The sequence below is a fragment of the Takifugu flavidus genome, chromosome 22, assembly GCF_003711565.1.
Source record: "Takifugu flavidus isolate HTHZ2018 chromosome 22, ASM371156v2, whole genome shotgun sequence".
Taxonomy (NCBI): domain Eukaryota; kingdom Metazoa; phylum Chordata; class Actinopteri; order Tetraodontiformes; family Tetraodontidae; genus Takifugu; species Takifugu flavidus.
The window spans coordinates 7,092,682-7,160,182 of NC_079541.1; the positions used below are offsets into that span (position 1 = coordinate 7,092,682).

The 67,501-nt window shown below is 48.6% G+C and overlaps 6 protein-coding genes and 2 long non-coding RNA genes across 13 annotated transcripts in view; 5 read left to right on the top strand and 3 right to left on the bottom strand.

Annotated features, from left to right (window-relative positions):
• Positions 1-1,667: 1,667 nt before the first annotated feature.
• sfmbt2 (Scm like with four mbt domains 2) lies at positions 1,668-19,541 on the bottom strand. Of its 3 annotated transcripts, none has more exons than XM_057023012.1 (21): positions 19,364-19,541; positions 15,334-15,494; positions 15,048-15,136; positions 12,905-13,145; positions 12,279-12,299; positions 8,231-8,319; positions 7,466-7,715; positions 7,126-7,223; positions 6,891-6,992; positions 6,590-6,820; positions 6,048-6,174; positions 5,831-5,944; positions 5,714-5,756; positions 4,988-5,055; positions 4,061-4,200; positions 3,696-3,805; positions 3,162-3,337; positions 2,922-3,091; positions 2,561-2,830; positions 2,364-2,483; positions 1,668-2,282 (listed from the first exon to the last, which is right to left on the bottom strand). In XM_057023012.1, exons 1-21 carry the CDS (start codon positions 19,531-19,533, stop codon positions 2,142-2,144), a joined length of 2,931 nt encoding a protein of 976 aa, XP_056878992.1. In that variant the 5' UTR covers positions 19,534-19,541; the 3' UTR covers positions 1,668-2,141. The 3 variants fall into 3 exon arrangements, with proteins under 3 accessions (XP_056878992.1, XP_056878994.1, XP_056878993.1); XM_057023014.1 differs by lacking the exon at positions 19,364-19,541 and adding an exon at positions 16,216-16,449; XM_057023013.1 differs by lacking the exon at positions 12,279-12,299.
• Positions 19,542-21,740: 2,199 nt separating this feature from the next.
• tmem110l (transmembrane protein 110, like) lies at positions 21,741-27,026 on the top strand. The gene is made up of 9 exons (XM_057023025.1): positions 21,741-22,170; positions 23,692-23,740; positions 24,057-24,152; positions 24,223-24,344; positions 24,593-24,705; positions 24,786-24,869; positions 24,939-25,052; positions 25,633-25,749; positions 25,818-27,026. Exons 1-8 carry the CDS (start codon positions 21,831-21,833, stop codon positions 25,741-25,743), a joined length of 1,029 nt encoding a protein of 342 aa, XP_056879005.1. The 5' UTR covers positions 21,741-21,830; the 3' UTR covers positions 25,744-25,749; positions 25,818-27,026.
• Positions 27,027-27,256: 230 nt separating this feature from the next.
• Positions 27,257-35,263, bottom strand: itih5 (inter-alpha-trypsin inhibitor heavy chain 5). The gene is made up of 14 exons (XM_057023015.1): positions 35,052-35,263; positions 34,870-34,914; positions 34,480-34,643; positions 33,677-33,778; positions 33,164-33,423; positions 32,923-33,092; positions 32,708-32,824; positions 31,329-31,500; positions 30,878-31,187; positions 29,180-29,826; positions 29,023-29,076; positions 28,306-28,422; positions 27,857-28,234; positions 27,257-27,703 (listed from the first exon to the last, which is right to left on the bottom strand). Exons 1-14 carry the CDS (start codon positions 35,157-35,159, stop codon positions 27,444-27,446), a joined length of 2,904 nt encoding a protein of 967 aa, XP_056878995.1. The 5' UTR covers positions 35,160-35,263; the 3' UTR covers positions 27,257-27,443.
• LOC130519513 (uncharacterized) lies at positions 33,392-34,814 on the top strand. 2 transcript variants are annotated; one of them, XR_008948348.1, is made up of 2 exons: positions 33,392-33,848; positions 34,489-34,814. It is a non-coding gene; the product is annotated as an uncharacterized LOC130519513 (long non-coding RNA). The 2 variants fall into 2 exon arrangements; XR_008948347.1 differs by having other exon boundaries at positions 33,392-33,837.
• A 1,071-nt stretch (positions 35,264-36,334) lies between the features above and the next one.
• itih2 (inter-alpha-trypsin inhibitor heavy chain 2) lies at positions 36,335-41,709 on the top strand. Its single transcript, XM_057023016.1, has 21 exons — positions 36,335-36,508; positions 36,974-37,006; positions 37,078-37,116; positions 37,472-37,644; positions 37,711-37,815; positions 37,879-38,041; positions 38,105-38,212; positions 38,310-38,438; positions 38,525-38,641; positions 38,735-38,903; positions 38,979-39,104; positions 39,185-39,366; positions 39,449-39,634; positions 39,708-39,847; positions 39,927-40,102; positions 40,169-40,324; positions 40,393-40,506; positions 40,570-40,768; positions 40,852-41,024; positions 41,203-41,314; positions 41,394-41,709. Exons 1-21 carry the CDS (start codon positions 36,422-36,424, stop codon positions 41,539-41,541), a joined length of 2,835 nt encoding a protein of 944 aa, XP_056878996.1. The 5' UTR covers positions 36,335-36,421; the 3' UTR covers positions 41,542-41,709.
• On the bottom strand, positions 41,612-44,254 carry kin (Kin17 DNA and RNA binding protein). Its single transcript, XM_057023024.1, has 12 exons — positions 44,026-44,254; positions 43,851-43,945; positions 43,720-43,763; positions 43,394-43,516; positions 43,123-43,307; positions 43,000-43,048; positions 42,872-42,923; positions 42,668-42,788; positions 42,469-42,597; positions 42,161-42,260; positions 41,984-42,084; positions 41,612-41,890 (listed from the first exon to the last, which is right to left on the bottom strand). Exons 1-12 carry the CDS (start codon positions 44,137-44,139, stop codon positions 41,831-41,833), a joined length of 1,173 nt encoding a protein of 390 aa, XP_056879004.1. The 5' UTR covers positions 44,140-44,254; the 3' UTR covers positions 41,612-41,830.
• Positions 44,255-44,496: 242 nt separating this feature from the next.
• atp5f1c (ATP synthase F1 subunit gamma) lies at positions 44,497-47,085 on the top strand. Of its 2 annotated transcripts, XM_057023026.1 has the most exons (9): positions 44,497-44,618; positions 45,157-45,191; positions 45,445-45,576; positions 45,652-45,859; positions 45,971-46,114; positions 46,197-46,261; positions 46,339-46,494; positions 46,590-46,686; positions 46,947-47,085. In XM_057023026.1, the coding sequence occupies exons 1-9, from the start codon at positions 44,578-44,580 to the stop codon at positions 46,948-46,950; spliced, it is 882 nt and encodes a 293-aa protein (XP_056879006.1). In that variant the 5' UTR covers positions 44,497-44,577; the 3' UTR covers positions 46,951-47,085. The 2 variants fall into 2 exon arrangements, with proteins under 2 accessions (XP_056879006.1, XP_056879007.1); XM_057023027.1 differs by lacking the exon at positions 46,947-47,085 and having other exon boundaries at positions 46,590-46,690.
• A 14,435-nt stretch (positions 47,086-61,520) lies between these two features.
• Positions 61,521-67,501, top strand: part of LOC130519512 (uncharacterized) — a 17,602-nt gene continuing 11,621 nt past the window's right edge. The window contains exon 1 of one of the 2 annotated variants that reach the window (XR_008948345.1): positions 61,521-61,779. This is a non-coding gene — a long non-coding RNA (uncharacterized LOC130519512). The remainder of the gene's footprint in view (positions 61,780-67,501) is intronic. The other variant, XR_008948346.1, reaches the window with a different exon arrangement.

A 67,501-nucleotide genomic window follows, 5' to 3' on the forward strand; every position in this document is an offset into this window, starting at 1 on the left:
ATAGTTAACCACCGTCACCCCCGCATTCACACACACACACACACGCTCGCAAACTTTGAGCCCAACGTTTCGCCACATCATCTGCTTCATCTTGGTGCTACATTATTCAATAACCTTTTTAAAACTCTCATTCTGACATTTCCTTCTCCATAAAAAAGTAACTTTGATTATCTCGCTGCAGACAAGGTTGTAATCTGTGTTTAAACGTTTGCCAGCGCACGTTTAGCTTCACTCTTTATTACGCTACAGGGTTTTTAGCTGGTTTCAACTGAGCCACAATTGAACCAAAGCCGTTAAACACCTTTCCAACCATCACCGTTTCCATGGTTTCCTACAGTATCGCAGTGGCAGCGAAACAGCTGAGTGTTTTTCATGTCGAGGAGAAAATGGTGGCATCAACCACAAACGTTCAGAATCAATTTCAAAGTCAGCGGTTTTGTTCTCCAGGAACATTTAGTTTAGCTAGAAGCTCTAAAAAACATCATTTGCATTTAGACTCTAATCATCCGAATATTAATCAACTTAAATAGCAGCTTGGCTCCTACATTTAGCTTTAATTACATCAAAGACTCTGAGGCTAACTGTAGCGTCATGCTAATCACGCGCCATGTACTGTATGTTGTGGCTGTTTGATGGTGGCTCAGTGGGGATTTTCCAGGGTTTTCCCCCATGGTGGGTAAATAATGTCCGTGAGGCATCTTCACTTCCTTCAAACATCAAAGGTCCATCTGGGCTTTTGGGTTTCGTCCCTTGTGTAGCTCTTGTCATTAAGTTTCTGTGGTGTTCAGTGGCTCCGTGGGGGCGCCCCGAATGTTGTGGTACCACACAGACAATAAGGACCATTGTTCTGTGTTCTGAGGACCCAACCAGCACTGGTCCCGGGTCAGATCAGGGTCCAAATCTCATCTCCAGTCAGTTCTGTGCTCCTCCATATGCGCTCAAGAAACCGACTTTCACCTGACAACAGGAGAGCGTCGACACCTCCACCGTCGTACCTTCACAGAATCCAGGAGGCGGGAATCGTCCCGCGCCAACATCTAAAGGGCCGTTGCCAGGCAACGGAATTAGAGGGACTGTCCACAGTGTTGGCGTCCTGGGAATTTAAATGTCCCCTTCATTTATCTGCTAATGGGTTTAACTGCAAACGGAATCATCACTAATCACTGTAAAAATAGGTGAACTGTCCATATTTATGTGTATTTATGCCGTTGCCTATCAATGTCAATGTAAAAACATGTTTTGGTATTGTTTACTTATATTGTTAGTTATTTATTCACATAGATCAATGTAAACAATGAACTGACATTGGATTCTGACATTTTTGAGTCTAATGAAGCCACATTAATTTTGTTTTACTGTAATAAACACCAAACTTTCTTACCTTTGGCTGAGAATTTACATTTTTTAAATTTAAATGAAGATTTTATCACTAATGTTTATAAATTTATGTTAATTTTTATTGCACATTTTTATTTAACTTTTATAGCTATGTTACTAACCAATTTAGCATTTTGTTAATAAAACTTTTTTTAAATTACTTTTGTCAACATACAATTGTGTCACACCTGTGGCAGACTCCGCCCACCATTAGCACATACGTTAGCAAACAATTGTGCTGTTTACCAGCGACAGCAGCAGCGCAACAAACCACAAAATGCTCGCAAACATAAAAATCAATAGAAATTTATTTTCTTATCAAAAATATCGGCAACATATTTGCATAGATGTACACAGGAAGGGCTTCGCGTCACGTGATCATAACGATGAGACTGATTTTCGGGACCTTTTCTGACTAATTTTCGTTGTTCTTGACTTTAACGTCACAGGAAATCGTGCGGCTCAGTAAACAATTGATCATAAATTAGGGGAAGAATAAATAATCCAAATATATTATATCTGGGTTTGTTAAATACCTCTGATAATCTGCTCACAACCAATCACGTCTCATAGAAAGGGGGGGGGGGGGGGGGGGCTAGTATTTAATATTAGCTTCAATGCTAAACTATTTAAGAACATCGATGCGACCTGATCAATGAATTGAAGGTTTTAACAGCGCCATAATCCCAGGATTGACCCTCACGTGGCACGCTTCAGGACGTTCCCCCACCAGAGGCCGCCTGGTCCCACCTCCTGCTCTGGGGTCAGTTGGCGAACTGTCTGTAAAAGGCCACCTTGACGCGCTCGATCTGGTGGCACAGTTTGATGGCGGGGCCCAGTTTCAGGTCCATGCACTCCTGCACGGTGGGCAGCGTGAGCAAAAGCAGCGCCTGACCGTCGATGTCCTGCAGCCGAGACACCCGTATGACACGTGTCTTACAGAAACACGTAGGCGAGTTGTGGTGTGTGTGTGTGTGTGTGTGTACCTGCTCCTGGAAGATGTTGGCCAACGACGCACAATCGGTGGAGTTGATGAAATGGACCACTTCATCCACGCTCCACTCCAGAGGGTTCCTGTCCAACACCAGCTGACCTTCCTCCTCCACCTTGGAACCCACCCAGATCAGATTAGCATATTAGCATATTCAGACGAGCTAGCGCAGCTACGGCGGCGGCTCCTCACCTGCATGTCCTGGTCTTTGGGCGGTTGGTACTGGCTGCCCTGGCTGTAGGCGGACACGGAGCGGGTCGTCCTCCTCCGTCCCTCGGGGGCCTCCTGGACCGCCCTGGGGTGACCGGTGCTGTTGGCCCTGCGCAGCGACGCGGCACGGCGAGGGCGGCTGCTGGCCACCTCCACCGAGGAGGCGTCGGTGTGGTCTTCCCGTGGCTCAGAGCTGGTGCCCTCGCTGCCCGACTGCAGCGCCATGTCCTCATCCTCCTCTTCATCGCTGTCCTGGAGGAGAACCACAAACAGATGTGTCAGGACGTAGCTGCTCCAGGTGCATTGTGGGATACTCGTGACAGGACAGAGAAGGTCATCTAACCTGCGGGGAGCCGGCGGGGGTGTAATCCACAGCCGTGGAACGCCTCTTCTTCTGCACAAATATGGCCTTCCTCTTCTTCCTGCGGCGTGCCGGCTTGGCTACGTCTCCTTCCGCCGTCTCGTCTCCCGCCGCCGGTTTGGACAACTTCCTCTTCTTCCCGTAGTAATAAGCTGTCAGAAAACACGTTTACGCCCTTCATCGCCGCGGCGTTGCTCAGGAGGAACAGCGCGCCTGACTCACTGTATTTGGTTTTGGTCTGAAGCGAGCAGTTCTCGGGACACTTGTCCGTCACCAGAACCGGACCGAAGAGGTTGGGACAGCACTGCAGCTTCAGGCACACCTTTCTGCAGAAGTCCGGGATCTGGTCCGCCAGCCGGATGATCTGGAGGGTCGAGCGGTACGTCTTCCCTTTATATCTGGGGGGAGAGCGTTCACATGTTCGCTAGCTGGAAAAAGGAACTGGACGCTCTGGCCTGGATCGGATCTGCCGCCTCCGCGTAGCGAAGGTCAGGAGAGGTCAGCTAATCTGCTGGCAGCTCCAGGACAAACATGACCTGGACTCTGGAGCCTCTCGGCTCCAGCGGACTCAAACACTCCTATTAAAGTTTGGATTTCAGCTAGCGTTAGGCTACATGAGCCATCACACCTGATTTTCTCTGGTTTCTTTGGCGGCATCAACTGTTGTCATGGATACAGGTAGTTTTACCAGCATGACAGGAAGTGCTGAGTTTCAGGTCTAAGGAGAAAAAAGCAGCAGATTCTGAGTTTGCTCACTTGGCTTTGAGGGTCTCCTCCTGACATTCCCAGCTCTGATCCTGCAGCTCCTGCAGCTCCTTCAGGACTCGTCCCGGCTTGTAGGCGGCGTTGATCAGCATGCTAAGCAGCTGTGGGCCGAAGCAAAACACTTCAGACACCAAAAATCTCCTTAATTTCAAGATTTATTCAGATTTTCCACAGCCGACTCCTTAAAAAGAATCAAAATCGCAACCTCCTCCTGAGAGTTTCCGAGGTTGTTTTGCTAAGCGCTAGCAGCCGCTAATGACTGACAGCTCGCCACATTAAAATGAAGGCGCTGCCGGGAGACGGCAGGTGGTTAACGAGGCATCAACACCCCCCCGCCTCCCGCACCATCAGCCCACCTCTTTCAGGACCAGCGTGCACTTCCCCGGCCCGACGGCTTGCGGCAGCTCGGCGATGCGTCCCTTGTTGAGGTACGGTCCTGAGAAGCAGCGGTGGTTGACGAATATCCTGGAGCAGGTGTATCGGCCGTTAGCTGAACCTGAGTCAGAGCCATAAACAATTAGCACGGACCTGTTTATGAGCAGTGGGACCACACATCATTTGTTTGAACTAAACCAGAGTGACGGCAAACGCACACACACACACACACACACGCACACACACAGAAATTAGCGTCGACATCAGGCTGCACCTCCACTTTCTGCAGCCCCGTAGACGCCAACACCTGGAGCCGCACGACTCCGGCGAATAATCAGGCGAGCTGATGAATATGTAGCAGCGAGTGGGTGGTTTTTTAAACGGGCAACTGGCATCTCCTGGAAACGCGGCTCAGCCTGCAGCTCACTTTTAATTTAAGTGTACATTTAGTTTACAGCTACATTTCGGTCCCATGGCCGCTCTCGGCCTCCCAGTTTGGATTTTAAAGTGGGAAAAAACTGGAATTATGGTGAGAATGAAGCGTTTCCCCCCCAGATTTGAATTTTAAATATCTGTATTGAGTCAGGACTTTTAGCGACAACGGCAGCTAAATTAAAATCCATTCAGTGAGAGTGGCGCGATAGCTTCTGGAGCTAGCAACGTTTAGCATAGATACGTTTTCGTTATTTAAAAAAAAAATAAAAAATTGCTGCTTCCAGCTGCAAATTGTTTTATTTTGCCATAAGTTGTTTTTGTGGTAAAAATAGGTTTCAACTAACATGTAAATAGCAGGTAAACACTGGGAGTGAGGGAGGAACGGGGCAGCGTTTCCCTCCCTCCTCTCACCACGGACATTTTTTAGCATTAATTACTGGCGGGGAGCTGCATTTAAACCGCTGGTTGGTTACCTGCGTCCATGGCGACGGGCTGGCAGTGGTGGACAGGAGTCATTTCTACTGTAGGCGACGGCACCGACCTGCGAGAAAAGGCCGTCAATCCGGAGGAAGCGATGGATAAAATCATCAATCAATCGTCCACCGTCACAAGGGCGCCTGGGCCACGCTGCTGTGGTGGCGCTGGGGTACCGCTAAACGGAATCAGCACCGGTTAGCAGCGTCCTGAGGTCGCCGTCGCTCAACAGAACCAACCAAAGCCGATTTCCTGTGGACTTTTCTTGGCTCATTTAGAAAAACGTAACAAAACCGTGTGCGCGGCTAACATTAGCCTCATGCACACTATCAGTGTTCGGATCGTGCCCCAATACACGACTTTTGGATTGGATCTGATTGGTCATGCTATGCTAGCGTGCAAGATTGGGAAACTCCCTTTAAAAAAACCGACCTCAACAAAAGTCAACCGTTTCGAAAGACCATGAAGGCAACGCGACGTCCTCGTCCGTGTGGTGGGGGGTCATCTCTGTGGTTCTGTGGTTCGGTACTGCCCGGTGCTACGGCGCAGCAGCTTTACTGACGATTAATAACTTTAACCTCACTTGGAGTCAGCACTGCAACTGTGTATCATCAAACGGTATCGGATCGGCACCAGCGGGACTGTTTATTTAGTATCGGATCGGGTCAGGGCAACAACAATATAAGTATCAATAAAACAGGAGGAGGCGGATCGACAACTCTTACTGTTTCTCCGGTTGAACCACAGCGATTTTCTTCTGCTTCTGACCTACAGAACGGGGAAAATACTGTCAGGTGTGTGTGTGTGTGCCTGCGCACGTGTGTGTGTGTGTGTCTACGCACAGACAGCTTTGATGGGGGCGGTCAGAGGGTAAGCGTTAGCCTCACACCAGCCCACAGGGAAGAGGTCCATGGACTCCACGTCCACCAAGCATTCCGACAGCTGTTTCAGCACACCTGGAGACAGGTGGACAGTCGAGAGGTGGGCGGGGCGGTAACACACACACACACGCACACACACACACACAACACACACACACACACACACACACAGGTGTACCTTCCAGTCGGAGCCACAGCAGGCGTCCTCTAACTTGAGTGATCTGAGCCACACACACTTCTGCCGGCCGGTGAGGGTTGACCGCCTCCAGCCACATGTCCTTGGCAAATCCTCTGTTCTGCCATGTCTGAACACACACACACACACACCACACACACACACAATAAATTTCCACTTGAACGTCATTTTAAAGGAGTCTCAAAGGTTAAAGGTCACGGGTGATCTTCCTCACATCTTCCAGTTTGCGGTTTTTGACGGACAAACCTGCTGCGTTAGCATTTAGCCCGAACTGGAGGCTAACCGTGGGGGCTAAGTGACATCGTGTTTGGTCCCTGAGGGCTGTTCTCTGCTAAACCGCAACATGATGTTCGAACACGCGTCCCAGCACAACAGAACAGGCGGAGCAGCACAGAGAGCCTGATTGTGCCGCCTCCCTCTGTTTCCGTCCGGGCTCCGAACGCTGTTCAACACCTGAGCATGTGTGTGAGGGGTTGTTTTTAGGGCCCCAGTTGTCGCTCTACGTCTGACCTATTCGGACTCACGTCGGGGAAGCAGCTCTCGGGAGCGGCCTCGGTGCCGCTCTGCTTCAGGTAGTCCGCCCAGTCGAAGTCCTGGCCCTCGAAGCCCCGCGGCCGCTCCAAGCCGACGCCGTTCTTCAGACACCACTGCACCGGCAGGATGCCCGGCGTGTTGGCGTGACAGACGACGCGCCGCGGCGTAGCGTCGACGCTCGCGTCGTCCAGCGTTACCTGGAAGTAGACGTCGTTGTAGACCTGGGGGGGAGGGAGGGGTGAGAACTAACGAGGCCACGAGTCTGAGGCGTCTCCAGGTGGACGTCTTTACCTTGGTGACAGAAACGGGGCAGATCTGCAGCTGCTCCCACCGAGACACCATCTCAAGCTTCATCCCGGTCCTGAACGAGTGCCGGGGCAGGTCCACGTGGTCCTGGCACAGTAACGTCAAACGCTGAGACAAACGGGCTCCACTCCCCTCTCAATGTAAGCCAGGCGGAAGCCCGGCCCGCTTCTGACAGTGGACCTCCAGGAACAGAAGCCACCTTGTGTGCTGACCAACTCACCTTGAAGACCTCAAGAGGAAGCGGGTTCTTCTGTCCGTCCAGTTGGGCGTCCTCCAGAGCCTTCTGCCAGTCGGGGGCGCTCTTCAGAGGCCTGAGGGCTGCAGGCGGAGCGCGCGGTTAGCATCAGATAGCTAGCTCAGACAGCTTTACCTGTAACGTGGACTCAAAACGCAGGCGCGTTCAGAACGCCTGAATTTTGAGGCGACGCCTGAAACAAATCAGTCAGCAGCGACGGGAGAGCGGCTCAGAGACTCTCCTGATCTCTGTAATTAAGCTCCAGGTGGCCTCAGCCGCTTCGGCTCGGCACCAGATGACAACAGGTCAAAGGTCAAATCATCACCTGTGGGCGGTTGTAAGGCGAGGCGGTTCTCCAGAGCCCAACCCTGGGGGCGGAGCCTGACATCCAGGTAAAAAATCCATGCGTCCTGAGCGTGGTGCTCGTCCGTGAGGCCGGCATATCGTAGACGGAGTCGCCCCCCCACGTTCTGGATGACCCGGGCAGGCCAGTAGAGGAAGGGGTCCGACAGGTCCTGAAGCTCCAGGACGGAGTCCTCGAGGATCAGATCCACCGTGTTCTTACCTCTGAGAGGCTGCGAGAAGATTCAGAGTTATGGGAAACAGCAATAACAATAACTATCATAACACCATCTGTGGTAAAGGTTTCAAAGGGAGTGTTTAAACCTGAGAAAGTGGTTCTAGCTCAACCAGGTGTTAGCTCACCGTGCAGGTAAAACTCCCCCCGGCAACATTTGACAGCTTTTATTCACAACAAACGCTGCATGACAACCAGCCGAGTTCCGCGGTATCGTAGCATCAACGCTCAACGGCACTCCGTCTGTCTCTGTGCTAGCTCCAGCTAACATAGCCCCCGGAACCAGTTTTAGCATAAATGCTAAAGGGGCAAAATGAATAGAAGCCCTATGAAATTCCCTTGGTAAAAAACAAACTGCTGCAATCTTTTGCCGGGATTCACACGTGACCTCTGACCTCTGTGCCTCCCTTAAAACCAAAAGTTGCATCATAATCAAACGCTCTGCATTACCCATCGCCGGGGCTAAAGTGAACTATCCTTTCTTTCTGACCCAGCCTGAGCGCTAACACTCACCCCCTCCAGCAGGTTGGCCGGGGCGGTCCTGGATCCAGTCAGATCCTGAACCAGGAACTCGGTCCAGTCCGAGTACTTCTCCTTGATGGCTGCAGAAACACACAAACATAAAAAGCGTTCAGATTCGTGTCCTAGAGAACTACGTAGCACTGAGCTAAGTGTAGCTGCTACGGATTAGCATGCATGAGTGAGCACGTGCGGCTACGACGCAGCGACCGTCCTCAGTGTTTTTAAACATGCAGGTGTCAGGTCCACCCGTGGCCCATTTGGAACCCCCCCAGCTGGACCACAACTCCCAGAAACTCCTAGCCCTGTGGCACGAGGGCACGTGGTTTCCGCCTACTTCCTGTCCCCCGCACCGCTGGGGTGTTGCGTAATTCCTGCCTGGCTGTTTTCGGTGGACTCGTGATATCAGCTGCTTGTTTATCCCTCAAACCTCCTCCCTCCAAAACACGGCGCTAACATTCCAAGGAACTCAGACGATGCTGAGCGGCCTTCAGTGAGAGGCATGTTTACACACACACACATACGCGCGCGCACACACATACACACACACACACACACTGTGGTTGCATGACTCACAGTTTACAGAATGAGTGCTATATGCTGTGTGAAATGACGCCTGCTGCAGCATTAGCGTCATGCTGATATGCTAAATGCAGAGGTATGCTGCTGTTGACAGCACATGAGTGCCTGGATGTATCTTAGCAGACTTAGCAGAGGGCGATGTGTCGAGTTTATGCTCCAGTTCAAGTCTTTGACCGTTTAAAGTGACTAAACATTAACAGGAAGTAATAGCACCGGGACATTTTTATCTGTTAGGCTGGTATGATTTTAAGCTATTGAGCTGTTGTGGCAGAATAAGCTAATAAGGTCGACAATTATCCTCCTACAGATTTAGAGAATTCCCCACAAGAGCTGTCAATTCATCTGTAATTTACAGCCCAGTTGAGGACATTTACATTTGCCATGTGTCATTTCACAACTAGCATGTCAGGCACACTTAATCACGGGCTAATTCCAGTCTAACGTTGATGAAGCAACCGAAGGGGGAGTAGTTGCCTTATGTGCACGGTCAACTGTACGCGCTCCTGACGCTGAAGAGACCAAATAAGTAAATGATCATTTGAGCAAAACACCAGTTTCTGCTAACATAATAAAAAAAAGCATGAATGACCACGGCGCGCTACATAAAGCCCAACAACCGCTAACGTTGTGATACAACCCGGTCCAGTTTATTAATGCTAATCTTTGCTGCTGTACATGAACACACACACAAATGCCCACACACACACACACACTCTTAGCAGATCTGGCTGATTACTCATGCAGCCGTTTCCAGTGAAGCAGAATCACCCGCCCCCACCCCGTCTTTATTTTTGCTATTTTCTGATGAATAATCTGTTGTTTTTACCAGGTTTCTCCCCCAAAGGCAGCAAATGTGAAACTTTCCCATCACAATAAGGGTTTAGTGAACCTTGAGGGAGGGAGGGAGGGAGGGATTCCCCCCCCCCACACACACACACACGCACACACACTCCCCCAGGCTGAGTCCTTCAGCACATAACAATAATCGTAAAGGAAACCCAGAATTTACCCGTCTGAAAGCTGATATTTGCACATCCTGCCAGCTACATCTCTGAGCGAGCTTCACTTCTGCTAGCTGATGCTATAATTAACCAAGGCGGCTGTTTTTAGCTTTAGCCACACCAGTGTAGCAGATTCTGTTCAGAGATAATGGAGGCTAATTACGCGGCAGCAAACATGTAAATACAGAAAACCCCGAGGAGGCTGGTGGAGGCAATCATCGTGTTTCTGTCGGTCATCTTAATTAATTAACAGATTAAATCAAAGCGTCACAATGTGAGGAAAAACTTCGCCCGACAACTGGCTGCAAGATGCAAACGCTTGTTTTAGGCTGCCTGCGTGCTGCCAAAGAGCTCCAGAAACTTAATTTGCTAGCTCGTTACCATAGGAAGTTGAGTTTCAGATCAGAAGCCAAAGTTTTACCACAGGAACCTCTAAGTGGGCCGAGGTCACAGGTGAGAGGTGCGCTGTGATTGGAGTGCATGAGCTATATGAGCTACATGAGCTACATGAGCTACCGCGTCTCCACTAGCGGTATCGGCGCTACTGTCTTTGGAACCTGCGCATTCAGGGTTCCAAAATAAGCAGCCCACTACTGCACAGCTCTGGTGGTCCAGGGGATTGGCGGCGCTGGCGAATCACGTGAGCAACGGGTTTGAGAAAAATCCAACCTGGCGCTTCACAAAATGAATATTAACGCCCAGTGCTAACCTCGTCCTCTGCTTGTATATTGCGATTGCTTCGTTACTCAAAAACACATAAATTGAGTTGACCGGCAAGATTTGTTGAGGCTCTTATGATAAACGGGGCAACAATTCACTACAAACATTTATGAGTATAAACGAGTTGTTTACATGCTTAGCGGGACGGGATCCCTGCGTGGGGGTAGGTTAAGAGAGAGAGAGCGAGAGCAAGTGTGTGTGAGGGAGTGTGTCACAGGGAATCCAGGGCTTCTATTTTGCAGTGGAAACGCTCCCCAAAATGAGTTCCGGCTCCCAAAAGGGAGTAGAATAGAAAGTGGAAATGTGGTCTACCGATGCTAGTAGCAGCCATAGCTAGCTTAGCGTCATCTTCTGATACCTTTGTTTGCCGATGATACAGCTTTTTATGTGAATGTAAACACAGTTGCAAAGATCCTTAAATATTTGTTCATCGCAACCACAAAAGTTAAAGTAAAAAAAGCGACTTTTAGACGTGTTGAAGTCCACGAACACGTGATTAACATGCTGCCTGCGGAACAACAGCGACGGAAAACCGGAGTCCTAAATAAACAATGAACTGGAAGTCGGTCGAGTCAGATGTGACACCATTTGAGAATTCCAATGTCCTCTGAATGCACCGTAATCTGATCACATATATTTTTAATGCTGGTTGTGATCTCCCACCTACTCGCTGAGGTTGACGTTGTGCTACAGTGAGATTCAACACTGAACCAGGTCCTCCTACTGTAGGCAAAACCTGCGTGTCACACACACACACGCACACACACACACACACACGCACACACCACACACACACACACACACACACACACACACACACACACACACACACACACCTGTTCTGACCGGGAGCATCGTTGCTGGCCAATTCATTATGCAAATTCATGTGTGTCGACGGATCACATGACCAAACACGTGATTTAGCTTTAAAAAGCGATGGACACGTGCACACAAGCCGCCGTCCTACATCCAAACCGGCCTGAATTCGAGCCCGAGGCTGCTTTTAACGACAATACCGTAAATACCCGGTGAGCTAGCATGTTAAGCTCTGGCTTTACATCACTATCATCAATTCCGTCTATTTACACCGGCGTCACCAAAGGTTTAATAGCCAAATTTTCTTCAGTAGAATCCATAAACATAATCGGCGCTTGATATTTTTACATTTTTACAGACTTTCCAAAAGTAAACCATAATGTTTAAATGTCAAGAAAATCAAACCTGACACAATAAAGCTGACTCAGCACTTTCCCAACAGACAGTCACACAGGGCAACGCTGGAGTTAGCTGCTAGCACACTAACACATCCACCAAAGCTAAATATCCCATCAACATCGACTCCGTAGGAGGCAGATTGGGTAGAAAAGCGGTTCAGTTGCCAGTTTGGCGGCACTTTTAAACAATTTTTTTTAACTGTTAACGGCTCATTTTGCAGCCTGACCACACCGGGCTGAAAGAAACACTTGTTTAGCTCCACAGTCGGTCACGCACGATCAAATCATCGCCCTGGTTAGCGTTGGTGCCTCGTCCCTCCGAGATGCGCTCAGCTAGGAAGCAGTCACATGCAGGAGGAGGCGGGGCCTGAGAAATGAGCCGTGAGGTCACTTCCAGTGGGGGCGGGGTTGACGGGAGGAAGTGAGGGAAGCACAGCGCGCATGCAGCTTCGTGCTACGACGTAGCCGCAGGGCGATCAGACAGCCGCTAGTGAATTAGTGGGAAGATCAGTGGAAGCTGCTTACCTTTTCTTAGGTAAGGATGGTCTGAGAAGGAAAGAAAGAGGAATAAAATAGGTAACTGTGACACAGCACTTGACTCACACTCACACACACACACACACACACACACACACACACACTTTGAAATGTGGCTGAAATGATGTAAAGTCATGAAATAAGTCTTCTTCTGTTGTTCCTGGTTGACACCAGCTCCGCTGATGCTGAGTGGGTCCAGAAAACAGCCGACACATCCAGAACCTGCAGCTGATCCGAGTCCAGCTGGCCTCAGGTCTCGGGCATTCCGAGATCACCAGAAGTGGGAAATGCTGCTGGACTTTGGCAGGAGGATCTCCTGAGTGAGTCGTCTGTGGGGGCACCTCAGCAGGAGGACACAGAGGCGACGAGCGACCCGGCCTGAGGGACGACCCGAGAGCCCGGGGGACGCTGGAGTAACCCGGTCTTCCCGCTTTGCGTCTCCACAGAGGCGTCGGCGTGCCCGTCGGAAGGCAAACACGGGTGTTCGGGTCAAACCAACGTCTGTGGACGCGTCATAAATCTGCCCTGGCCCCCTGTGCTGATGTGGCCCTCACACATCTGGATCCTGCAGACCCCCCCCCGTGACCCAGTTCCCCTTCACCATCGGTGCCTACCTTCAGGGGGCATGAGGTTCTTGTTGTTCAGGGCGCACCAGCCCACCGGGTGCAGCTCCGCCGTCATGACGTCGCACCAGAAGTCGGCCTTGCGGTCGTCGCCGTAGCCGCTGAAGCGCAGCAGCAGCAGCTGCCCGCAGGTGGTGATGATGGAGGCCACCCAGTAGGAGTCCGGGCTGCTCCGGTTGGCCACCTCCAGCTTCATGCCGGGCTGGAAGCTGCTCTGGAGGCTGAGCTCCACCTGGGCGCACAGAACACGCGGCGTCGCGTTAGACGTGACCAAAACTGGGTCGTAGGAGGCTTCTGGGAACAGTCTGATCACCGTTTGACTTCATTTTGTCTCAGACAAACGGGGGACCGCGGCCCCCAGGAGACGACGGTCCTCCAGAGCTTTGATTCGGGTCTGATTTGTTTTCCTTGAACCGCTTTCATCAGATTTCTTCAGTAAACCTGATTTATGCTGCGCCGATCAAAGCAAGAGCGTTGGGATCAAAGGCTAAATGACGGAAGGAACCATCACCATTGGGGGGGGGGGATAAAAAGTTTGACTTTCATCATTTTACACCTCCAGGTCATTTTATTGCTTGTGAAGATCAGTGAACATTTCTTACCGTAGAGGTTTTATTGTTGCTCTGAATGAGGGAGAAAACGGACTTAAAGCTTCCACGGGATTTTATTAGAACGTCATCGTTTACCTCAGTAGATTGTGGCAGCTGGGCTGCAGATGCAAACTTTCCTGCCGTTTTTTTGCACCCTTTATAACTTTGTCATTACTCTCTAAACTGTTAATAAAGGGATGTACTGAGATACCATCTTTTGCTGTAATTATGCTTTAGCCTGATTGTGTAACGAACAAAAGCAACTAAAAACCAATATAAACACCATGAAAGGCCGCTGTCGGCGTGTCCTTGAACGCAGCTCAGAATAATGCGTCCAGGACTGTTGAGAAGCCTCCAACAGGATGTTCACGCTCCACACTGGCACCAGTGCATGGACTCACCAGTGCACGGACTCACCAGTGCACGGACAAAACCCAACATCTTAGAAATAAGTACAATACCAACGAGGCCGCCGCTTCCTGCTGCAACAATGACAACTGGCGCTATCGCCGACGCTTATGTAAGAATGCCAGCAGAGGCGGAGCGCGCACGCACGCGTGCACGTGCCAGGCCTGAGAGGAATCAGTGTTTTAGTTTGTCCAGAGAGGGAGAGAAAGAGAGGACAGGCTGATGAAGGGAAACTGCATGACTCAGTCTGATTTTTGTGTTCCCACTTACCAGAACGCACCTTCCTGTGAATCCCCCTCCCCCCCCAAACACTCATCTAACAGCACTTTTGGATTTCAGAATGCCGGCAGGTCCTCTTCCACTTTTCTGCCCCCCCCCCCACCCATTTTTCTCTTTAAAAGCCACAGTTTGATTTCCCATACAGGCTGATATTTTTGCTGTTTGTGGTTGAAGTACAGAAAGAAATCCTGACCGCAGCTAACAGCTATTATTAGCCTGACTGTGGTGCGTTCGAGGCTATTCTGAGAATAAAGGATGGTTTATTCATACTTGCAGCTTTTATGAAACCGGTTGTGGAGCCTAATGCACCAAGAGAGCTGGTGCAGTTGCTACCAGACCTTTTTAGTTCCTGAACTCTAAAATAATGAGCCGGGTCACTTCATTGGTCTACAGAATTGTAATCTTCACATTCTGAAACCAACATGAGGAAATCCTGTCATTTCAGAAGCTGAAACCAAAATTCTGAAAATGCAAATTCTTCCCATAAATGACAATGGAACTAGAGATAATGAGGTAAAATGATAAAATATGAACCAAAACAAATTACAAGAACATTAGAATTACATTAGAATTTCATAACTGCGTTGACGTTATAGCTGTGTTGCTAATCCTTCGCTAATATTAGGAAATCAGAACGTTACACTATTTTATGGTAACCTCTGTAGGTGAAGTAGGGAATCAAACGTGTCCTTAAATTCACCCCAAAACAGGAACAGAAGCCTCAAATGTCCAGCAGGAAGAAACTGCGATAGCGCCGCAGCGCTAGGTCGGACGCTCTCCAACACGTCGTTAGAGGATTTCTTATCTTCCAGGCCATGTTTAAGGGATTAAAGGTGAAGATCAAACTGAGAGCTCACATGTTTGAAGGCGGTGTGGGGGGCGGCGGCGGCCCCTGTCTCCTCCATGTACTCCTCCCAGTTAAACTCCGCCTCCTCTTCCAGGAGATCTGCGAGAATAGAATCAGTGCGTCAATCATCGCGAGCAATTGCGTAAAATGAAAGAGGCGATCCGGCGCGAGGCGCTCCAGTGATGACCAGGTCGTCTAAACGACCTTTGACCTCAGAACTCCTAATCTCGTTCAAAAGTAGCCTCCGCCTCATACGGGTTCCGCTCGACAACAAGGCGCTAACTCCGCCTCCTCACCTGCGTTCACCTCCTCTTCCTTCCCATTGGTGGGACAGAGCGGCCTCACAGTGGTGAGGGCCAGTGGCTGGTCCTGAGCAGGCTGCATCCTCCACATCCAGGGCGAACCTTGACCTTTGACCTCAGGGCCAGTTGTTTTCAGAGCATCTCTCACTTCAGCTCTGGACAGAAGCAAAGTGTCCACACAAAACACAAGATTTAACGTTGGTAAATTACTGGTGGCGGTAAAATTCTACAGCAAGAATGTTCCGAAGGGGGAAACTATTCCAAGCTTTAGATTATCCCAGAGATCAGCATGTAGCTTCGTGTTGTCCCCAGCAGAACGATTTCTGCCTGTGTGGAATTCCAAAGAAAACCTTTATCAGATCAAAGACAAAACAAAGTAGATAAACCGGAACGACAGCAGCAACTCTAGACTGCAGTGGCAGAGCGCTAAAAAAAGAGGAAACAAGAAAAGAGCAACTTAATCATATAATGAAACAGAAAACTTCCGCTTCATGTATTTTATCTCCTGATTGCTTTGATGTTTTAGCTTTTATTTCAAATTCTTTGATTCCGACTCCTCAAAATTAAAGGATATCTTTTTTCAACTTAAAGGGGTTTCAATAACTGAGGAGATCCTGACGGTAAACCGGCTAGCTGCTGCTAGCATTTAAGTTTCAAGGAAATTGAACACACCCCTACAGAATAAAAAGCTGAATGTAGAAAAACAGGATTATTGAGTTGTGATTGTCTCCATATGAACAGACCTGTTGGCTGCTCCTACAGCGTGTCACATTGTCTCATGACCCATAGCTCGCTCCCCAAACTTCCCCCATTAGCATCACTTTAAAGCAGGCGTTTGTGCTGCTTCACGCATCAATTCTCAAAATCAAAACAAACCAAGAGAAAATGCTCCGTCATCAGGGGATCTTCACATCCAGAGACGTATGGACACGGAGTCGAGATGAAAACAGAGCAAATCCAGCACGGGAAAAGCCCGAAAATCCCAAGAAACGCACGGCAGCTCAGGCTAATGTTTGAGCAGAGTATTTACAGAGAAAGGGAGAGAGAATGAATGTGTGTATCTGTGCCAACCCCCAGCTACACACACACTCTCACACACCCCTGACGTCCCTCAGTGGCTCCAGAAAACATCCATTGCGTAAACAAGCTGAGCTAATTTGGCTCACATGACTCCCCCCCCCCATCACTGCTGCTCCTCACCCAACTGTCCCACAATCCTCAGCAGCATCGCGGTACCACTCATTAAAGTGCACCCAGTTAAGTAGAGTGAGCAGCAGAAGCTACCAGCAGAAGAAGCTAGTTAGCTGTAACACATCAGGACAACGACGGGCTAACATTGTCTTTAGCTGCATCTTTTAATTTATAGGACAGATTATTGATGGAACTCAGCTAGTAATAGCAGCTAACTCACATAAAAGAAGTAGCTAGCCTTTAAAAGTAGCTAGCTTAACTCCTGCCACCAGAGGAATCAAAAATATTAGTTTTTAAAAAAAACAAAACTGTTTTCCGACATCGTAATCACTGAACAATCAACTAAAATATTGATTACGATGACTAGCCCAAGCTAGCGGTGTTTGGAGCACAGCTCAGCAAATATTTTGTACCGTCGGTGTTTTGCAGAATCACCAGTCCAAAAAAAACAACTTTCTGGTGGTTCTGAGCTTTATTTTAAAGTTTTTGGATCAACACTGATCACTCATTAAAACAAAAACAGGAAACGGTCTGGTCCTTGAGCTCCGGAAGAATGTTCTCATCTCAGAGACCTGCATTTATTTAAAAAACCCAGTTATAAAGTCAATGGAAACACTCCCCATGGAAAACCTTCAGTATTTCCACGGAGTGAAACTCAGTTTTCCGCCCCTGTGCTCAGATTCAACATGGTGGAGATTTAACTGGTCTGAGAGGGCTAATCTGGGATGTATCTGTGGCCCCGGATTTGGCAGAGGGCCTCCTGTTTATTGAGAAGATGCTAGTGGGGTGCTAGCATCCGCATGTGGTCCTACGACCTCTCTGTAAACTCATCCGTGCCAGAGATTTAATGGGGATTAGGAGATTAAGGACCTCTGGGCTTTTATTGCATTACTGCCTATTAGGTTCTTCTCCACTAAACCAACCAGGACTTGTTTCCTCCTGGCAGCAGGAGGTGTTCTTATAACAATCTGCCCTCTGTCCGCCTTCCACCACCACAAGTCTGCAACTATTGAACCACTCGACTGTTAGTTAGAGGTAGTTATCCTCTCTGTTCCAGTACCACAGTCTAAGTCTATCATGTCTGCCTGGGATAACCAGTCAAATAATCTTTTTCTCCCAGTTTAACTACTGAAAGTACCAATTTAATTGGTGTGCTGTGCCCCAGCATAATGGCTGAATATCCTTTTTCGAGTATAACTGGCCTAAAAAAAGTCCCAGTAAAACCAGTCTAAATATCCTTTCTTCCCAGTGTAAACACTCCAAACTCTTGATCCCAATATAAAGTCCATTTAACCAGTCTCTCTGACACAAACCCATCCTGAAATACCATAACATTAGCATTTAGCTAACCCAGCATCACCAGTTAATCACATCATGCTAATAACTAACCTGCTCATCAGCAATATTTGCATGCAGAAGAGCTGAATCTGCATTCAGGAGGGAATTATTAATCATGATTTGAAATGATAATGCTACATTTAAAAGAATGATGTGATTGTAGATTGACGGTGTATCGAACTCATTCTCACTCCTTAACACGCTGAGAACAGAAGAGAACTGGAGGTAACGGTGATTTGGGGGGGTCTCTGTCAGCAAAGGAAAAGAAAAATCTATTTTCCCGTCAGCTGACCTCTTGGCTGTCAATCACACGTTGATTAGCATACAGTAGCTTATCAACAACCCCTGATTCCACAACATAAAACAGGCATCAAGAGGGAAAAAAAACCTTTTGTACTGGCGGAAAATGGTTTTCGATCATATCAATTCAGCTCATGATTTAAATCAGCATCTGGGACTAAAAGAAGGTTGGAAAAGCTTCAAAATGTGAGGAATAATTGCAAAGATCCGTCCAGTTATCTGTTTAATCTTCGCCAATAAAAGGGGGCGGAAAAACCCCGCAACCAGCAACATTCCGACCCGCGATTCACCAACGACGAAATAACCGCGACGTTCTTATCGGATCGCGACCCACAAACGTCGCGTTAACATTTTTATTTTCCTCTTTTCGGCTTTTGCACAAAAGTGAAAGAGGAAGCGTCGCGCGCACGGGGGGGAGATGAGGAAGATGAGGTGAGGGTGTAGCCGGGGAGGAAGGCTCGCGCCGCCGCGCGGCTCGTGTACTTTGCACACTCAAAACTGCGGCGGAAAAAAACTCCCACGGAAACGCCAAACGCACACTTCGGATTTCGTTGGCTGCAGCTCGCCCGTGGCCACCGAACGAAACCGCACCGGTTGTTTTGCGTGCCCGCGTTTTATTTTTTCCTCGCGCACAAACATTTTTGAGGCTGAGTTTCTCCCCCCTCCCGCCCCGCTGAGCACCGTAACCCGCCATGTTGAAAAGTGCTTTGACATTTTTGGTGCCGTCCGGTATTTTCCGAAGGGTTTTTATTTTATTTTTTTAACGTATGACAATCAAAATGAATAAATAAAAATTTTAAATAAACAGTATAAAATCGACCCCAGACCCACGCGAAGCGCACCGCGTCTCGCGACTAAAAACAACTTTAAAACTGCGTCAGGAATTAAATTTCAGCCATTATTGAAATTGGGCTGATTTACATACAAACAAACAACAACGACGTCGCGAGGAGCAGAACTATCACCCTCGCAACAGACGTCCCCTCCGCCCGGCGCGTGAGACACTTTAAACTTGTGCTCGAGACTGTGCTCTCGTTTCTACAGAAACAGCCTCGTGAGCACTCCGGCGCGTGCTTTCATTTTTATTAAAAAGCGATCGAGGAGAAATAAATCGCGTTTTTTTTTTCTCCTGTCGAATGAGCGAGCACGCAGCAGTGGCGGAGGAGTCTCGCGCGGCCGCCGTCACCTGTCTTACCTGTCCAAGTTTTTTTTCCCCCGTCGCCCTCTCCGTCTCGCGACCCCCTCTGTTCTCTTCCTTCCTCGCGCTACCCCTCTCCCTCTCTCTCTCTCTTCACCTCGAGCTCGACGGCGGCGCGAGCGACGTCTTTCAGGCGCTGCTTTCGCTCCAATATGGCGTGTGCGCATGTGCGGAATCATGTGCAGATATTTACTCAACCCCTCCTCGGACGCGTCCAGGACGGCGAGGGAACAACTGACAAAAAGAAGCACGCAGAAAAGCATCTAAACCTCAGTTGTTCCACCCTGTTAAACCCGTTAACGTTGCCTTTCCGCTCTGGTTTCTTGTCAGTTTCGGCAACTTTTCTTTTCTGGGCTCCTGGTTCCTGATGGCAGAGAGTCCCGGAACCCCCCAGGTTCTGGTCCCGATATGTCCTGGGGACCAGTTTGAGGCGAGGTGCCTGTGTGGGGTAGGTTTATTGCACCGGGGGGGCAAATGTTGCAGCAGAAATTTCACCAGGCAACATTATTTTTAAACTGTTGTTTCCGGTTTTGTTCTGACCTCTGACCCCTGTCCTGCTGATACCCCACAGTGAGTGACGTCACAGAACAGCTGATCAGGTACTCGCGTCAATGTGTTTGAGCTTTGTCAGCAAATTAAAAGATTTTTTTTTCAAAAACAAACCTTTAGAACTAAAAAAAAGAATTATTTTCAATTAGTTCCTGTTTTAATTTGAAATCTCTAGATTTTTTCTGAATTATTGCGCGTTTTTTTAATGGAATTTTGAACTTTACTGAGTTTTCTCGGGTGCTCTCGTATTAAAGTCAACAGTATCCTCTAGCGGCAGCGGCGCATCGCTCCTGTTTTAAGATCAAACTTTGGCTTCGATTCCATCAAAGGTCATAAATCCGACATTTAATCTGGAACTGAAGCGGGGGCGGACCTGGCGGGAGGAACTTCTAGAAAGTTCGAAATGCGTTGCGTAGATAAGCGAGGCAGCTTTTTCCTGTTTAACCTCAGAAAACTAGAGTTTGTTCACGTGACCCCTGAGTCTTTAGTTTACTGAGTTTTGAGAACGTCACCATCGTTTGGAATTTAGTAGTTTTAAAGCTGCGTGTTCTGACATCAAGTTCTGATGGCCTATAAATCAGTAAGGATGTCAGACGTCATCGGCATGTGCACGTCACAGATGACGTTATTCAGAGGAGTTTCTATGTGGTTCATTTTATTGATTAAATTAAAAAAATGATTAAGGCTGAGTCGAACGTGTTCACGTGAATTTATAGTTAAGGACAATATTTAGTATTCTTATTTTTATTACTTGATTACAATAGTTGATAAAGACAAGTGCTTTTCAGTGGCCTCCTTTACGTCATTCATTAACGGTCACGTGCGAGAAGTTGCAGAATGACGTCGAAGAGCAACAATTTGGAAAGTTGGACAATCGCGGTCGTGACAGTTGAACCGTTTGTAGCGGTTTCACTTTGATAGTTGCCATGGGAACAACGTCGCTGCGCGGGAGGGGCTCGTGGGGAGAGAGAAGCGCTCGTGCAGCAGGAGGACCAGATGGTCCGGGTGTAGGCCGTGCACGCGCTCCGCGTGCACCATTAATCTACCAGGTTTAGTGTCAGATTTGGGAGAGACGATTACGCGCGCGGACCCTTGCGCGAGGCGGACTGATCTCTTTAAATTTACAAGAATAAAAGGACGTAAAGGACTTTAAAGTAATCGCCCCCCTAAAAACGGTGTTAATAATTTACGATAATAGTAAAAAAACTGTCCACAATCAAATCCTGCAGGTTTAAATAGTCTTTTATTTGTACTTGATTTACGTTTAAAGCATCCTGACAAAACATTTAAAGGTTATTTTCCCTGTTTTTTTCTTAATTAACGAAGCCTCGCGGACACGAACTGACGTTGAACCTGAAAGTCTCCTTTCTTAGCATCACCCTCACGCGACTGGTACTTTGGCCCACGTGCACGCGCGGCGCTGCACACGTTGGACAAAACAAACAAAAAAAGGAATCAGAAGTCGAAGACGACAGAGCGCATTACGGAAGCAGTATTAATGGCCTTTCAAAACTAAATACAAAGGGATTAAATTACGCATCAGACTACCGTTCATGTGCATATCGCACATTCGTTTATAGAAACTATTCCCATACTAGTGGTTAACAAGGAGAAAAATTAAGTTTGTGCCTAATTCATCTACTATCCCAATTAAACAGATCGAAATGTTAGTTTTGTTGAGAAGTGCATTGCAAGAAAACATTTATTATTCCTTTTTCTATCTATTTCCCAACTGTTGGGGTTAAGAAGGGACACCTTGAACTTTAGAAATGATTAACGTTTATTGTGAATTTGTTGCGCGAGCGTCGCTTTGATGCGTCTTATTGTGAAAGTGTCTTTACAGGAAGTGGTGAATCCGGCTCAAACTTGACGGTTTCGTCTTTTCTTCGAACAAACATGGGCAGAAATCTCTTTAATGGTGCAGTTTTGCTTCTGGGTCGAACGAACTAGAATCTGTGAAACGACATTATCCGATCACCGGAAGTGCAACATTGGCTTTTATCCGTCGAGATCAAAGGGGGTTGCTGTCGTTTCCTCCTTTTGTCTCCGTTGTTGTTTTCAGCGTCTCATCATGGATTTGTACAGCAGGCTCTTCTTGGGGAAAAGGTTTTTGCTCGGTGATGTCTTTGAAGTCACCAACATGTCAGAGATCATCAAAGCGAATCCTCACGGCTGCGATGGCGGAGCTCTGACCGACAGGTTCGGGGTTCTGATCCAGGGTCTGCTGGCCATCGTCGCCTTCAGTACTCTCATGTGTAAGTTCCTCTTCCTGAAATCAAGCCAAACGTAGCAGCATTTTACTCAGGGTGATCGGAATAAAGCGATGTCGGAGCAAGAATACACTTTTGAGAAGATAAAATGTCCACGTGGCGTTTTGTTGACGTGTAAACACGAAGAGCTTCATTAGCGTCGCAACAACGTCGCCCTTTAACAACCTCCACTTTTTGTCGAGTTTATACCCGTAATCAGCTTTTGTGGATACTTCTCGAATAATATATGATTCAATAAAGTTTTCTAAAGGTTTTTTTAAAAAAAAAATCGATTTAGGCTAAAGACGCGGAGTCGGCTAACCAAATATGATGTAAACAAAGGCTTTTAATCTCAGTAAAATTACCCGGAAACAATGATATTGTCCAGCCGAATTAGTCATCAAGTCCCCCGAATTAAATCCAAATCATTACTTTTTTCAGTTAATGACCAATGTTACAAAGCAAAATCCAAAATGAGTCTTTTTAAATGGAAGTGTCGTCAATATTATGTAGTCAGTATATTTACATATTTGTCCGATAAACTAAGAAATATAGGTAAATGTGCAGATGCTAAAAACTATTTTCTGTTTTCTTGTTCACGAAATCAGTGTTTTTAAGTGAGGTATGAGTGAAACTAGTTTCCCATTTACAGCCTTAATGGGATAAACGGAGAACAATGGCTCCTGAAACATGTCATTGTTTGACTGTTGAGTTGAGAATGTGGAACAATTCTGCACTTTCCTTCTTCTGCCACAGGATTCAGTCTCTCCCACCTCCCTAAAACCAAGCCTGAGTTCTTAAATTTAAACTATTTGGAGGAGATAACAGTCAAATTATCCCAGGAAATAAATATTCATCTATATATATCTCAGAAAATGGGACTGTTAACTCGATTCAAAACAGATGGCCCCCTGAACAGCACGTTCAAGACAATTATCTTATCTGTCTTTGATTCTGCAAACAACTGGGGGCTTTTATTTTCCCTTATTGGCTCAGCTTCCTTTCTGATCATTACCGGTATTGCTGTTTCTCTCAGTCCTGGACTGATGGTGAAACGACGTGATAAAGGCGTATCGCACAAACGACCCTGCAACACTGCGTCCTCACATGACCTGATGACTGGTGGCTCTAAAGTCGTGTTGATTTGATCAGCTAATCGAAGGCGGTTCAAAATGTTTCAGTGTTGCAGAATCCGGCCGGGCCTCGGGGGCCGTGGGGGGTGGAGAGATGGGCTCTGACCTCAGGGTGGTTACTTATTAGTGAAGAGGTCAATAACCCAGATTAAGACTGAGGTTGAGAGGAAAACAGATCCCAGATAAACAGTCATCTTTTCATTGTTAGCTGGAAGCTAAACATGTCTGCAGGAACCTTCTGTTGTCACATGTTCTCATCCTGGGAGATGGAGCGATAGCTCAACAAGCGAGGGCCTGTTTTATTCCTGTAAAGATGCCGAGAAGCAGACTGAGGTCAGCGGTTTCGCCCGTGTTGTAGATGTTATTGATCACTTGATCTGATGTGTGTTTGCAGTGAAGCGGTTCAGGGAGCCGGCAGATATCAGACGACCCTGGAGGATCTGGTCAGAACTGCTGACTTTCTTTTTCTCTGTCCATTAGAGAGACATAAACACAAGATCAATTGGGGAAAATGTGGAAATATAAAGTTAAACTGCTGTACATCTGCTCTGTTAAGTTTTTTAAACCTTTTCATTAGGAATTGTGAAAATTTCCTGCAATATTGAGTCATTTGTGACTACATTTGTAACTTATATTTATATTATTATTATACAAACTGGCTTTAAAAGCATAAATAGGAATCCAATTAGAAGATTTCTTAACTTTGTTGACCTGACATTTATCAAAACTAAAATGTAAACGCTTTTGTTTCTCCCCCAGGTTCTTTGACACGTCCAAACAGGCCATTGGCTCCCTCTTCATCCACTTTGCCAACGTCTTCCTTTCTACGCTCACCAAAAATGACCCGTGTTCCCTGTGAGTTCCTGTGAGCATGAACATGGATGCAGATCAGGCGGAGCTGTGACTGATTCTTTTATTTTGAAAGGTATCTGATGAACTTCCTGTTGGACGCCACGCTGGGGATGCTGGTCATCTGGGCGGCTGTGAAACTGGTGTCCCAACTGGTGGAATACAAACAGTGGAGCCTCCTCGTCTTCGGAGAATATGGTGAGTGTGCTTCCCTAATTGACCACACGGGGGCGCCGCAGACACACTGGAGGTCAGATGGGACCAGTTCACGAAGCTCCAGCTGCACTCTTGGAAGAGATTCCCAGTTCATTCCTCACCAGTTCTGTTGGGACATTTTTGATTGCATTCCCAGTTTATTTTTATTCAAAACCAAAACTTTTAGAGATTTTCTCAAAAATAAAAATCTTCCCGTTTCCTGATGTCCCCCCCCTCCTCCCCTCCGCCAGGTGAGCCCCCACAGGCGGCCGCCTGGCTGGGCCAGTGTGGCGTCTACCTGCTGATCATGGTGCTGGAGAAAGGTGTGATCAGCCTGGTGCTGCTGGTGCCAGGATGGTCCAAAGTAAGGACCTATTTTCCTCTGATCGGGTCGGATTGATCCCGCGGATCTCATCGTAATCAAAGTAATTTCCTGTCCTCCAGCTGCAGGAGGTGTTGCTAGGCTACATTGCTAACCCTCAGCTGGAGCTAGCAGTGGTCATGCTCATCGTGCCCTTCATCGTGAACGTGAGTGCAGCTTCTTTCTCCTGAGGTGGTTTCAGCAGCTGATCTGACCCCGGGTCTTCCCTCCTGTAGTCCATCATGTTCTGGGTGGTGGACAGCTTGATGATGAGGAAGTACAAGCTGATGAAGTGCCTGGATGATTCCTGCGACAGCGCGGAGGAGAAGGGGAACGCGGACGAGTCACAGGTGAGACGAGACCAGGTGGTTGTTTGTCCCGATGACCTCGTAGTTTACCTTCCTGCTCGGCCTCTCCCTATCAAAACAAAAGCATCCGTCAGTACAGGAAGCTGAAGAAGACGCCTGTGACGAGACGCCACCGACTGCACCTGTGTTTTAGGGATGAACACACACAGCATTTCCTGTAATTTACAGATTTAGCTCAGACTTCAGGAAGTCCACCTTCCCCACATGAACTTTCGTCAAAGCTTCAGGAAGCCCGGTGGTGCGTTCAAGGACCTGCTCAAAAGCTCTGCTCTTTCTCAGCAAAGACAGATGGGGACATGGTCCTCGTCCCTGCCTCTGCTGCCGTAAATCAGACCTTCATCAGGAGAATAAAACAGACATTTCTGGGTCATTTGTGGGGCATTGATGAGACGGGGGGGGGGGTGCTGGTGATGTCATCTGTTGTTGTGACATCGAGGTTGTCGAGGACGATGAGCTGCCAGAAGCTCTGATCTTTCATGTCAACTTGACCAGATATTGGACAGGAAGAGCGTGAATAATCTGCCTCTTCAGCCTCCTAATCTGGTCTGTTCTGGTTCGGCAGGTGCTGCTGACCTCCGACTCAGAGGAGGAGGACGAGGACGAGGAGGGACGGACTGTCCCCCACGTGCAACGTTCCGGAGGACCTCTGAGGCCCACCTGGGTGGCGGCGTGAGCCCAGGTGATGCAGCGTCCCCGCTACCGTCCAGCCAATCAGACTGCATGTGCGTTAATATTTGGTTCTGACAGGGAGGTCCAGCCCACCGGCGTTTAGCTTTCGCCCCGCCGCACCAGAGGAACCACACCTGAGACGTGCCGATCGTGGCCGTCAAATTCCTGGTTCCGCACGGGGACTTTTCTAAAAGCGTCTCATGTTCCAAAGACGAGTTCATAAAAGTGATTTTTATGATTTTTCAAGTTGCCGTGGTCCAGCCTGTAATTAGAGGCAGCCGCTATCGGGAGCGTTTGATTTTAATGTTTGGATTTTCAAACACGCACTTTATCCACGTTCCAGCTGCCGACCGTGCAGCTGCGATGACAACTCGTTTAAGTTTTAATAAAAAAAAAAAAATCGGGATTTTTAAAGCAATGTTTGGATCGGCTTGCGTTACGATGTACAAAATGAGAACTTTTTAATGCACAAACGGACCACTTGAATCTGATCAGCTTAGCATGACTTAGCAAATAACATACTGTAACCAGCTACCTCAGCGCTAGCACTAGCATCGCTCATCTTTACTGACTAAAGCAATTTCTGCCTTTCTGGCCTTTTGACCCCTTATTTGCTCCGAATGAAATGATTGGTCGATCACGCTGTCTGTCATCCATGGCCACGCCCCTTTGCTTGCCTTGGTCTGGCGGTTTTATACCACGTACCACATGTGGACACGAAACCTGACTCAGATCGGTTTCACTCGCGCTACCGTGCGCCTCAACCTTCGCTTTGCAACCGCGGTCAGTCGGGGTTTAAATTTTGTGATATCATGCGCAGATTTCCCCCCCACATTTGTTCATTTAAATCCTGTGAATGACTAAATCCACGTGCACAATAATATATGCACTTTTCACAGCGCAGCAGAATGTTAGCAGTTTCCGCGCTTTTTGCTTGGTTAAGCTAGCAGCAGCCTTTTTAAGACAGTAATCAACTTTAATCGTGTTTAATGGCTCCCATCCCCACACAGTTAATCTCAGCTGTGTTTTATCAAACTCTGGCACATGTTTTTTAATTTGTTCTTATGGTTTTTGATATTTACTTGAGTTTTTGGTCCAATCTGTGGTAATGATGTCAGAACAGTATTATACCATCTTTGCATTTACAAAATAAAAGCCTAAACAACTTTGTACTGTTTTATTTTGTATTCCGGTCGATGTTTTATGTTTTTTTTAAAATATGAATCGTTAAATGCAGCACCGTTTCAAATGTATCTCTGAAACCTGAATAAAAATGATTGACACTGATTGAGCTGTGTGGTGTTGAATTCCCGTGGCGGCCATGAGGAGGCGTCCTGATGAAGGCCGGCGTGAGCTGCACCTGGCCTGTACACACCTGTGTGGGAGAGGCCAGGTGTGTGTGTGTGATTGGTGCTGGACGAAAGGGTTAGTACGGGTGGTCTCCATGGTAACCAGGTGCGATCGGCTCATGCTCCTGGAATGGGAGAATCGTGGTGTTGCCTCATCGATCAGGAATGTTCGATTTAATGTTTTATTATTTACAATCACAAAATCATGGTCAGAATGTCGCGCGATATAATACAACTTTAAACGGTACAAAAATATATTCAAAACAGGCAGGAAAGACAATGTGAACGTTTCTGCAGAGGCAGCGAATGTGGCACCGTGGATACAGAGTGAACATCAGCTGCAGGTGTGGCCGCCTCACGCCCCGTTACTCCCATGTGTCCATTCGCTGGTGTCGAACATGTGCGAGCGCAAGTAGTCCCCGTACTGGCCGTCTATCAGTTTGGCGGCGTTGTTGCGGGCAAACCAGCAGTCGACGCTCTGAGCCCCGCCATAGATCCTCCTGCTCTTCTGGACCACCGGCACCGAGCGGCCCTTCACTTTCAGGACGGTCCCGGGTTTGGCTTCTCCTCCCACAGGAAGCTGTGCTAGTCCCACCTCCTCATACAGGAACTGGCCTGAAAGCAAAACAAGACAGTTAACCTTTAAAGTTTTCAAATGCCTTTTTGATTTGTCCTCCCAAAAAAAACCTCTCCATTTATCAGGCGGAAACCCTGAGCAGGACCAGGAGAACCTTCCTGCTGATGGACAGACGCCTTTATGCTACATACCCAGTAGCCCGTGGCAGTCATGTGACAGGCCTTTACTCTGACCGATGTAGAACCCCAGGTGGTCTCTCTGGTAGGGCGCCGGATTCTTGTACTGGTGCAGCAGGATCACAAAGCTGATGTTCCCTCCCACCGACACTGTCACGTTAGTCCCTGCCACAATGGACACGGACAGGACGCCGCTGTCCACCGTCACCGTGGAGTGGCAGGGCAGCACGATTCGGTCCCGCCCGTCCAGGATGACCTTCTTTGGTGTCACCTCGATGTAGACCCGCTTGGGATGATCCACCACCACCGTAATGGTGCTGAAGTAGGTGCGCTGGTGTTTGTGGCTGCCAGGCGGAGGCGGGGCCCCGATTAGCTTCCCGTTAACCGTCACGCCTGAAGACACAGAACACACACGGGTGATTGGCAGCCAGACGCAGGTCAACAGGAAGTGTTTGGGGCGTTACCGGAGGCCTTGTGGTCTGAGACAAGGCGCAGGACGTGCCCCGGTTCCCCGTTGATGTTGAAGCACACGGTCAATTTACTGAGGGGGAACTCCACTACAAAGTGGGGGTCACCATCGGCTAACAGGGAGAAAATAAAGGGTTTCATTAGCGCCACGAAAACATTTGTGAAAAAAATGTGACATTTGTGATGCTAAAGTCTGAAGATACAGTATCCGTCACTCATCGGTAGCTGGTTTTCCTAAAGACCTGTTGTCTCGCTCTGGAGACGCGTGAGAAACGGCTGCACTGAGCAGAGCAGCGAGGAGATGATAGAGCTACAGTAATGACGGGGTCATTAGCGCTGGCTAACAGCCTCTGATGGGTTCCTTTTCCTCACCTAAACACAGAAACATCCAGCTCTTGAACCCTCCCGCTCACCCGCTATGTCGACGTTAGCAAACACGCACTTGCATGTTTAAAGTGCTACGTAGCGCCTGCACTGGTATTTCAATTAGACCCTGCGTGTTTCCTCTGCAGAGGCGTCCCGGGAGCGTCTGGGATCTGACGAGCGTCCAAATTACAGGACGCCCACAAGGACGACGCCGACTGCTCGTTTCCCATCTCTGCTTTCAAGCGTGCTAGCAATACGAATGTGCTCCTAGGAGAGAAGTTAAGAGGCTTCGGGGTGATTTAGAGGATGGGAAAATGTTCGGATGTTTACGCAGAAAGCGAGGTTACCTGATGTTTTGGAGATGGTGACGGATTTCTTTACAGGCCTCTTTTCATCGCCGCCTTGAAAGGAAAATAATATTCACACAGGCGATGAGTCAGCGTTGCTTTTGTTCTCGGCTTCCTGTCTGAAGCCTTCAGAGCAGGACTGAGTGTTCAGCCTCACCCACTGTGTTGCTCAGGGTCGGAGGTCGGCCGCCTGGTCCTGCTGGATCCACTGGTTCACTCAGGACTTCGTTGCCAGTTGAGATGGCCTCATTGGTGGGCGGTGCTGTGGTGCCATCAGCCAGGACGCTGGGTTTCTCCACCACCATGTTGGTGAGGGGGGTGAGGAAGTTGTAGGTCAGAGACAGGTTGGTGGCCTGTTGGATGTGGTCTTCCCTCTCCCGGCTCGTCTGGCTGCGCAGCCGTGAGCGGAGCCCCTCCTTGACGCTCAGGAAACCCCACAGGCGCTCCACGAAGTCCTCCAGGATCGAACCCAGAACCACTCCAAATTCCTTCGCCAGCGCTGAGCCCGGGGGCCTGGCTCCGGCCGCCATCACCGCCCTGGCCGCCTTCACGCGGTTCTCCGTCTCCACCTCCCGGTGCTGCAGTGGGACGTCGGTCTCCAGGATGATGCTTTTGTCGCTGTTGCTCGCCGTCACCTGGACGTGCAGCGACTCCGCGCTCTGGTTGGTCAACTTGCCGGCGATGACTATCTCGGAGCCGTTGAAATAGTTGGTGAACAGATGCTGAGTGACGTACTGGACCGAGTCCTTGGTGTAGTTGATCCTGATATCCGACAGCAGAGGGGTTCCTATCTCATCATAGAACCTAGCAGAGAACCAGTGGAACCATCAGCAGGAGAACATCTTCAAACAGGGATCAGAGGAAACGTAAAACTCATATTAGCCGTCACGTTTTGGGGGACAGACGTGCTTGACTACGTAGTTCCAAGTGTGAGAGGATCTTAAAGCTTAAACAGCAAGAGGACATCATGGGGGTCATCAGAGGACATCTGGATTTTGGTTTGAAAATCTGGACCCTCAGGTCCCCCCTCTGCTCTCAAACCTCCCACTCCTCACAGAGATACTCATTTCCTCCTCAGATCTGCCTCCTTGTCTGCGGTTTGCCCCTTTAATCAGCGGTATTGGTGTGTTTTGAAGGAGGAAAATGGTGATTTGACAGTTTCATAAGGCGACTCTCGTCAAAAACAGACACCAACCACTGACGCCCACCCTCGAGTCGAAGCAGAGGCTGATAACGGAGCTCGTATTAACGCTCTGAACGCGTCCCAGTGATGGTACGGCGGTAAGGCTCCTCGCCTTCTAACCGTGCTCGTTCGTGCCAGGTGAGAGTTCTTAACCGCGGAGTCTACGCTCACCCCACGCACGGACACATTCCTGCCCACTGAAGAAACACGGTGTGGGTCCGAGGTCGGAGACAGAAGAGCGTGTTAGCGCTTAAAGAAAGAGCTGGAAGAAGAAAAGGAGCATCTGTAGACGCCGCGTGTTGGGGCTGATTAAAGAGTTCTGCTGTCGGCACTGTCGCATTTACCATGGTGTAGCTGATGAGAGAGGGATGGACAGAGGGGTAAAAGAGGAGAGGAGAGCTAGCAGCTTAATAAGCTCTTTATTAGTGACTTATTACTCAGGCTAATCCCCCATACAAAGCTGTCCACTGGTTTCATCAGAGTCCCAATAAAAGACGTGTTTTACTTGGAGAATGTTGAGTGGAGCTATCAGCATCGGATCAATTACTTCCCAATCCAGACACTTGTGTCAGATCTGATTAAGACTCGATTTAGTCCGATTGGAGTCTGTCGAACGAGTCAGGCCATCCGCTAAATGTTCAGGGCGACCCTAACGCTAACGCTAACTCTTACCCTTTGAGCATAGAGCTGGCGTCCGCTTCCTCGGGGATTCGCCTCATCATGCCGCAGTTGTCCAGGGCCATGCGCTCCAGCAGGCGGTAATCCACGTCGTTCCCGATCCCGATGGTGAAAATGCAGAATTTCCCCTGCACGGCCGAACGAGTGTTGCCCAGGATGGTGACGGACTGGACCTCCCCCACCGTGGGCTGCCCGTCCGTCAGGAAGATGATGAGGGAGACGCTGTTGGGGCTGGCGTCCTGGGCTGACAGGTAGTCCTGGAGCAGAGAGGAACCGGTCTGGATGGCGCTGTTGATGTTGGTCCCTGCAGGTGACGGGTCAGCAAGAGATCAAAGGAAAACAACAAAGGCCTAGTCACTGCAAGGCTAAAGTGTTAGCGTAACAAGGTTATCACGAGGCTATATAGTATTTGATTGTAACTGTACAACAGTCGCTAACGTTTCACCTCCGCTTGTCGGCAGCATGAAGATAAACTTCTTGGCGTCCCTGACGTTGTTGGGTGTCACCGGCACGAGGCGACCCGGCTGCCACACCTTCACCCTGTTGGAGAAGCTGATGAAGTTGAAGTGGTCTCCGGGTCGCAGGTCACCCAGGATGGTGAACAGAGCTTCTTTAGTCTGATGGACACAGGAGCAGCGCGTGAGAATGTGCACCAGCAGGCTGAGATCGCCATTGTATCACGCCGAATAAAATCGTTGGAAACCAAATGTGTCGTCCATCATCACCCAGCAGCTGTTGTGTTATTGTCACGCACGGATCAGAAACCTCAGGAAGACATTTAATCTCAGCGCTCAAAGGCTGAATAGAAGATTCCGAAGGCTAATGCTGCACAATACGTGTATTTACTCAGTAATAAAGGAGTAACAAACATCTCCCAGAGTGTGCGATGTAACTGGAGCGTCTGTGTTTTTGTTTCGGTAGCTGGGTGTGCTGCGGGTTCGTGTTAGCGCACGCTGGAACATCACCAAGGACCTAAATTTAGTTCTCCAGAACTCTCTCCGGGCTGTTCCTTTCCAAGGATCGGGATATTTACCGACAAGTGTCATCAAAACATCAAATAAATCTGGCTAACTGTTTAGTGTTAGCCTCGGTGTCCAGAATATGCCCATGTAGGGATTCTTGTTTGCGGAGTGCGGAAAGCTCCGCCCACTCCGTGTGACAAACAGCAGTGGTCATCTGGAGCGGCCGCTGCATCCAAACACACTTGCTGGTTTGTTCCTGCAGCCCACTTGGGAAGGGAAGGGAGGGGCTGGGAAAGAATCAGGGGTCGAGGGTCCTGTTCCATTACTCCATGGAGGATGACCTTCCTCCCACAGAGAAGCCTTCTGCTGAAAATAATCACTTCTTCAGTTTCTTTCTTCAGTTTCTTTCCAGTTTTCTGCCTCTGTCTGGTGGCGCCAGCTGCAGAGATCAGCTGGGGCGGGGGGGGGGGGGATTACGGAGGGGAAACTCCTGTATTGATATTCCGATGTGGGAATGGGGAAGGTCGCGGTTCTCATTTGGCAGAGCTTCAACTGGTGACTGATTGTCTGGATCTGATGTGACGACGCGGAGGTGCAGAGGCTGTTGATGCCTCCGGCATCTTCTAACCTCCACGCCGGCGCCGCTCCGAGAAGCTGCGCACCCACAGGCCAACAGGAGGCCAAAATGGACCTGCAGAGTCTGGGGATCTCTTCTTAGGAGGGATCTCATTAGGGAGGAGGTGGAGTTTGGCCCATCAGTCAGCACCCAGTGGACCCACAGCAGGTGGCGGCTGTTTACTGGGTCCAACTGGTCTCTAGTCATAGAACTGTCTGAGGTACTGGGAGATTCTTCTGCTCTTACCTGTCTGATCTTCTTCCCCAACATGGAGGCACTGGTGTCGATGACAAACACAACGTTCTTGGGAACGGCCGGCAGGTCTTTGGGGGCGAAGTAGTGGACAAAGTGTCCGTTTAGGACCTGGGACAGGGGACAGGAAGTAAAGGAATGTGGTGTTTCTGGTGTCGCAGGAGACCAGAAACACCGGCGGCGAGCGTGTTCCTTCACGGTTGGTTCACCTGGATGTCCCCGATGCCCATGTCCCGCTGCACGTCGTAGCGGATCACGAAATCGCCCAGCAGCCCGTTGGTGGCGATCCTGGCCTGCTGCACGATGTTGGGGCTGAAGGTGATCCTGCACATGTTCTTCTCCTTCTTGATCTCCGTGGTAACCGGCAGCTGAGGCCTGCCTGAAAACCCCCAAACTCCTGAGGTGAGTTATTCTACCACAGCCAATCTTCAGGTGTGACCCTCGCTCTACCTGATGTTCTAGAGGTGCCGGCGCCGCCGCCCCGGCTGTTCCTGAGCAGCAGAACCTCCAGCCCGGTGATGGCGGAGTGGTCGATGATGGTGACGTCCAGGGTGAGGCGGCTGACCAGCTGCAGGGGCCGCAGGCTGGTCACGTGCTCGTACCGTCCCAGCCGCCGCTGCAGGAGCTCCTCGTAGGTCAGCATGAAGACCGCACGGTTCCGACCCGGGATGTTGGCGGCCATCTTGAAGACCTCCATCTCCGGCTCGGCGCTGGATCAAAGGACAGTTTGACAGTTAAAGACTGTCCACACTCACACACTTGTCTCCGCAGTCCGTCGCCGTGGAGACGCTGACTCATGGAGCCTCATTAGGGGAAATGTCACTTTTCACGTAGCAGCTGGAGATATGATGTCACTGGTTCCAGATTTATGGCTCAAAGGGTTCTGATGACCTTATCACACACACACACACACACACACACACACACACACACACACACACACACACACACTCTTTGTCTCACCTCGGGTCACCCGACTCTTTATTCTTGGCTCTGCCGTCCTCAGGTTTGACCTTCTTCTCCCGCGGCCTGATCTCGCTCTGGTAGACCCGCCCTCCGATGATCCTGGTGCAGGTGGGGTCAAAGGTCAAGGATTAGGGCAGGGGACCACACAAAAGGCCCAGGTTTGTCTGCGGTGAGGCGTTCACTGGCAGAGAACCGTGAGAGTTTTTACGGCTTCATAAAAGTTTTTGCTGTTTCTCTGCTGCTGGTATTCGTCTCCATAGAAACCAAAACACCATCAATTTCAAGAATGTAGTTTCTGCCATCCAGCTGTTGGTTTTATTTTATCTTTTGCTTCTGGAAAATAAATGTCAGTGTTTTGGAATGTAACTCAACTGCTTCATTTTGATTATTTTTATTTTTCTGCCACTTTGATCTTTCGAAACTACATTTTGGGGACTCGCAAGGATTTTACTGCTTTTTGTTCATACCAGTACTATAGTTCACTACAAGTTTACTCTATTTTTAACTAGTTCTTCAATGGTGATCATTAAAATGTGAAATGGTGGAAACATTGATTTTGTTTTGGACTTGAGTAAATATTGGGGCAGATGTATTCTTACATTTATAGCTCGAAAACCAATTTGATCAAGTTGAATAAACTCTGTGTGTAACTTATTACATAATTCATATTTTCACGTGTTTTAGCGGGGCCAGTTTCGTATTAAATCTTCAGACATTTGAGCTATTTAAATGAGCCAAACCATTCGAGACTTTTCTAAAGAGAAACTTTTCCCTCTTATTTAATATTTTTCTCCTCTTACATGGTGAAGTTGGAGACGTAGGCGTTGGCGGGGATCTGGAGCTGGAAGACCCCCTCGGAGGCGGCGGAGCGCCGGTTGAGCATCGCGCAGTAGACGGCGGTGAAGGCGTAGCGCGACATGATGGTGGTCTTAATGGACAGCTCCTGGATGAGAGGTCTGGTCTCCTGCAACCACACAGAAGCCCAACATCTCCCTCTTCACACTGTGAGGACACAGCGGTCCCCTCCGAGGACCCAACACGCACCTTTCACGCAGATAAAGTTGTTCTTGCGCGCTCGGATGCGGTAATTGCGTCACGGCCAGAATGGCCCTTTCAATAAACTGTTATTTTCCCATGTTTTGGTGGTTTTATGTGACCCCGCGCAGATACGTGCGTGCGTCTCACTTTACCTTGGCTAAGATGGTTTTCACCTGACGCGGGACTCTGCGTGACGCCTGCGGACAGAAGATAAATAAATCCAGCGGAAAATAAACACCATGAATAACACACACACACACACACACACAAAACACACACACACACACACCACACACACACACACACACACACACACACACACACTCCGTCCTACAATGCCGAAATCGAGGTCCGTCAGGTCCAGGTCATTTTCAGACTGGGACTCTTCCAGTCGTCCCAGTACAGCCGGGCTGAAACACGCCAATAAAACCAGCAGCAGCATCTCTGCGCCCAGTACCAAATCACACTAGTGAGGATGAGTTTGACATCGTCCCGTCGGGTAGACCTGGGGATAGTGACGGGGGGGCTGATGCCTTCAGGGAATGTGGGAACTCCCCTGAACTTCAGCTACGTTCACGGAGGCTAAGAAACTTTGGAGTTCCTGTGTCGTGACGTTTGTTGTGATGGTGTTTAGATTCCTCCTACAGTCGAGAAACAAGTGAACGCATCACGGCTGATGAGGATTTACTCACAAAATAAGACGATTTTCAAAAATGAGTAAAATCTCTGCGTCTCTAAAAATATCTTACGAAAGTGAACTTTACAGAAGGCACATGAAGGCAACACATGGCTAAATTCTGGGTCTTTCATTGCAAACCCTCATTGACTCCACGAGGTAAATTTACAGGAAATAATTATTTTTTAAAATCACCAACAGTCACCACTAACTATATAGAAAATATAAATAAAAACTACGAAGGAGCACAGTTCCTATATTTTACCGTTTTTTAAAAAAGTCTAATTTTGTTAAAGTGAAAGTCGACATTGGCGCCACCGTGTGGACAAAAAGACCCGCTGCGCCTTCGTTTCCACACAAATGTTTAATATCTAAAATTAAATTCACATGGAAAATGGAAATAATTCTACCAGAGTTTTGTGTACATTTTAAATGTTAAAAATAAACATCAAAATTATTGACGAGAACTATCCAGAACTGTATTTGCTAACCACGGAAAATGAATGCGAAATGTAGTTTATCTCAAAATTCAGTGTCAATCAACATAAATGAGCCTCAATTTGAATGTAATTTCAAAATACAACTAGGAGAATGCTGACAGTTGCTCTCTAAAATGTACCTTCACTCACTGTTGATATACTGTAGGTGACCAACTGATTAGAGCAGGGGGCGGGGCCTGTTCACCTGCTGATGTTCACCTGCAGATGGCAGCAGAGGTCTCTTAACAGCATTTCTAAAATTGGTTTATTTTGGTAGGACTCCTCAGTCTCAACTGAAAGTTGGTGTTTTGGGTGTTTTTAAATGAAAATTTGCCACCTTTGACAGCCAATAATCAATCGGGCTGATTGCCTAATGAGCCATGTGACTGAGGGCTGTCCTGTTTACGCTAGCGGGTCAAGTTTCAAAGTTTCCTCCTGCTTTCTGAGTTCGGCGAAATGCAGCAAATATTGACAGGGATCTGGGGTTCAGCAGGTTTCCAGTGCAGATGTGCATGTGCTGGTGTGTGTGAGGTGATGTGTGTTTGAACCATGAGGCGTTCGCTGCAGCTGCTCCTGGGGCTCCTGCTCCTCCAACAGGGCCGCTGCTTTCTGGAGTTTGTAATAGATGAGGAGACGGTGAGTTGAACCTTCTGGTGTCTGGGGGTTTCCTCTTCCAACACCTTTCGATGATCAAAATACGCAATAGAATTTTTCACTTTCATTCCGTGTTCTGAGACTTTTCATCATGATTCTTCTTCCCAGCGTTCCTTAAACCTATGGGTTGTTTCACATTACCAGCCTGACCTGATTTCATTTTACAATTAGATTACCTGTGATCAGATTGTCTATAATCAGGTTTTAATCAGTGTAGTCACATTAAATCAACTATGTTGCCACAGTTACCTTCCAACACTGAGTTTTTCTTTTTTGAAAATACTCGTTTTTCAGTTTTCCATGTAAAGGTTTTGAAAATCTGAGGAACTGAGACCAAAGATCAACATCCAGACAGATTGAATCCTGACCTTTGACCTTTTAGCCTCAGACAACAGTTTCTTCCTCACTTTAGCAGAAATTCAATCAGATTTTCTCTTTTGCCTCCAGCCAAACCTGCTGAGCCACCAGCAGAGACACAAGGTCAGCCTTTAATCTTTATCGTCTAATGTTGAGTTTATGAAGACGATGGTGATGATGATGATGTGTTTCAGAGAGCGATTTTGACCAGTGAAGAGCAGGAAGACTTTGAGGTAGGATGTTTTTCTCCATTGTGACACAGTTTGATCTTATCAGACAGTCGATGTGCGGCTGTTTGTGCAGCTTCTGCTGACCATCAGGTTATTGACTCCACCGCTCACGTATTTGCCTCTAAACCCAATCATTTTACCATTCAATAGTAAATTAATAACATTAAAATGTGACTCTTCAATCTCAAAATGATGCCTGGAAAAACAGAAGCATTAAAAGTTTAAAGGAAGGTAAAAAGTTTCACTAAAAATACATCATTTTGCAGATGACACTTTTCTTTATGTTTTAATTTGCTAAGTTCGTTTTCATTGTCGTGACACGGACCCGGGACAAACCTTTGCTCTTCCTTCTCATCAGGCCATCCGTGGAGATGACATCACCGTCAAGAGCTACAAGGTGGAGAGCAGGATCACGTCGCGCTTCGTCCACACCACCGTCAAGAGCTCGGTGGTCAACTCGGGCTCCAAAGCTCAGAGCATCGGCTTCAACGTGCAGATCCCCAAACGAGCCTTCATCACCAACTTCACCATGTGAGAAGAGCTCTGCTGCATCCCAGCAGTTGGGAATTTGAGGTTCTGATGATGTTTCCGTTGCAGGAATGTGAACGGGATAGTGTTCGTGGGCTCGGTGAAGGAGAAGACGGTGGCCAGGAACCTGTACGCTCAGGCCAGGGCCAGAGGGAAGTCAGCCGGCATCGTCAGGTGTGGAAACAGTGTCGGTCAGACCTCTGTGGAGCTCTGTAGTTAAACCTTCTCCTCTTCCAGGGCAAATTCTCTTGATATGGAGACGTTTAAGACCGAGGTCCACGTTCCTCCCGGCAGCAACATCGAGTTTGAGCTCCACTACCAGGAGATGATGAGCAGGAAGTTAGGAATGTACGAGCACACGCTGCACCTTCAGCCGGGGCGGTTGGTGCCACACTTCCAGGTAAATGTGCCACCTCAGACGTGCGTGTTGCCTCTGACGAGTGCTAACTTGCCATGTCTTTAGGTGGACATCTACATCTTTGAGCCCAACGGCATTTCCATGATCCAGACACCGCACACGCTCGGGAAACAGTTCATAGATATTATCAAAGTCACACAGACCAAACACAAGGTAAGACTGGAAAACAGAGCTGAAGGGAGCTAAACTGGGAGTCTACGATCCACCAGGGTGCGAGGCTGTTATGTTGGCGTTGTCTCTGTGTCCACAGGCTCATATCTCTCTCAAACCGACCCTTCAGCAGCAGAGAAAGTGTGAAAACTGCACAGAAACGGTCATCGATGGCGTTTTTGCCGTCCAGTACGATGTGGAGAGAGAGAGCAACACTGGAGAGCTCCAGGTATCCCACGTTGATCGGAATAAATTCACATGTCAAGCAGATCGTCGGTGTTGGATAACCCCTCGAGGCTCCTGTGTCATCTCCAGGTCTCAGACGGACACTTCGTCCATTTTTTCGCACCGTCCAACCTTTCGCCTCTTCGCAAAAACATCGTGTTCGTCATTGATGTCAGCGGCTCCATGTGGGGCGTCAAGATGAAGCAGGTGAGTTCTGGTCGTCCACGGCTACGATCGCTGGGAAACATCGCCCCCTGTGGCCGCTGTGCAGAACGACACGTCCCTCCTCTTTTTCCACAGACCGTGGAGGCCATGCAGGCCATCCTGGATGACCTGACCATCGACGACTACTTCAGCATTATCGACTTCAACCACAACGTGCGCTGCTGGAGCGAGGAACTGGTCCCAGGGTCGTCCATCCAGGTCAAAGACGCCAAGAAGTACATCCAGAACATCAGACCCAACGGCGGTGAGACACTGTTCAGAAATGATTCACTGCTCTGAAGACCTGATACACGTAAACATTCCATGTTTGTGACTTCAGGGACCAACATCAATGAGGCTCTGATGAGAGCCGTCCAGATGCTGGTGAGGGCGTCTAACCAGGGCCTCATCGACCCTCGATCCGTTTCCATGATCATCCTGGTGTCGGATGGAGATCCCACAGTGGGTAAGACCCGATGCGTTCTCCTCTGCTTTGAAGTCCTTTCGTCTTTTCTGACTGGCCTTTCATCACTGCTGCGTCTGAAGGTGAGATCAAGCTGAGCACCATCCAGAAAAACGTCAAGCGGGCCATGCGGGAGGAGTTCTCTCTCTTCTCACTGGGTATAGGCTTTGATGTGGACTACGACTTCCTGGAACGCATCGCCACGGAGAACAGGGGCATCGCTCAGAGGATCTACGCCAACCATAATGCCGCTGACCAACTACGGGTACAGAAGCTCATCAAAGCAGAGGGGTCACATCCTCTCAACAGGTTGCGGGGTTGACTTTCTGTCTTCTGTCCTGCTGCAGTCATTTTACCGCCAGGTCTCGTCCCCCCTGCTGAGGAGGATCGCCGTTCAGTTCCCAGACGACTCGGTGTCAGAAGTCACCCAGAACCGCTTCGACAAATACTTCAGTGGCTCCGAGCTGGTGGTGGCGGGGAAGGTGCTCCCGTCCGAGAGCAACACGCTGACCAGCCTAATCACCGCTTCTGCTGTGAGTAACGACCACCTCCGCCGACAGACTGAATCGTTGTCCTCTCCTGTGACTTTATGTCTTTGTCCCGCAGGCCCGCCTGGACATCACCCTCCAGACAGACGTCGACACGACAGAGCTGGACGCCGAGTTGGCCAAGCAGGAGCACTCCTTCACGGGCTTCGCCAGGCAGATGTGGGCCTATATCACCGTCAAACAGTTGCTGTCTGAAAGGTGAAACAGCGGTTGGAGACCACCTCGGGGTCAAAGCGGAACCACAGGTTCAAACGAACCAAAAATGTTTCTGCTGCAGGTCTCTGGCTCCCTCTGCTGTTAAGAAGAGGAAGATCACCCAACAGATCATGTCGATCGCTCTGGAGCATCAGTTTGTCACTCCTCTTACCACGCTGCTGGTGGAGAGCCAGGATGCCACAGAGAGGCTACTCGCCGACTCCCCGAAGGACCCCAGACATGGCTGCTGCTCAGGCGGTATCTATCATGTCGGTGTGGGAGAGATAAAGAAGGTCCTGATGTTACAAATGTTTATGGTTGTAGGACTGGGACTGGGCGGAGGATCTTCAGCTCCTGGGCCGACCCCGGTCCACGTGGTTTACCAGCCTCCACCTTGGGTCCAGATGACCACCCCAGCACCCCCGAGCCAGGCCGAGAAGGGCCCAGAGGAATGGACCTTGCCAAAGCGGGTCACCATTGGTAACGTTCACATAAAAACAACTCCCAGCTGTTCGTTTTTATTTTTAAACGTCACGTTTCTCCTCCAGTGGATAACGACCCTCACTTCATCGTCCACCTACCCAGAGGCAACATGGACGTCTGCTTCAACATCGACTCCAAACCGGGCCACATCCTCAACCTGGTTTCTGACAGCGGAACAGGTACAAGGCTCCTTTAGCACGTTTCCACATATCCGAGGGGCCGTTAACACTCCTCTGTTGAAGGTTTGGCCGTTAACGGTCAGCTGATCGGCTCCAAGAAGATGCGGAAAAACAAACTCAACACCTACTTTGGCACCATCTCCATCTACTACCAGCCTGAGGGCATCGGGGTGACCGTCAGCACCACCGGCATCAACGTGAGCGACGGCAGGAACAACCACACCTTCGCCTGGGCGTCGACCGCTGAAATCACACAGGACGGGTAGCCACACAAACACTGGGACTGGGCGGAGCCGGGCCCGACCTGCCGCGAGGCCGCTCTCACGTCAACTTCCTGTGTTTCAGTGTGCGGATCTCCATCATCAAGGAGGAACAAGTCTCCGTCACCATGAACGACAGCATCCAGGTGACGGTGCTGCTGCACCGCGTGTGGAAGAAACACCCAATCAACGTCGACTTCCTCGGCATTTATGTCCCCAGCAACAACCAGTATTCCCCACTGGTGCACGGACTCATCGGTATGTGTGTGGAACCGCTGTGACACTGGTAATAGATACGTTGGTTACCGTTTATAAACGGGTCTCTGGGCGTCCCGGGAAATGTAACGATGCTAATGAACAACTGGATTGATGCTCTTGTTTTTGCCGCGGCCGTGGTCGGGTCCTATTGAGCTGAACCTGTGTGTGATCACTTCAGGACAGTTCTCCAGAGAACCTGAGGTGAGAGTTTACGACATCGGCCAAGGAGTCGACCCTCTGAAGATGGAGGCCACGATGGAGGTGAAGGGCAACAGGCTGCACGTCACCAGGTGAGGTGGCCTCCTGCAGAGCTCATGCCTGATCCAACACTCCCATATTAAATTGTGTGTGTGTGTGTGTGTGTGTCAGAGGCTGGCAGAAGGACTACAGGCAGGACAAGAAAAGAGGCTCAAACATCTACTGCTGGTTCATTCACAACAGTGGGAAAGGCTTCATCGACGGCCACTACACGGACTACATCGTCCCGCAGCTCCACAGCTTCCTCCATCGGTCGTAATTAAACCCTTTTATAACGAGGGAATGAAACCGGAGCCCGTTTCTTTTCTTTTCCCTTAAAATGATAAATGTTTAATTGTTCCAAGCAGACCAGCAGGACTCACTTTATTTGAATTTGTCTGGAATTTAATCTGACAACATGAACGTAAGATTAAAAAATATACTTGAACGCGTCGCTCTGGGCGTCTTTCGCAGGAATTGCATTATGGGTATGTACAGGTGAAGGCAGTGAGATTAACTCTGACACAGTAGAGTCGCTCGGTCTGACAGGAAGCAGGAAGCTCGGCCGCTCACGCCAGTTTGGAGAAATCTTCGTAGGCGACGTCCACGCGTTTCCCCTTCTGCTGCCCCTGAAGGAGAGACGGCGAGGCTTTATTAACGCCAGTGTCGAGGAAAGCACAGATGACGGCGTCTCCCCAGAGGAGACCAGCCTGGAGACTCACAGAGTCCAGCGTCAGCGTCGCAGTGAAGCTTTTCTCGTCTATTCCCTCCAGCAGAGCTTCTGTGTCTCTGTAGGGGCCGTTCAGGATCAGCACCTGTTTACCTGCAGGAGGAGAAATGAGTTTAGCCAGCGTGAACCAGGCTGAGGTGGGGATCAGGAGCACGGCTCAGGGGTCCACCTGGTGCAGGGATGACCGTCTCCAAGTGAGTCTGGTCCAGCTTCAGTTTGTCCCCGGAATCGATCATCTTCACCACTGCGGAATATTTGTCTTTCACTTCCTGCAACAAAAACAAACGAGACCAAACTCGACAAACCAATCTCAAGACCTTTGAACATCAACGCAAATATTCTTTCATTTTATTTTGTCATTTCTGTCCATTATACAAGAATCGCTCTGATTTTAATGTAAAAGTAGAAGAAGAAAAGAAAAAAATCTGCTGCCACAACATCGTCTCCTCACCAAGAATAAGAAAAACAGGTGGTTACCATGATAACAGCCTTCCTCTTGTGGTACCTCTCTCCTAACTTCTTGGTGACGACCTTAACCACAATGTTGGGCTGCAGCCAGTAATCCGTCCGTACCGGCTGCTGCTTCTTCTTCTTCCTCTCCTCCATCTGAAAACATGAAAACGTCACGGCGGCTCGTGGGCGAACACTCAAACGCATCACAGGTTCACGCCTCTACCTCTATAATCTCCTCCAGAGCCGACTTCCTCTTCTTCTCCGACCTGGTGTCTGAACTGGTGTCTTTCCTCTTGACGGACACCGCCACGTCCTTTTTGAGAGCGCTAACACCCAGAGCAGAACTGTGAAGAGGTAAAAAACACACACATTAAACCAGGATAATCCAATAACAGCAGATGGATTATGAGAGGTTATGTTTTTGTACCTGGTTTTCGAAGGACCAGCCACACATAAAGAGGCGCCAAGGTTGAACGCCACTACAAAAAACAGAAGCAACGAATGAGAAAAGTGAAAACAACTCCTAAGTGGTGGTTTCCCGGCAGTCCTTCTCACCTTTCTCCTCCTCGCTCTCCCGTTTTAGCTCCGTGTAAACCGGATTTTCCTTCAGAATAAAATCCAGATTAATTATTTCACCTTTGCTCTGAAGCAGCAAGCATCCGTCCCGCCGATACTCACTTCGATCTCTTTGCCGTCGCGCCCTCGCCGGACCTGCTCCTCGATGAACTTGGCGCTCCTCTCCTCGTCGTCCAAGTCGTGCTTCTTCTTCCTCGCCAGTTCCTCCTGGCGGCGGATGGTCTCGGGGTCGCGGTCGATGTACTGGATGTACCAGCCTTTCGGTGTCTCATCCACCTTGCAGAAACCTGCAGGGGCCGATGATAACCAGCTCCGTGTAAATTCATGGCTCTGATCTTCATCCTGACCCCGCGGAGGCGTTGCAGCCATTTACCTTCTCTTCCCAACCACTTAGTGAATTCGGTGAGCGTCTCCCACCGCGTGGCGTTCATGTGGATGTGCTGCCTGTCGCTGATGTATTCGTTGTAGATGATGTTGTTGTGCACGCGTTTGGTCCCTGCAAGGAGAACAGGAGGGGAACCAAATATCTTTACGGACATCGTTATTATCCTCACTTGTGCTCTAAAGACTCCAATTCATTTAATTCTTTTAGTATATGTTGCAGGATTCATATTATATTGTACAAGGCTAAAATTGTAACTTGAACAAATGGCATTTGCTTTATATTATGTTTTTAATCTTCTTTATATTTAGACTCACCGAAACGTCTCCTGAGCAGCTCCAGGAATTCACTTTTGAACTCCCTGAGAGAAACAAAGAACGAAATAAACCAGCTGAAACCACAAACCGTCACATTTATTGTCGTTATGACCTGCTGTAGGAGAACTTACTGGGAGAAATGGTCCATGAACCTGTTGGGGTTTTCCGAGGCCAGCAGCAGCTGCCTCTGGTGAGACTCTGACATGCAGTGACATTTAAACCCGTTCTGAGCAGAAACACGACACAAATATGACTTTAAAGCGCAACAAAACACACTGAATTACGCAGAGGAAACGATCGTCTCACCTCATCTCGGCATTGTTTTTGACACATTTGACAATACCATCTCAACTTCTGCAGGCCTTTCGACTTTATCCTGTTGGAAATCGCCTTCGGCGACAAAAAATCTGCTTTTCCCATCCTTAACCACTGTAAGAACCGCAATAAAGCCCAAATACGGACACTTTAAGGCTCACTCGAGTAAAAGCTAAAATATGGACGTCGGCTAAAGCTAACCACTTCCGCCTACGTCATAATACCGTGGAAACGATTAAAACTCGCGATACTAGTTGCTGCGTTGCAGGATCACCCCAGTATTTTCTCGTCAATTGTGATTAGTGTGAACTATGTACGCAATCAAATATTAAATAGAACAGTTGAAAACGCAAAAAACCCTTTAACTAGTTTAAACTTGTTTGTTGTGCACGAGGAAATAGCTTAAGGAAACGCAGTGGGTTGTTTCCATTCAAAAATCTTACTTTACTGCATTTTTGACGGCTCGTGAAGGCATCATGCGGCCATTTTGGTTTAACTCTGCGCCTGCGCAGTCCAGCCTGTCTGACCTTCATAGGAGTAACCATGTTCGCCAGGACCAGCGCGTTGGTGTTCTCCCCACAATGGTAAGTCAAAGAGGTTAAAAAACGTTTTACACTGTGCATGAATTCATCATCACTCTATGTTCGTCACGTACTGTCATTTTCTGACTGTGAGTTTAACTTTTAGCCTGTGGTAAGAGCTTTTTTCTGCATGCAAGGACATGCTAACGTGGAGGCCCGCGGCTAATGAATGACAGCGTTATGCTAACCTGAATGTATTCTGTCCACCCGGCTGCAGGCTAATGCTAGCTGAACTAACAAGCGGATTAAGAATGAAATTAGGCGAAACATGTAGACTTAAAACGATATTTTACGGGCACAGCTAAACAAACAGCTGAAAAGAATGAGTCAGTGGCTCCGTGGTTGCGGGTTGTTGTCAGCCTTTGAGTCTATCCCATACAAAGTTAAACCGACTTATGCTAGCTTCCGTGCAGGGTTGCTCATGTAAACGCAAATATTCAGGTTAACCTTCTGCGTTTTAGTGCTTTTTCTTTGGTATGAGTGATTCTTTAAAGCATGTTGCTAATTCTTGACCTTTTATATGTTGTATTTTTGTTCACAGTGGGCAGGTCAGGAACATGGCAACCTTGAAGGACAGTAAGTCTCTTTGCACACTATTTGGTTTTAGTATGGAACACTTAATTATGCACCTCTTGCAGCAGTTGGAGTGTCAAATGTTCTTTTTCGCTTAAATTTTTATTTTCAAACTACTTGTGCATTTCTAGCATGAAGGCTCTGCCTGTTTATTCCAATCTGTAAACTAGATCTTGCACAGAGGGTTTTATTTGCTTTGATTTGAAGTCCCAGAAAGTCAGCAAAAGTATTTACAGAAGCGACCTCTTCTCCTCAGTCACCATCCGGTTGAAGTCCATCAAGAACATCCAGAAGATCACCAAGTCCATGAAAATGGTTGCTGCTGCCAAGTATGCTCGTGCTGAGAAGCAGTTGAAGCCCGCCAGGATCTATGGCAACAGTGCTCTGGGTACGGGCCTCCGTGCCGGTTCTGTTCATTCAGCTGGTGCAGCCTGCTGCTAATAAACAATATTACTCTCTCCAGCGCTGTACGAGAAGGCCGACATTAAGGCTCCCGAGGACAAGTCCGGCAAGCATTTGATCATTGGTGTGACCTCCGACCGTGGCCTGTGTGGCGCCATCCACTCCGGTGTGGCCAAGACCATCAAGAATGAGATCGCTAACCTGACTGGTTCGGGCAAAGAGGTCATGGTCATCAATGTGGGCGACAAGCTGAGAGGTCTGCTGCACAGGTCAGAGGAGAAAGGAGCCGCTGAGCTTCACGGTGGCCTTGGTTCACGCTGAGACAGCTTGCTTTAATGTGTGTAGAGGTGATTCACAGCTTTGATCACCTTCCTCCCCAGAACTCACGGAAAACACATCATCCTCAACTGTAAAGAAGTCGGCCGCAAGCCGCCCAGTTTTGGCGACGCCTCGATCGTGGCCACCGAGCTGCTGAACGCCGGCATTGAGTTTGACCAGGGCTCCGTCATCTTCAATAGATTCCGGTGGGGTGACTTCTTCTGTGGTGGTGGGGGGGGGTAAATGAGGCCGTAACAGCAGAACCAAACCTCACTTTTTGTGCCGCAGGTCTGTCATCTCCTACAAGACGGACCAGAAGCCCCTGTTCTCCACCGACATTGTGGCTAACTCAGGTAGCGTTTCTGTCCCGTTTGGACCCTGTTTGCTTCCTGACGGTCAGATGTTGAGTGTGTTTTCGTCCCGCGCGCAGAAAACATGGGCATCTACGACGACATCGATGCCGACGTGTTGAGGAACTACCAGGAGTTTGCTCTGGTCAACATCATCTACCTGGCCCTGAAGGAGTCCTCCACCAGCGAGCAGAGCGCCAGGATGACAGCCATGGACAGCGCCAGCAAGAATGCCTGTAAGTACCGGCTGCTGTTCCGGGTCGACAGGCAGCTGGAGTCACTTCCTGAAACCAACACATGCCTGGTTTTAACTTTACTTCTCCTCCTTCAGCCGAGATGATTGATAGGCTGACCCTGACCTTCAACCGTACCCGACAAGCCGTCATCACCAAGGAGCTGATCGAGATCATCTCTGGAGCTGCAGCCCTGTGAGTCTTCCTCCTCTTCCTCCTCTTCCTAAGTCCTCACCTCCATTTTCATCACATCCGTCGCGTTGTTTGGTGGTTAATCCTTCTCTCTGACCTCGTTCCCGCCTTACGCTCACCTCAGGAACTGAGGGAAACGGGGAGGTAACGGAGTAGAGGCAGACTGTGATGTCACATCCTGGTGTAGAACCCTGTAGATACAAGTTCCTTTAGGGTTCTGTAGTGTTCTTTTTGCTTCTCTCATGCTGGTGCTCTCTCTGCAGATAAACGGGCGACCTGATTCATCCCAGAATCTAGAGCTCTTCAAAGAACCTCGGACGTGTGTCGTCGAGTCGATCAACACTTGTGCTTCTGTTTGTAAAATTATATATAAAGAAAATAAACCTGTCAACCATCTAACAAGCTTCTGTGGTCATTCCTCACATAATCCTGGATTTAGAAAATAAAATAAAATAATCAAGTTATAAAGTTCATGAAAATGATTCAGGGTTTATTTATTGATTTTTTTTTTAATGTACATTTAAGAGTAAGTTTATTCTGGGTATTTTCTGATTTTTGGAACCCAGCAACAGATCTGTTCAATACACCGATCAACTCTTATGTCTGCAGTTCATCCAGCGGCCACCAGGGCGCGCTGTTGAACAGGAAATGGTCTATAAACATCAGAAAGAGCCGACAGCGCTTCAATTTTCTCAACCCCAAGAAATAAAATCATTAATGGCGATATAAATGGTATGATGGATACATTTGGATCAAATTTAGAGTTTCATGGGGTGACAGAGCGGCGGTGCCGGTCCAGCGTGCACGCGCCTCCCGCAGCCCATGTTTATCTTCCGTATTTACACATGTTATTGTTTACTCCTGAGGGGAAAATGGCGCGATTGTATCTGAACACTGAAATTACAGCGATGCCAGACTCTGATAAGCTCCGCCCCCGTGTCCTCCCGCCAGCGCCAAACGGGAATTTCTCTAGAATTTATTCCAAAATCTTTAACTTTTACTCAAGTCTGGGAAATGTTGGGGTTACTTTCAGTCTGATCACAGTGAAGTCAAAGAAACGTAGTCCATTGTTTCGTCTTTACATGTTGCTCTACTCACAATTTTGATAACACAAAGAAAACCTGATTAAATCTGCCAAATGCTAATATTGGTCGTGTGTTAGCAGAATAATGGAAATAGCTAAAGATGGATTCAACCAGAGAAAAAAGTAGAAGTGAATCCAGATATAACATGAGGGTAAGTGTTGCTAATATAGAGCTGCTTGTTAAAGTGATGATGCTAAAATTACTGAACGAAAACCTCCCTCAAAGCTTGGACTGAAGAAATCGATATGTGTTTTCTTGTCTGTACTAACTTCGTATTTGTTAATTAGTATGTTGGATGGATAGTGGTTAAATCTGATCAAAGGTCGAGAACTGAAGAAATATTGGTCTGGATGTAGATAATCACAACACTCCCGTTTGGAACATTTCTAAGGTAAATGTACATTAGCTTTAAGCTTTAATGGAACTCAAAGGAGAAAAGATCATGTTGTGTTTTTGTGATGAAATGAAAGGTTTGATTGAGACATCTCCACCTGAGTGGCTGAAAAACAAACTTTGTGTGAGTTTTTGTGGGTGTGCGCGCAAAAATGTGTGTTCCTACATTAAGGAGTGTGTAAAATTGTATAAAATTGCGTGTGAGCAAATGAGTGAAGACATCTGAACATTGTGTTCGGGGGCCCTGCCGCCGCTCTGTATTAGCTTCACCTCGTTATCGTTATCGCCCTCCTCCATTGTGGCAGGAGGGGCGGAAAATGATTAGAGAAACAGGTGACAATGGAGGCCAAGATTTGTGCTTTTACCCGGGGCAGCGCGGCTGTCAGGTACAGCAGCTTTACACTCAAAAGAAAAGAAGAGCGGCGCCGCACAAAAGAGCTCTTTTCTTGCTCCTGCACGTCTTCTTCAGGAGCTAAAATGGCTGCTCGCGGGCGCCAAATTGACTTGACTCCGTCTGTCAGGTCATCGCTGCGGCGTGAAAAGCACCTGTACCTCAGACTTTAGCGAAAGCCTTAATTAACTGATATGAAATGTAACTTTTGGGTTTAAATATTCTTAAATGAAGCTAAGTGTGCATGTGATTTAACATAAGCCAGCCATTCTACACATGAACTTTAGCAAAAACTGGTTTCGGCCACCAGAGGGCCCGAATAAGGCTCCGTCTTAAATCTCCCCGTCTCCTTCTTGTTCTTTCTCCAGTGGTCCAGGAGGAAAGGAGCTTGCGATAGCAATGACAGAGGGGGAAAAACAGGAAGTGAGTCCGTTTCCCACGGCGACGCTGGGGCTCTGATGTAGTAAAGAGGAGGTATTATCTCATTCAACCCCTCTTTTCTTATCTCCTCCCTCTTTTCTGACCAGCCTCACACAAAGCTATCTGCTCGGCCGACTTTTCGGACTATTTATGTCGGACAAGGTCGCGATCATTTAAACTGCTCCACCTCTCGCAGCCGCCGCAGATGAGATAGCACGGAAAAGAGGGAGAAACGATCGATTCCCGCCACCACGCAGATTTATCCCCCCCCCCCCGTTCTCTCAGTCTCTCATCCTGGTTCAACACCAACGTGGTGCTCTCAGAAATAAGGGTTCCCCCTGGGTTCCTCTAGAAGTTCTCGGGGGGGACTCCTTGTTTGAGAGTTCAAGGTCAGCCCCCATGTGTGGGGGTCTAGTTTTGGGGGGGAGGTTAACGATCACAACCTAAACGGGTAGATATCAAAGACTCTTGTGTGGTTCCTGTCAGTGTCTTCATTTGTACGAGTGGTCTCTGCCTCTCATCGCTCTCCTTAACGCCTTAAAAATACAGTCATGGGACTTTAAACTGGCCACTTTTCACCTGGTCCAAATGAGACGTGCCCCCCCCCCCACTGTCTCCCATTGGGAGATATATAAAGTGGAAGCAGGGTCTGCATCATTCACAGGGTGTTTTACAAAGAGGGGGGGCACTCAGTCAGGCTGAAGGCTCCACTGTGAGGTCAGCCAGTCAGAAGAATTACCTTCCTTGCCCTGGATGCTACTATTTAGCGCTGCTGTCCGCGGCTAAAATGTTAGCCACTCTTTCGCTAATTCCCAGCTGTCAATCAAGTGTGTGTTCTTATTTGTGATATATAGCGAGTCCCACGGTTGGGGAGGGCGGGGGGGAGGGGGTGCTTGGGGCCTCAGGACTTCAGAGGTGTGTTTCAGGGTTCTGATTGTTCAGGTGGGACAGGGTTCAGGTTCTGGTTCAAGTTCAGGGTTTGGGTAAGGGCCCGGAGGATGTAATAGGTCTATGCATGTCCTCATAAAGGTAGAAGAACAAACGGGTGTGTATCCTCTGGCACTCGTCTTGGATTTCTGTTACTGGCTCCATGATCGATGGTTCAGTCCGACCTCAGAGGTCTGAGCCTGAGCTGCCGCGTCACTGCCAGTTTCCGCCTGTGTGTGTGTGTGTGTGTGTGTGCCTGGCTGGTTCCGACCCCCTGCTGTCACAGGACAGACGTGTTGCGGATGGCCCGGCTGTGTGTGTTTGTGTGTCTGAAGTGGCTGAGGTCCGTGTCCTGCTGAGCATGGGAGCCCGGCTCTTTCCTGTCCCCACCACACGTCTGACCCAAACCCGGTGTGTGTTTACGCAGATGTATTACTGTCTTTGTGAGTTTCCCGGGCCACACGCACACACACTGTTTGATTTATTTTAACGCTATCGGGACTCTAAGGTTTTGTGTTCGGGTTGGCGCCCCCTAGTGCAGGACTGCAGGAACCTGCGGTGCTGTCAGAGAATTAAAAGGGTTTCCAGTCCAGATGTTTACTGTCGTGTATATTCTCAGAGATTATATTTAGGTCACAGCTGAAGCTTTCTACTGGTTTATTTATGGTGTCACAAACGAGCTAAAAATGAGTGAGCTAGCGTTTGTTTTTAGTTTAAAGAGCAATTAAAAAAATTAGAAAACGTCATCTTTTCAGAGGTGTTTTTGTTAGCTTCTTTTTATAACCATGGAATCAATTTTTTGAAAAAAAAAAGAAAAAGATGCTACATGTTAGTAGTGAGGATTCCCTCACAATCATGCTACGTTGAGGTGGGAGAAGATATTTTAGATATCAAATTCTGATTTAAAATGATCCATTTAATTAAACATGAACTTGCTTTTACAAAATTGTCAAAAACCCTTCAGACTCAAATTTAATGGGTGATTTTATCGTTTTCCTTAATGTCAGATGTGTTTCTTTTTTTATGGACTTTATGGACTACTTAAATTATTGGTAAGTTATCTTTTTAAAAAATGTATTTAATATTCAGTAGCCTACAACTGCTGCTTTTGCCCTTTCAGGTTTCTTCATCCCCCAATATTTTCATCTTTATTCTCTAAAAACTTTAACATATTTCACTGAAAAAGAAAATTCTCCAAATTGGGAACTAATTACACGTGGTGCTTTTTCTAAACATTTCTCAGCACAAAGCTGCTGATTCATCAATTATCAGTCAGGTTTTCTTTGATCAAATCCACTTTGTCTTTGATCTCTTCTTAAAAACCTTTCAATCGTTTCATTCTTTGATGATGAATTCTCAGTTTTAGCGTCCCCGGCAGGTCCCAGCCTGGCCCAGTCTCCCCAGCGCTGCCAGCAGGTTGTGTCCCTCAGCGTGCTGCAGATTACAGGAGGACAAGTGTCCCTCTGATGGATCCTCTCTGAATTACAGATCAGCTCTTTTTAAACGAGGCTTAAAATCGGCTGCAGGCGACACTTTTCACAGCCTCCGTCTCATTGTTGCTACGTTGGAAACATATTTTTGTTTGGCGCTTATTTAAATGAGGAAGACGCCGCAGTGGTATTTTACTGCCTCCCCACATCCTCCCCCCCACCCCCCATATCTTTTTACTGTGTTTTTTTATATTGGGAATTAAACTGGATTCTTTTGAAAAGGACAAAAGAAAAAGAATTTCTAATTGGTTTGATTTGTGTGTGTGTAGCATTAGCATCCCGCAAAAGAGAGAAGGCTTTGATTCACCCCCGCCCCCCTCAGCGTGTGTGTCTGTTGTTTGAATTGTTTCTTGCGCTTTTCTTGACCCTGCAGTTCATCATTACGGCGTAAAGCTAATATGCTAGCCTCAGCCTTAGCACAGACGCATGCTAGGCTTTAGCCAGGCTAAAATCAAAGACTCGAACTGAATAAATTTGGGGTTTGTGTGGAGAAAAAGGAGAGTGTTTTTCCTCCAGGAGGCGGTGCAGTACCAGCGGGGTGTGCTGGGTGGCGCTGTTGTTCCAGCCTTCCTCCCTCTTTTTGGGGGAGAAGAAAAAAAAGATGAAAAGCGGCTCCCTCAGTTTCAGTCGGAGGCTCTGAGCTCTTTGTGCTTTGGCGTTTCATGATGGGATTCTCTGGAGAGCAGAGGATGGAGAACGACACTCCTTCCCCCCTAACCCTCTCCCTCTCCTCCCTCCCTCTCCTCCCTCCCTCTCCTCCCTCCCTCTCACTGTCTTCTTCCCTCGCTCTCTCCTGGAATCCACCCTAACCTTGACACATTGAGAATGAAAACGACGGTTCCACTTCCTGTGCTTGCTTGTTGACAGCGTTTATGCTCTTTTCATCTGCGTTTCCAGAGCTAAAATCAACCATATTAGACTTTTTCCCTCCTTCTCCCCCCTCCAAACGACAGAAAATAATTTCTGTTTGCTCCCACGCTTTAATGGAGGTTCGCGCGCACGTGCACGGGCCTAATTGTGGTCCTTGTTTGTTTACTGGGTCTGTGAGAGAAGTCTGTAAAAGGGGCCCAAGGGAGGGAAAATGTAGCTGTTGGGGCTAAGGAACCGTTTTCAGCCTCTGTCTCACCCCCTCTCACCCGATTTTACCCCCCGACTGCGGTTTGGCCTTCCTAAAGTGCTTATTCAACCCTGGTCTCACCCCTCCGCGCCTCCATTTTGGAGGCTCGTGTACGCGAAGAACGCTGCGTCTGTTTCCAAGACACACTCTCACAAACACATTTATTTATCAAATGGGCGTAATTTTATGTCGTTTAGTTCCGCTGGTTCTGGAGGCTGACGGGCTTTTAGGGCGGCGCCGCTAAAAACGAAACACAGGAAATTGTTGCACCTTCTAAAAACTGGACTGAATTATGCTAAATAACGTAGTTGTGCTAGCATAAACTAAAGACTGGCCTTTTGAGATAGTCTGCACATTATACATTTCTATGTTCAATAAAATGCTATAATTTTATGAACGCTAAAATTAAAGTGAGCAGGAGCTGGTGGGTTGTAATATCTAATATTAATAAATGTTAAATATTATTTAAAATATGATGCTATTACTAATGGCTGTGTTAGGATTTACTGTTTCTACAAATGTTAAACAATGTTAAAAACAACAATGGTAAAATACGATGATAATGATGATAAGATTTATTGGAGTAATAATAAAATAATCTTAATGTTAATGCTAGCATTTATGAGATTACGCTCATTATGCTAAATTTAATTCCAAAGATTATAACGAATAATATAGAACCTTAATGCTCTTATTAATAATTGCGTTACTGCTTTTACACATATATTATCACATTTAACATCATCATAATTACTAAAATTCTACTTGATTCCCTGTGAATATTCTTTGCTATAAATTAAATGCTAAAACATTTGCTAATGATCTGATCTTAGACAAGGGTCTGTTAATGTAATGCTAGCAGTAAAAAAAAACAGGTTTTCCGAATTTAAATGCTATATCTCATCATGTTTATCTTTCATGTCCATATTTAATGTACAAATTAATATTAATTTTAACACTAATGATTGATATCTAATTTTAATTCTAATAATCAGCGTTGCCAGACCAGTCAGAGCTGATGTTATATGATGGTGCATTCAAAGACCTTGAATGATGCGCAATAAGTCCGTCTGGCTCTGGCGTTCCAATGATCCTCACTTCCTGCCTGTTTGTTTCCCTTTAGGCTAATGGCTAGTTGCTCGCCTCATGGAAGATCTGTGTTGTTGTTGGAAACGGACTCGTTTTGTTTGGTCGATAATCGGGACGCCTCATTTTGACATAAAACCAGCCCGTAAATGAGGCGTCCCGTCTGCGTTTGGACAGTGGTCACGAGTGGACGTCTTTCAAAACTTTACCGCTTCACCCTTCTGTCACTCCCATGATCACATGACCGCATCACACACACACACACACACACACACACACACACACACACACACACACACACACACCCTCGCCGCAACGTCTCTCGTCTTCACCTAGATCACATTTCCCCTCCATCACCCCTCCATCACCCCTCTATCACCCCTCCATCACCCCTCTCTCACCCCTCTATTACCCCTCCATCACCCCTCCATCACCCCTCCATTACCCCTCCATCACCCCTCCATCACCCCTCTATCACCCCTCCATCACCCCTCTATCACCCCTCTATCACCCCTCCATCACCCCTCCATCACCCCTCCATCACCCCTCCATCACCCCTCCATCACCCCCTCTATGACCCCTCTATCACCCCTCCATCACCCCTCTATTACCCCTCCATCACCCCTCTCACCACTCCATCACCCCTCTATCACTCCTCTATCAAGCCTCCATCACCCCTCTATCACCCCTCTGATTACCCCCATCACCCCTCCATCACCCCTCCATCACCCCCATCACCCAGCACCCCTCCATCACCCCTCTGTCACCCCTCCATCACTCCTCTATCACCCCCCATCACCCCTCTATCACTCCTCTATCACCCCTCTATCAAGCCTCCATCACCCCTCTATCACCCCTCCATCACTCCTCTATCACTCCTCTATCACTCCTCTATCACCCCTCTATCACCCCTCCATCACTCCTCTATCACTCCTCTATCACCCCTCTATCACTCCTCTATCAAGCCTCCATCACCCCTCTATCACCCCTCCATCACCCCTCTATCACCCCTCTATTACCCCCCCATCACCCCTCCATCACCCCCATCACCCCTCCGTCACCCCTCCATCACTCCTCTATCACCCCTCCATCACCCCTCTATCACCCCTCCATCACTCCTCTATCACCCGTCCATCACTCCTCTATCACACCCCTCCATCACCCCCCATCACCCCTCTATCCCCCTCCATCACCCCTCCATCACCCCCATCACCCCTCCATCACCCCTCCATCACCCCTCTATCACCCCTCCATCACCCCTCTATCACCCCTCCATCACTCCTCTATCACCCGTCCATCACTCCTCTATCACTCCTCTATCACCCCCCATCACCCCTCTATCACCCCCCATCACCCCCTCCATCACCCCCATCACCCCTCCATCACCCCTCTATCACCCCTCCATCACCCCTCTATCAAGCCTCCATCACCCCCCATCACCCCTCCATCACTCCTCTATCACTCCTCTATCACTCCTCTATCACCCCCATCACCCCTCTATCACCCCTCCATCACTCCTCTATCACTCCTCTATCACCCCTCCATCACCCCTCTATCACCCCTCCATCACTCCTCTATCACCCCTCTATCACCCCTCTATCATGATATACAGAAATAAAAAAGGGTTTCAACCTGAGGAGAAGACAGCAGCAATGTTGTTTTTATGCAGTTTTCACTTTAACGCTAGCGAGCCAGTTAGCATTGGCTAATTTCACAGGCGAAATCTCTGGAAATGTTTAACATTAACTTAAATTTAAAGCCTGTAAATCTCGGACCGGTTGACTTCAGGAAGTGGCTGGAAGGCTGAAATATGCTAAACGACGCCCCTTTAGTGGCTAATATGTGTAATAAGGACATAAACGCGCTGACACGTGTTGCAGGTTTACAGGTTTCCTTGCCTGACGTTTAATTCCAGGAGGTAAATATTCAAATATCGGCTCGTTCCCACGCTTGTTCACCTTTTCCACCACCTTGGCGGGTGAAGTCCAAATGAAACAGAAATATTCATGGCTCCTCTCCCCGAGCGTAAAGACCTGGACCTCCTGGCCTCCCGTTCAATTAGCCACAGCGGCGGCGTGTGCGATTCCGTGTGTGAGCGCTAACTGTTGCCCTGTCTGAGCAACCAAGCTCGACTAAGGGCCCAGCTCAAACAGCGGCTTAGAGCAGACCGGGTCACAGCTGATGGTGTGAGAACTGGAGCTGGGCGCACGTGTGTGAGTGTGTGTGTGTGAGTGTGTGAGTGTGTGTGTGTGAGTGTGTGAGTGTGTGTGTGTGTGTGTGAGTGTGTGTGTGTGTGTGTGTGTGAGTGTGTGTGAGTGTGTGTGTGTTTCAAACTGTCACTGTGTCGTTAGCAAAAACAAAAGCTGCTACATGACTGTTTTCCCATGATGTCATCCAGAGGTGTCCACTCCAGTGTGCACACACAGGCTGCGCGTGCACGTGGGGGCGTGCACGCGCATCCATCCATCCATCCATCCATCCATCCATCCATCCATCCATCCATCCATCCATCCATCCATCATCCATCCATCCATCCGTCCATCCTCATCCATCCATCCATCCATCCATCCATCCATCCTCCATCCATCCATCCATCCATCCATCCATCCATCCATCCATCCATCCATCCATCCATCCTCATCCATCCATCCACCCATCCTCATCCATCCATCCATCCATCCATCCATCCATCCATCCATCCATCCTCATCCATCCATCCATCCATCCATCCATCCATCCATCCATCCATCCATCCATCCATCCATCCACCCATCCACCCATCCATCCATCCATCCTCATCCATCCATCCACCCATCCTCATCCATCCATCCATCCATCCATCCATCCATCCTCATCCATCCATCCATCCATCCATCCATCCATCCATCCATCCGTCTATCCTCATCCATCCATCCATCCATCCATCCATCCATCCATCCATCCATCCATCCATCCATCCATCCATCCATCCATCCATCCATCCATCCATCCTCATCCATCCATCCATCCATCCATCCATCCATCCATCCATCCATCCATCCATCCTCATCCATCCATCCATCCATCCATCCATCCATCCATCACCACCTGGGGCAGGTATGTTGGTCACTAGCTACAGTCCTCTCCCTTCTGTCCACCTGATGTCATCCACAGCAGTTGAGGCACTTTGATCCACAGACGCGTCACAGATCTGATGTAGCATCAAAGTGGACTTAAATGTGGCGTTGATGCTTTGATGCCCCCCCCCCGTCCTTTTCCTTGCGACATTTCCCGCCTATATCCTATAGTCTGCCATTCCCAAAGTTGGCGGAGTGTGAAGACGTATAATTGCTTCATGAAACCTAACGAGATGATATGAATAATCTGTCAGTGGAGGAGGCGACCCGGCCTCCACGCCAATCACCACGGAGCCCTGGAGCGGCGGAGCGGTGGAGCGTGGCCTCCACCAGACCTGTCCATCCGGAAAACCATATCTGTCCCTCAACTTTTCACTCTCAGGCTGCCATTATCAGACCGGAGGGGCTTACTGAGTGAGTGTGTGTGTGTGTGCATGTGTGTGTGTGTCTGTGTGAGACCCTCTGTATGCTAAACGGTACATCAGATAGCACAGTAGCCACCGTGTTTCCCTTACTGAGCTATTGAGATTTACAATTCTTTGGCAGAATAACGGTGAACTAACTGCAAAGCTAGCATGCTAATAAAAATCCTCATTATCATTAGCACCATGCTGACTCACAGATTTCTTGGCTAACAGATTTGTTAGCTTTGTAAGAATGGGCACTTAGAACAGACATCTGCATCGGTGTAATTGTGAGGAAAAAAAACACATCTGCCAAATGTACCAAAGTGTTAGCTATGGTGCTACATGGTAGCTAGTTGGCACAAGCAGTCAAACAAAATGTATAAAATGATAACATTTCAGGTTGTGTTATTTATAAATAGCTTGAAATATGACCTTCTGGGACAGGTTCATTTGGTGGAGGAGTTCAATTAGCATTCAAAGCTAATAAATTATATAGTAGCGAGGCTATCTATTACTGAAAACATGCATTGAGGCATTTTTGCTTCTACGCGTCTCTGTATGCTTGATTTAGAGATACACCTCCACGTCTCTTCCCATGATTCCTTGCAGGAGAACCACCCCCCCACCTCAGCACAAGCAGCCAAGTCACCGGGCCCCAACTCACTGATGTTATCCACTCTTTTTCATTTACAATGCTGAACCGGCCTCCATGTGTCATTACCAAGCACATACACACACACACACACACACACACACAGAAAAACCTCCATAAATACACGCCGGCATGGTGTTTCTGTTCACAATTCACGCGCGCAACATTTGAATCTCACATGTGTTTATCTGTAAACTGTGTGTGTGTGTGTGTGTGTGTGTGTGTGTGTGTGTGTGTGGATACAGTAGACACCGTGTTGTGTTTATCTGCGATCTTTAAGCTGGGTCATGTGTTGTTGCTTCACATTTCATCATCCTGCTGTCTTATCTGCTGTTTTCATACACACACACACACACACACGCGCATGCACACACATACATGCACGCACACAGAATACTCGACTCCCACCACGTAGCGTAAGCTGCTAAAGAGAGTTTGTAGGAGGAAGCATAAAGCAACAGATAATCAGGAAGTGGGAATCTGGATCTCAGGTTGTTGTTGGTTCTGGCGCCTGGCGAGGCCGACAATAGCCGGGACGTGTCAGCCATGTGAGGAATGAAGCGCCTGCGATCGCCTCTGCAGATTACTGCGTCCTCTTCCTCGCTTCTCGCTGCCTGTGATGCTCCACGTAGTCTTGTTGTGTCTCTAAGCGCCAACGTCTGCGCCGCAGTGGCTCAGGGTTAGCGCCGGGTCGCTGCCGCCGATATTCATCCCGAGATCGCGGTGCGATACACACCTGTGTGACTCACGTGGAACACCTGATGGGGGCAGTATGGAGTCATTCAGACAAGTGGATCTACTTCCTGTCGCGGAAAACCGTGGAAATCCAGAAGATCCCGAGAAACCGTAAAATAAACCACCACAGAGATGTTCTTTGATGAGGAGCCGCCAGTAGAGTCTATTTGCTAGCCTAGCCTAGCATTAGCGCTGTAGAGGACACGCCCACCCGTGTGTGCTCTCCATCACTGATCGATTATTTACACTTTTGCCGCAGGAAGTAGGCGCCGCCTCCTTTTCCTGTCAATCATCCATCCCATGAGGCTTTTCTGTGTTTCTGTCCACTTTGGGAGATCCTTTCCCACCTAGCTAAGAAGACGATTGGACGATGATGATGGGATGGCGGCGGGACGGGTGGTGTCCGACTGTCGGGAGGAAACAGGATGTAAATGAGGACATTATGTGTCTCAATGAGGGTGAACAGCATCTGCCGTGGTAACCATCTTATTTATAGACCATAATAACCTAGAGAGGGAGTGGCTGGAACACTGTCAGGGCAGTCGGCGCCACCATTCGGACCCTTAAAGTTTGACTGACAGGCCTTGGTGAATTCTGCTGTTCCAACAATTTTAACCCCTGTGTGTGTGTGTGTGTGTGTGTGTGTGTGTGTGTGTGTAGGGGGGTGGGTGGGGGGCTTCCGGCTTCCGGCAGTTGAGTTTTCTGATGGCAAATTTCCTTTTAGAATGAAATTCTTTTTGCTTTGTAACCAACAACAAAGAGCTGGGAGTGCTTTGATGTCATGGCTATATTTAGAAACTATCACTGCAGCTCCCAGTGTAGATCACAGACAGATTCTATCTGTCAGGAAATCCAGAATTATGTCCCTTCTGGGCCACCATGGAAACGTAAGCAACACATGCTAGCATCCATGGAGGGGGACCCGCGTCACTACGTGTAGAAATACCTCTAAACTGTTGAGTTTTGCTCACAAATTTTCTCGCTTACTTTTGTTTTTTACATGTCCAATGTCAAAATTTAAGGGTGTGTGTGTGTGTGTGTGTGGGGGGGGGGGGGGGGTATTTTGGCATTGGCGTTGTGCTGAGCGCAGCAGAATAAGAGTGGCGGTGGGGGTTGGGGGGACTGGAGTTCACCCTATTTTCATATACTCTCACACATCCATTTCCCTCCTCGACAGATTAAAAGGAGAATTCCGACAGCACTTCAGCGTCGCCTTCGCACAGCAGGATTATCGTTTGGCTCCGTTGGGGGGGGGGGGGGGGGGGGATCTGGAGATACAGAAGGAATTTATTTCCAAGTGTTGAAGGTTCCTCTTGTGAGGGATCAAACATTTGTGTTCCTTTAAGAGGAAGGAAATGACAGGAAGTCCTTGTTTGGTGGGATTTTATTTGTGTGAGATTCGCCCCCCCCCCAAAAAAAAGAAAAGTCAGAGTAAGTCGCCGGGCGTTAGAGTTAGAGTTAGCTTTATCCTGATAAAATCACAAGATTCTACCTTTAGGCTAGCACAAGGAGTCTTGAGTGTTTCAGGCAACGGGCAGGAAAAACCCGTGAGCAGGTCCAGGGTTGTGCGGAGGTGTACAGCTACACACTCTGCTAATGCTACAGCTAACATGTGCTGCCCCGTCCTGACTTCAGCTGCTAGCTTTGGTTATGTCTTGGATGAAAGTTGAATCAGCCTTCCGCTATGTTTTGGGGAACGTCAGCATGGTGGTGCAATTAAAGTGAATTCCAAGTGTTTTATTCTCTGGACCTTTACTATACTTGCGGTGCCACCTCAGAGCCGTTAGCCGCTTCCTCCCGTGACATGGATACGAGGCAACTCCCCCTTTCCCTCACCTCAACTTCGGTCTTTCTTTCCGATGGCGCTCAGGCGTTACGTTCTCAGGGGAAGGGCAGACTGCTGGCGCCGCACTGTTTGGGCTCTGTCCTCACACACACACACAGACACACACACACACACACACACACGCACACACCTCTGCAGGTACAGGTACTCGCACAGCAAATTAAGCGTATTGTTGCCTGCAGGTTTGGGGGGTTAGGGATCGGCCCACCAGCAGCTTTTGTGCTGACGGTTTGAGAAATGAACCGCGGTGAAGCTAGCTGTGTCCGCGTCACTTCACCGAAACGCAACCCAACAAATTTCCTTCATTAGTCCTGCAAAGTAATAGTAACAGTTTTAGTTTTGGTCGACCTTTAGAAGAAAAAAGGACACAAATATCCACATTTTTCCTGATTTGATTGCAGTTTGGCGCTCTTAATTGGTGCCACCAATTAAAAGAAAAACTAGCTAGGTTAGGCTATGTTAATGGAACTGTTTTTAATTGTTTTTTTCTCCATTTTTAGTTGTTTTTGTAGTATTTTTATACAATGCATTTGCTTCTTTGTCAGGCAGCGCTAACATGCTAGATCTAGTTTTTACCAAAAAAACAAAACCCTCTTTGCTAACACAAGCCTTTAACAACAGGAGATGTTGAAGAAAGCTTTTTTCTTATATTAGTCAAATTCCATAAATAAATCAGCGGCTAAATAGTGTAAATAAACATTTGCGGTATTGAACCACAGTCCAATTGTAGATTATTACCAATCAAACGTTCTTCTGTGCAGCTAATTCATGTTTTCATGAAGAATAATTGAAATTAGACAGGAAATAAGTTAAAACTGGATGAAGCTATTTCATTCCTGATGATAAAAACATGCAAATATAAAAGCTAAAATAAAGACAGGATGTATCAGAGAAACAAACACTGATCAGACACTCAGAACTAAAAGAGGGTCAGACATCCGTCTGGCCTCTCCGGACGCCGTTTTCCTGGTTTTCTGGTGCTGATTTGACTCCTGACAGTTTAAAGGTGACGCAGGATTATTTTTCCAGCCTAATTTGAAGCAGCGCTGCTCCGTCTCTCCTTCACTTCTCTCTAATCCAGCCTCAGCCTCCATCTCAAGCCGACGCCGCAGCTTAACGCTAAATTACACAAATAAACCGCCACACTTTGGGTAACTGAGCCGACCTGCTGACCTCTCACCCGCTGTGGGCGGGGCCCTGACCCGGGCGCGTCAGACGGGCCTCCGTGGTCCGACCTGCTGAACGCACGACGTCACCCGGCAGATCTAGAGATTGAATAGCTTCGTTTTTTATCCGCTGATGCGAGAAATGCAGTTTTTCAGGATGAAACACACAACCCGCGACCACGGAGGTGAGCGGCGGTTCACGACAAGGGTGCAGACAAAGCCGCAGATGGGAAGCGCCGATGGCGTCACGCAGAAGAAGCGTCAGGTATGACGACAAGATGTCTGAGCGATAGCGGGAACGATTAGCGCCAGGAAGGCCCAGTCAGCAAAAACGCTCCGTCATGGCCACGGTCTGAAAAACAAAGGCTATTCAAGGTGGATCATTTATCTGCCGTTCTCTGTTATTAACATCACAATCCTGGCTAGCCTGTTAGCTCGTAGTGGCTAATAATCCGGGATAGGATAGCAGGGCTAGCTTCAAATACCTTCCTGCTAGAAATGTTCCAGTTCCAACAGATTCGGTCCAGGAGGATTCGGTCCAGGAAACCCAATTATCCAAGGTTGGATGCGAGAGGCGGCACGCATCCATGCCCCCCCCCACCCCTTCCCGCTCTTATCTTGTTTACGTGACGGGTTTTCTAAACGCAAACATTTTCTTTAGATGGCACAGTGGACCTCCGTGCTCAGATAAGTATCAGAGGCAGACTTAATTGCCTGAGATAGAAGCTTATTATTCCCATTAAAACGGAGCATTGCCCCCCCCCCAACTCCTTTCTGTCGTCCGTTTGATGTGAGATGAAGGAAAACGGGCCCGCTAGAACAGTTGTGTTCTGGACAAATCTGCTAACAATTGGAACGTAATGGAGTGTCCAGAGCCCCCCCCCCCCCACTCCACCCGTACGTCAGGCCATGTCCGGTTGTCATGACTGGGCCGTTTGCGTCAAGTTTTCAGGGCCGAACCAGAATCCAGGGAAAAACCTGGCGTTGCTGTAGCCTTCATAGGGCTTGTGTGTCTCTGGCCCCCCCCCCTCGCTGCCCGGCACCGAGCCGGCATTCCTTCACGGGTTCACTGGCAATGCTCAAGTGGCTCCCTCTTAACAGCCCCCTTAATCACTCGGGGCCGTAATCACGGCCCACTTTGAAGTAATAGTCAATTTGCTGTGAGTCCGCCGTTTAACAGAACCCCTCCAACGCAGGCGGGGGCCGGGGGCCGATGTAAAGATACGGGCTGCAAAGGACGCTTTCTTAACACTCGATCCTACAAAAGGTAGCACTCCCACTGTTGGGGGGGGGGGCAGACAGAGAACAGCTGAGCTGCAGGTCGATGGCAAGTTCACAGGAAGTGCGGCGACTTTCAGCTGTCAATCATCGGCGCCTCTGAATGGGCCGCGGCGGCGTAGCGGCGTGGCGGCGTAGCGGCGCGTGATCCGACCCAGCTAGCAGCGGCGGCTAGCTGCTCCATGTTTACTGTTTACGGGACTCCGGGTGGCGCCAGGCGCTGAAAAAACAGTAGCTGGAAAAGACGTTGTTTTGGTGGGGGGGGGCGGCGCTGTGGTTTTGTAATCGCCAACGCTATCGCGGCCCTGATCTCCTCCCAGCACGCCGGTGGGGGGGGTATGTTATTCCACACGCTGCACAAAGGGAGGGAACAGAGGGAGATGTGGGTACTCTTTCTCCTTCTCTTTCTTCTTCTGTCCATCCGGGCAACAGCTGACTCAGGTCAGAGGTCACCGGGACGACCCACTTCTGCCCAGAAGCTCCTCCGGACCCGTTTAGGACCAAACCCTCAGACGTTTGTCGACGATGTGATGTAATTTGTTAGAATCGCCCGTTTCCACAGTTTCTGTGCAGCTACGTAAATATTTGCTAATTTTGGACAGGCGTCGCTTTGGCCGCCCGATCGACGTGGACGTTGGGAGCAAACACGGGTTTCGAGTCGCAGGCGTCACGGCTCGCCGGCTTCACCTGCCTACGAACAAAGAGCGGCACGACGAGGACGGCGGCGCGCTAGCGGCCCGGGCCTATTTTACAGATCCATTAGCATGAGCCGTGTGCGATTCAGCGGGCCCTGCTCCGTCTTTATTCACGCACTGACATTAGCACGTAATGAATCATGAAGGAGGCACATTGTTCCCGACACGCACACACCGACACACCCCCCCGCGCAGGTGTAGAACATCATTATCGCCGCGCTCCGATTGATGAAGAGTATTATTCCGCCAAATTGATTTTCCCGACTCTGCGATCGGGACGGCGGCGGCGAGAAAAAGATGTAGGAAAGACGCAATCATCAACAACTTTATGTCCAAATCAGCATATCTGAGCGGGGATAAAGGAGCATCGTGGGGGGAAAATGGAGCCGGGGCTCAAATCACCGTAAATTGCTTTTCTTTTTTTTTCTTTTTCCCTCACATCACGAAATGCTTCCGATTATCATGAAACGAGCAAATTGAATTCTTTTTTTTCATTTAAGTAATAATTGATTTGACATTTCCGAGCACTTCAAAGGCAGTTTGGCCCGAAGGCTGAGCAGTAAATTACAGTATAAAGCTGCGGATTTACCATTAGCCCAGTGTCAAGAGCGCAGCCGTCATCTGCCAGCCCCCCCCCCCCATCCACGTCCTCTTCCTCCTCTCCCACAAACCTCCTGAATTTCCTCTGAAACGTCACAGAGACTCGGTTCCCCACCGTGTTTGGGGGTATTGTAGCGCTCAGGTGTGACAATAGCCGAGCTAGCCCGGCGTGCTACCTGTCAACTTCACCCACTCCTCCGTCAGCGTGCTTGTGCGTCGATGACATGGCTCGTTGGGGTCAACTACCTTTCCCCGTGTGTCGTGTCTCGGCCTGGTTCAGGCCGTCGACTTTCTCGGCGTTCTGCTTTAAAACTCTTTGCCACGCAGAAAGATTTCCCGGTTTCCCGATGCTAATAATTCCGCGCAATTAGCCCAACCGCAATATGCGCGCAAGACTTTACACCTGAATCCGGAGTTAGGTGGAGGTGGCACCTATTGTCTTTTGGCCTTGAATAGACGTGCCTGTAAATACCCCCCCCCCCCCCCCACACACACACACACACACACACACTCCTATTTGTTAAGTTATTCATAGAACTGCTGATTGCAGGCAGCCGTCAGAGCTAAATGAGGGCCTTTGTTATTGTTGAGTAATTAGGACAGCCATCATGGTGCTCCGAGATGACAGGGTCAGTTAAATAGTTTCTCTCGCTCTCAGTAGTCCGGAGCTGATTATGGGAGCTCAGGCAGGCCTGGGAGCCAGAGTTGGGGGGGGGGGAGGGCACAGATGGGAGGAGTGGGGAGGAAAGCAGACCTTATCTCAGGCAATTAATCAGAGACACTCATATTGCAGGACAATTATTCAAAGCTCACTCCTGCGTAACTCAGCCCGAGGTTCCACTGGGCTCGCCGTGTCTTTCCATCCATCCTGGACTGGAAGGTCAGGAAAGTGAGAGGGAGGTGGGGGTGGGCGTGGGGGGGGCGGCGGAGTCCACAAAGGTAGTGGCGGAGCCAAGTCATTCACAGTTTGGGGGCTTTTATTTTTGCTCTTTTTCAAGCTTCTTCCTCGTCGTGTTTACATGAATTATGATGATTTTGGCCGTTGGTGGAATAACATAGGTGTGTGTGTGCGTGTGTGTGTGTGTTGCAGCCCAGGGCCAGCATTATCAACATTCCTCGGTGGCAGCAGGGTGGCTCGCCTGGCACCACACAAACAGGAAAAGGAAATAGCTCCAGCTAACTATGGTTATCTCCCAGTGTGTGTGTGTGTGTGTGTGTGTGTGTAATATGGCAGCAGAGTGATAACCAGCAGACTATCCGTTTATTAAGAATTTGGGTCGCCGTTGTACTTAATATTTTACAGAACAGTCAGTGCTGGTGTGAATGTTGCGTTCAATGACCCTCTGAAAATTCCGTCTGTAATTTTATTCAATGTTAAAATCACAACAGAGAGTTTTGTCTGTTTTCTCCCAAATCCGCTACCCTTTTAAAATAATAATACCCCAGGATGATCCACATTAGCTCGTATCATTTAGCGACAGCCTCACAGCTAAATCACACTTTCATCTAAAATTGTAAAGGAATCGTTTATGTAAAATTATTTTATATCTAAAGATGTTGTCAAGGCTGGTTTAGCTAACGTCTAGCAGTGAGCGTATGCTAACGTTTGCTAAGTTAAGGAACATTTGCTGTATGGACTCTTTAACCCTAACTCAGCAGCAGCTTTCACTGTAATTTACCGTAGCTGTAGCGATCGATTAACAGATTATTGATTGTTGTCGATCAGAAAAAGAGGCCGAGCGGTTTACTGCCCAGCTTGGTCGGTGCAGAAATAAAACCTGGTTCCGGCCCTGACCCGATCCACAAATGTCACCTCCAGTGGGAAGCAGAGGAGGAGGAGGAGGAGGATCGGCGAGGAAGACGGTGTCATAAAATGCAAATGCGGCCGCCTCCGCTTTTACAAATTAAATGTCAGGACATAAAATATTGTCAGTTTCATTTTGCCGGCGGAAGGATGACAAATCCATATTCTCTCTTAAATAAACTCTCGGCGCGGCCGACGGTAATCATGGCAGAACAAAGCGCCGTGATTAACGATAGCAATTTATTGTATCTGGCGGCCGGCGCGGGCGGGGAGCAGAGACATCACGGTTATCATAATTCATATCGTAAATAACGGCGCCCGGCCAATCACAAGGAACCGCCGATGTCATCCCCAATAACCTTTGATAACAATTACCATGGAAGCCAGAACAAACCCGCGAGTCACAATGTTATCTTCCCGCCATTCTCCGCGTGTAGAATACAACACTATTACCATATAGATTAGACTATTTATAATGGTGCGTGTCAGCCCGGGTGTCCGGCGAGTGTCGCCGCGGCGATGCGTGCACGCTGGCGGAGGTGCACGAGGGGAAGCGGTGGGTGGGTTTAAGTCGGACTTGTCGTTGGGAGGAGATTATAGCCGAGAGCTCAATCGCCCTCACCCAGTATCACACCTCAGCACATTGGCGGGGCGGCCCGGCGCTCACAATGGCGTGGCGGGAAAGGAGTGTGTGTGAGTGTGTGTGTGTTTGTGTGTGGGGGGACCAGAGGAGGGGATATTACGAGGGGAATGTTTGATAAGTGTCGGAGATTAGCGTATCTTGTCCGAGGTGTTGTTCCTCTCTATTTTATCTGCTAGCAGAAATTTCCCGATGGCGAGCGTTGATACTAGCGAGCTTCCCGCCCGCCGCCCACCCACCGTCACAGCGGCCCGCCAATGAGACCCTGGTTCCTCCTTTACCCGCTTTAATGAAGAATATCATCACCTGCCTCTTAGCAGGCGGCGCTAACACGTTTTTTGAAGGCTAATGACGTTTAGCCTCCCAGACCCAAACATTTGGGGACTTTTGGAGGAACCAGTTGGGCTCCGATCTTATTTATTCCGTGTCTGTTTACCTTCTTTACTTTTAAACGTAAACACGTCTCCGTCCTCCAGCTCTCCTCCCTGAACAGAGAAGAGACGGGTGAAGAAAAAAAAAGGCTTCAGAGGATTCACGGACGAAGAGGATGAGGGGAGAGGACGAGCACAAGGACGAGATTAAAAAAAAAGGAGGAGCGAGGAGGAAGAAAAGGGACCAAAGCAAGGACGAGGTGAAGGGAAACACGGGGCTTTGGAATCTTTTCAGCTCTGAGGAGGCTGAAGACCATAAATCTGCAGGTAGATGAAGAGCAGATAGAAAAAGCCTGAAGAAAAACGGGTTTAGGAGTCAGGAGATGAAGTGGGGGAGAGTCCCAGAGGACAGGAAGTCCTCTGATATACCCAGATTTTAACCACTTTGCCCCTTTTCCAGAGGACAGTTGTCATTAGCCATCCGTCTGTCCGCAGGAGGCTCCGCCCATATTGGCCTGGGTTCACCAACTGACCGCGGTAAAAACGTCAACACACAGTTAGCGTAGCAATGTTTGACTTCCACTAAACCTCTCCAGCAC

Coding starts and splice junctions, on each gene's coding strand:
- sfmbt2 (XM_057023012.1), bottom strand. CDS start 19,533: ATGCGCACACGCCATATTGGAGCGAAAGCAGCGCCTGAAAGACGTCGC. Junction 8,320..12,278: donor CCATCCTTACCTAAGAAAAG/GTAAGCAGCTTC, acceptor GTGTTTCTGCAG/CCATCAAGGAGAAGTACTCG. Junction 6,821..6,890: donor GCCCCGTTTCTGTCACCAAG/GTAAAGACGTCC, acceptor CCTCCCCCCCAG/GTCTACAACGACGTCTACTT.
- tmem110l (XM_057023025.1), top strand. CDS start 21,831: ATGGTGCAGTTTTGCTTCTGGGTCGAACGAACTAGAATCTGTGAAACG. Junction 23,741..24,056: donor AGACGACCCTGGAGGATCTG/GTCAGAACTGCT, acceptor TTTCTCCCCCAG/GTTCTTTGACACGTCCAAAC. Junction 24,153..24,222: donor AAAAATGACCCGTGTTCCCT/GTGAGTTCCTGT, acceptor TTATTTTGAAAG/GTATCTGATGAACTTCCTGT.
- itih5 (XM_057023015.1), bottom strand. CDS start 35,159: ATGCTGCTGCTGGTTTTATTGGCGTGTTTCAGCCCGGCTGTACTGGGA. Junction 33,093..33,163: donor CGGCACCTCTAGAACATCAG/GTAGAGCGAGGG, acceptor GGGGGTTTTCAG/GCAGGCCTCAGCTGCCGGTT. Junction 31,501..32,707: donor TGGGGAAGAAGATCAGACAG/GTAAGAGCAGAA, acceptor TGTGTCCATCAG/ACTAAAGAAGCTCTGTTCAC.
- itih2 (XM_057023016.1), top strand. CDS start 36,422: ATGAGGCGTTCGCTGCAGCTGCTCCTGGGGCTCCTGCTCCTCCAACAG. Junction 38,904..38,978: donor GAACATCAGACCCAACGGCG/GTGAGACACTGT, acceptor TTGTGACTTCAG/GGACCAACATCAATGAGGCT. Junction 39,848..39,926: donor AAACAGTTGCTGTCTGAAAG/GTGAAACAGCGG, acceptor TTTCTGCTGCAG/GTCTCTGGCTCCCTCTGCTG.
- kin (XM_057023024.1), bottom strand. CDS start 44,139: ATGGGAAAAGCAGATTTTTTGTCGCCGAAGGCGATTTCCAACAGGATA. Junction 43,764..43,850: donor TTCATGGACCATTTCTCCCA/GTAAGTTCTCCT, acceptor TGTTTCTCTCAG/GGAGTTCAAAAGTGAATTCC. Junction 42,789..42,871: donor GCTGGTCCTTCGAAAACCAG/GTACAAAAACAT, acceptor ACCTCTTCACAG/TTCTGCTCTGGGTGTTAGCG.
- atp5f1c (XM_057023026.1), top strand. CDS start 44,578: ATGTTCGCCAGGACCAGCGCGTTGGTGTTCTCCCCACAATG. Junction 45,577..45,651: donor CTATGGCAACAGTGCTCTGG/GTACGGGCCTCC, acceptor TACTCTCTCCAG/CGCTGTACGAGAAGGCCGAC. Junction 46,262..46,338: donor CGACATTGTGGCTAACTCAG/GTAGCGTTTCTG, acceptor TCCCGCGCGCAG/AAAACATGGGCATCTACGAC.